This window comes from Molossus molossus, unplaced genomic scaffold, assembly GCF_014108415.1.
Source record: "Molossus molossus isolate mMolMol1 unplaced genomic scaffold, mMolMol1.p scaffold_m16_p_7, whole genome shotgun sequence".
In the NCBI taxonomy this organism is placed as follows: domain Eukaryota; kingdom Metazoa; phylum Chordata; class Mammalia; order Chiroptera; family Molossidae; genus Molossus; species Molossus molossus.
In genome coordinates, this window is record NW_023425401.1 from 94,540,562 (window position 1) to 94,610,893 (window position 70,332).

General features: G+C 53.1%; 1 long non-coding RNA gene across 5 annotated transcripts; it reads left to right on the plus strand.

The window, feature by feature from the left end:
- Nucleotides 1–15,558: 15,558 nt before the first annotated feature.
- On the plus strand, nucleotides 15,559–57,559 carry LOC118620401. Of its 5 annotated transcripts, none has more exons than XR_004957404.1 (5): nucleotides 15,559–16,071; nucleotides 23,475–23,601; nucleotides 27,654–27,816; nucleotides 54,746–55,039; nucleotides 57,404–57,559. It is a non-coding gene; the product is annotated as an uncharacterized LOC118620401 (long non-coding RNA). The 5 variants fall into 5 exon arrangements; XR_004957402.1 differs by lacking the exons at nucleotides 54,746–55,039; nucleotides 57,404–57,559 and adding exons at nucleotides 23,085–23,198; nucleotides 28,804–28,854 and having other exon boundaries at nucleotides 15,561–16,071; XR_004957401.1 differs by lacking the exons at nucleotides 54,746–55,039; nucleotides 57,404–57,559 and adding an exon at nucleotides 28,804–28,854 and having other exon boundaries at nucleotides 15,563–15,698; nucleotides 15,941–16,071.
- Nucleotides 57,560–70,332: the final 12,773 nt, after the last annotated feature.

Sequence of the window (70,332 nt, forward strand, 5' to 3'; positions counted from 1 at the left end):
CAGAGGCCTATAAGAGGAGCCCTCATTTGGATACCGCTGTAATAAATCTAGTTATGAATTAACTGGAAAGGAGCAAAGGGAAGGCCGGGTATAGACATGTCATTTGGGCAGCTTTGCCAGGAAGCTGAGACGTATGCCCAGTAAAGTCTAGGTGACGTAGGGAAGGTACTTGCCCGTCAGCCACCCCTGGAAGCAGGTCACTGGCCAGCATCGGCATGGCCACCGCAGTGTGAGAAGGTTTAAGTACTTCAGCTCCCAAGCAAAGGAGTTCTCGCTCTTGCTTTCTTGCCTCTTGCTCACGCCTGAGTCCTGAGCTGTGGGACTCCCGCTCCTGCATTCGCCAGGCGGACCCCACACAAGCACTGATGGACTGCAGCACCCTAATGCTCCACCAGACCCAGCTCCCCCATGGGGCGCAAACTTTGGTGCTGGCTTTGCTTCTAGCTCTGCTGAATCCTCAGCCGTGCTTCCTCCAGGACTGGATTAAGGGAACTGAGACTTTGCAAACCCAGGGATGTCCTTCCACGCAAATAAAAATCACTCATTCTCCTGTGCAAGTCTCAGAAAATTTTTTTCTTGAGATATCATAAGGACCCGACCCCTAGCACCCAGTGGGAAAAGGGATTCCCCGCTTCTGCCAGTGGGTACTCCACTTCCACCAATAACAATTTGGCTCAGGATTCTTTAGTTCTCATGCTTTGGAGGCTGAACAAAGGAGCTGAAGCTTCCAGAACATCATAGGAGTAAAGAAAGGGACTGGGAAAGAGCTCATTTTAAGACACCTTTGAGATACTCAATGTACCAGGGGCCCTTGGCAGTCTGGACAAACACCTGCCAGCCCTCACTGTCCCGTTTATTTAACACTACCCTGCTTTTCTGAAGGGTGAGGGTTTGGGGGGCGGGGTCACTGTGACTCCTTAGAAGGTGAGAAAAAACAGAAAAGGTGACAACCCACAGATAGTCTTTGGAGGAGTCGTTGGTAATAACAGCTGGGTTGTACAACCCACGTGGAAGTACTCCAGTTACCAGACGACAATGACAGCATTAGGGGAATTGCCTTGCTTGCAGACCACCTTGACCTACTAACCTGGTAGTTCTTCCTCAGGCTCTCCTTGTTCCTGTCTGGCTGCCAGGACAGCCAAGCCACTGCCAACTTGAGAACCTGTAGTAGCACCTTCTGGCCACTGCATCTGGCCCTGGGGTCTCGGTGTGGGCAGTAGCCCAGGATCCCGTCTTCCCAGCCTCTATAACATCTCCCACTGCCCCTCACCTGCCATTCTTCTCCTTTATCTCACCCCTCCCCTGTCCTCACCTTCTTCTTTTGTTGTGGTATGTGCCCCTAGTGGGAACCGAACCTGGGACTCTCTGGTCCACAGGCCGACGCTCACCTGCTGAGCCAAACTGGCCGGGGCTGTCCTCACCTTCTTGACTCTTATCCCATCCAATACGAAGGACAACTTTTTCCCTCTTCTTCTCCTCCCCCTATATCTTTTTTTTTTTCTTTTTGAAATATGTTTTTGTTGATTATAGAGAGAGAAAAGAAGGGAGAGGGAGAAACATTGATGGGAGAGAACCACTGATCGGCTGTCTCTTGCATGCCCCTGACTGGGGATCGAGCCCACAACCCAGGCATGTGCCCTGACCAGGAATCGAACTGGTGACCTCTTGGTGCATGGGTTGACACCCAGCCACTGAACCACACAGACCGGGCTCACCTCCTCTCTTGATGTCAGGCTGGCCTGGCCTCAGGGCCCTGTGTCACCTGGCACTCTGTTACTTCCTTGCCCTTGGGGAAGCGATGGACCTTTGAATCTTTTTCTCATATGTGAAATAGGGAAATGATTGCCCTCCTTATGGCCTTGATGACGATCAGGTGAGATGATGACAGCATGGCAGTAAGCACTCAGCAGATGTCGTCCCTCTTTTCCCTCGAATCCCCTCAGTTCTGATGTGTCCAGTCTGCACTGCCTGTGTGGGCAGTTTGTTTTGAAAGTGTCTTAGGGAACTCAAGTGCATATTGCTGGCCTTAAATGACATACTCTCCTAGAGGTCAAGGGAGACCCTACTTCAGTGATTCTCGGAGTGAAGTCCTCTGGCCCCAGCGCCAGCATCACCTGGGAACTGACTAGGAATGCACATTCCTGGGCCCCACCCTGGTCCTGATGAACCACTGACTCTCGGGCTGGGCCCAGAAATCAGCGCTGGAACAGGGATTCCGGCCCGCGGCCCAGTCTGAGACCCACGGCCCTATCCCCCCTGGGGCACCAGGCGTCTGAGAAGTTCAGGACTCCAAGAGGCAGGAGCTTCCCAAGCCAGCGAACTGGCTCTTGACCAGTAAGGTCCCTTCAGCAGCCCCCGTCCTCAGAACTGACTGTTCGTCCCTGGAGGGGGTACGTTTCTGACAGACTTTTCCCCCCTCCGCTCACTGAAGAGGGGGTGTCTTCGTGCGCCTGCTGTGCCTGTCCTCTCGCCGACGTTTGGTGGCAGCCAGGAGCTCCCCGGCTGCTGGTGGAGCGGTGCGGGTCCCCAAACACCCGCCGGCTGCGCTCCGAGCAGCATCTCCAGGAGGCAGGTCGAGGCAGTGCTGGGCGGAGGGAGGGAACTTGGCCTTGGTGGAAGCTGAAGGGAAGGCCCACCCGGCACCCCTGGCGGCTCTCTGTGGGGAGCAGGGGCTGCCTGTGCGGCCGGGCGCGGAGGGCCAGCCTGACATGAATGGAGACCTTGTCCCGAAGACCTCACTGGAGCCGGAGCCGCAACACAGGGGCTTTTCACAAGCGACCTCGCCACAGAGGCGGCATTGAGCCCGGCTGGTGGCTCACGGGCCGGCGCGCGGTCTGGAGGACGCGAGGCCTCGGTGGAACAACATCGCTGCCCCTGCTGCCCCTGCCTGGCTGCGGGGTGGGGGGGGCTGAGATGTCTCCCCTCAGAGGGGCACTCCCAGAGTCCTGTTGTCCATAGCTTACGCTGCCCTGACCCCCTTCGTCAGAGCTGAAGGCTGGAGCTGGGGGCAGGATGAGGGAGAAGGGGTCGATTGTGCAGGGAGCAAGCTGACGTGCTGGGCAGGAATGGGTTAAAGACAGCCGCTGGGCCACGTGGCCAAAGCTCAGCTCCACCGGGGCCTATGCTTCCAGACAAGGGAGGACCCCAGAGTCACTCTATCTGTGCAGGGGACAGAATCCCAGCATGCCCCTCCAAGGGGTCAGGGAGAGGTGAGGAAGCGCTGCAGCCTGGCTGGGGCTGGGCCAGGCTACAAGTCAGGGACAGATGACACCTGCCCAGGGGCAATCAGCAGGGCTGGGGGTGGGTGACAGTGGGGGTGGGGACACATGGGTTTAATGCTTCCAAAGAGTGAGCCTCCTTCCCCTAGACATAGCCACCTCCCGTCTGCCACCTGCAGCCCTCACCTTCCCCAGGTGGTTAAGTGACCAGTCAGCCAGACCCCTGGCTTCCTCTCTTCTCCCATTGTCTTATCTTCTAGGGTGATCAGTTGTCCGGTTTCCTTGGGAACAGAGCATTTTCCTGGGGTTGCAGAGCTTTCGGAGCTAAAACTGGGACTGTGGGTCACCTCACTTCTATCTTCGATGCCTTTTCCTACATTTGAAACTCCTTATACTTATTTCCCACGCCTTCCCCACCCCCAGACTGCTCATTGGATGGGCAGTGAGAACAAGCGGGGCCAGGCCTCTGTGCCCCTTGCCAGCGTGTTCATGGTCCAGTGGGTGTGGCTATGCCCTGGGAAGACCAGACGGGGGAAGCGGCAAGGCTGCTGGGTCGTCCAGTGGTTAGACCGAGGCGGTGGCCATGCTTTCTTCGTTTTCTCTCTTGTAGACTCTGCCGGGCAGGTCCCACCGTCCTCCAGAACAGCCCAGGCTGGGTGAGGTGGCCCCCATGTGCTCGCGACCTCATATGTGAGGTGTGTTTGCATGGACCCTACATACGCACTCGCACACATATGTACATATATGCATTTGGACACATATATCCAACACTCTTCACATTCGGTTCCTTACCTGCTCCAGGGAGAAGGGGTTGATTTGTGCAGGGAGCAAGCTGACGTGCGGGGCAGGAATGGGTTAAAGACAGTGGGGGTGGGACACATCTCTCTCTCCCTGTCCCTTTAAAGGAATAATTGTTATTTTTTCTTTATTGATTTTAGAGAGAGAGGAAGGGAGAGGGAGAGAGAGATAGAAGCATCGATGAGAGAGAACACTGACTGTCCCTGACCAGGAATCGAACCAGTGATCTCTTGGTGCACAGGTCGATGCTCAACCACTGAGCCGCACTGGCCAGACAAAGGAATAATTGTTTTGTTTTTCTGTATTCACTACCACATGGAAGGTTCAGTATATGTTTGCTGATAAACAAATGAATGAACAAAATCTTCCTATTCAGACAAGAGAATTAAGGAAGACATCTAGACTAAGACAGAGATGGAGGGGTGGCCTTCTGGGACAGAGCTGTGTGACACCAGGTAGAGCCAAGGCCTGAGCGTCTCCTGACCAGCCGTCCCTGTGCCCCAACCTGCAGAGTGGCCCTGTGCCAACCTCCATGGTGCCCGCTCTCAGCCTCAGGCTGGCGGCTGCGTTGTCCTGCTGACTCGTGCTCCCTGGGACTTGGATTTTCCCTGAGCTCATTGACAGGCAGGCCCAGGAGAGCTGGGGAGCAGTCAACACGACAGCTGTCTCAGGGGACCGCTTGATTTTCAGGGAAGAGGCCCATCTGTTTCCACCCTTCTATCAGAAACAAACCAATGATCCCACCCAGGTCATCTTGGGCCACTGGTGCTCAGCCATCTCTTCCTCAGGGGCCTCCCCTGGGGCCCAGCCCGGGCCTCCAGGGCAGCCGGCAGACAAGCCTGGGGCAGGAGGCCCCTGGAGACAAGTCCTGAGGCAGAGGGGATGAACCCAAGGCGAGCCCCAGGAAAGCCAGGGCCTGGGCCCCCTGCAGGGCCCCTAACAGGGCGAGTCCAGCATGTCCTTTCCCCACCAGCCCGTCTTTGAACACTTTCTCTCTTCCTTCTCTTTCCTTCCCACTCTCCCCTGTCTATGCCTCCTCTCTCCTCCCCAGCTGCCGTCTGGGTATTACCCAGGAGAGGATGGCGAGAATGAATGAATTTTCCTCAACCACCCTGAAATTGATCACTGTTTTTGTGCTTCTCTCCTCCACCTGAATAGAATAAGGGCCAAGACTAGTTTATTCACCTAACTATGCCCCAGTACTTAGAACAGTGCCTGGTCCGTTGTCATGAATGAGTGGACAAGGCCAACTATTCAGCCCGTGCACTCTAGCCTGTAGTGGTTCAGCTCTGGCAGTGCCTAGGCTCTGTGTTTGGAGGTTTCCTGGGGCAGAGAGCCATGAACCTGGGGCTGGACAAAGCCCCCTGCAGTTCTAAAATCACTTCTTTTAGTTCTTAAGGCTCCAGGGAAAGAAAGAAGATCCCTAAACTCTAGTCCCTCCAGAGCATGAAGAAACAGAGAACTGCACTTCTTCTGTGGATCCAGAATAGTCCATTAAAATGCACTTAAAGCCCCGCTGGTGTGGCTCACTGGTTGAGCATCAACCCATGCACCAAAAGGTTGTCGGTTCGATTCCTGGTCAGGGCACATGCCCAGGTTGTGGGCCCAGTCCCCAGAAGGGGGAATGCAGGAGGCTGCCAATCGATGTTCTCTCTCATCGATGTTTCTCTCTCTCTCCTTTCCTCTCTCTCTCAAATCAATAAAGGAAAAAAAATGCATTTAAAGTTTTCTAGGAGAGGAATAGTGTTACACTAAACAGGACCTGTAACTTTAAGGAGCAAATAGCCTAGTACCTCACAGGGAGCATTTATATATCGGAGAGGCAGAAACAATGGGATGTGCTCACCAAATCCAGCTTCATTTTTCTTTTCCTGGGCACATAGCAAGACTACATTTTCCAGACACCCTTGCAGCTAGTTTTTGGGGACAGGAGTCCTGACCACTGTGATGTGGGCAGACATGAGGTGGCATTGTCCCAGCTCCTTTCACTTCAACTATATATTTAAGATGATAGCCTACAAGTTGGAAGTAGCCTGGGGGTGCGGAGTAGAACCCCTGATGCTCTTTGGCTGTGAGGTAGGAATGGTTTGGAATAGCCTCCCTGTGTGGACAAAAACAAAACAAAACTAGCAGACAGGAAAAAGTAACCAACTTTGAAAACATACTAAATCTAAAAAGAACTTTTTAGGGATGCATGCATAGGTGGACAGCAAGACCAATAATGGACAAAATAATTCAGAAGACTATTTTCCCTCAGGCGGAGGATGGAAGGTTGTGACTAAGTGCACAAAGGCACTTCGAACGTGACGGTGACATTCTCCTTTGTCACGCTGGGTCCTTCACACGTGGGTATTTATGATGTTATTTTTATGTTATTGATCTAGGAATAATATGTACTAAAAATGAAAAAATCAGGATGGAGCTTTATATATTTGTGTGTGTATCTGTCTGTCTATCTATTATCTATCTATCTATCATCTATCTCCTTCCTCATATGCATGACCCGATGACAGGTGAAGGAGGAGGCGTGTCTGAGGAGAGGAGTGTGTGAAGGAGAGGGTGGACCACGAACCGCCCAGTGTCCCTGCAGGGAGGCGAGAACAGAAGAGCCGCTGCAGAGGAAGGACTGGCCGGGGCACGCTGAGAGCCTGCACCAGGAAGCTGGGGAGCTGATGGAAAGTCAGGGTCTCTGCAGGAAAATGATGCCCTGCATAGGGATTATTGAAGAGAGGTAATCAAAGGACTATTTACAACAGATGGACAGGGATAAAGAAACCAACAAGAGATGGCACAGCGCCCCCAGGCTAGCAACAGCTGGGAACGATTACCCCTCCCTGGTTTGAAGCGGAAAAGAGAGAGAGAATCTGGGGAGACAGGTGTATGGAGAGGGCTGCCCGAGAGGAACACAGGCAAACCATGGCGACCCGGGGCGGGGGGCGCAAGGAGCAACACCCTACACTCAATCTCTTTTCACATTCCCATCCCTTGTCGGTGTTTCCCAGTGGCTGAGCCCACCCAGATGCCAGAGGGAAGCCCATTCAAATAGTCCCTACCTAGCCTCCGGGGTGGGGCTCAGGGTGGAGAGTGGATCTGGAGGGGCAAATGGAAAATACCTAGTTCATAAGTGAAGAAAAAAGTTTTGCAAAGAATTTTACAAAATGTCATAATGCTGCCTTGGCCAGGTAGCTCAGTTGGTTAGAGTGTTGTCCCAATACACCAAGGTTTCGGGCTCAATCCCCAGTCGGGCACATAGAAAAATCAACAAATGAATTCATAAATAGGTGGAACAACAAATCGATGTTTCTCTCTCTCTCTCTCTCTCTCTCTCCTTTCCTTTCTCTGTGAAAAATAAAGTTAATACATTTTATTAAAAAATTTTTTTTCTTGCCCTGGCTGGTTTGGCTCAGCGGTTAGAGCATTGGCCTGTGGTCCAGAGAGTCCCTGGTTCGGTTCCCGCTAAGGGCACATAGCTCGGTTGCAATTTGTCTCCGGCCCTGGTTGGGTCGTGTGGGAGGCAGCCACTTGATGTGTCCCTTTTACATTGATGTTTCTCTCTCTCTCTCCTTCCCACTCTATCTGAACAAAAAATAAAAAAATGTCCTCGGGTGAGGATTAAAAAAAAATTTTTTTTTCTTTATTGATTTTAGAGAGAGAGGAAGGGAGAGGGAGAGAGAGATAGAAACATTGATGAGAGAGAACACTGATTGGCTGACTCCTGCCTCCACTGGGGATGGAGTCCACAACCTAAGCATATGCCCTGACCGGAATCAAACTAGTGTCCTCTTGGTGCATGGGTCCACACTCAACCAATGAGCACACCAGCTGGGCAATAAATACATTTTAAACAATGTCAATGCTATACGGTCATGCCTTGGAGAAATAAGGTGGGTTTGGTGCAATAAAGAGAGTCACACAATTTGTTTGGTTTTCCAGTACATATAAAAATTATGTTCAACCTATAGTGTAGTCTAGTAAGTGTGCAATTACATTATGTATAAAAAACAATGCACATACCTTAATTTAAAAATACCATATTGCTAAAAAATGCTCCCCATCATCTGGGCCTGTTGGAAAAATGGTGCCAATAGACTTACTCGACACAGGGTTGCTGTAAACTTCAATTTGTAAGAAAACACACACACACACACACAACACAATATATACAAAGTGCAATAAAATGAGGGTATGTGTGTGTCAGGCTGGTGCCTAATCAAGGGGCAAAAAGTCCATTTCACTTAATGTTTTTTTTTTAAATTTTTTTATTAAAACTATGTTTTTATTAATTTTAGAGAGAGAGAAACATCAATGTGAGAGAGAAACACTGACTGGCTGCCTCAGCATGCACTCCAACCAGGGATGGAGCCCACAACCTGGGCATGTGCCCTGACCGGGAATTGAACCAGTGACCTTTCGGTGGTGCACGGGATGACACGCAATCAACTGAGCCACACCGGCCAGGACTCACTTAATGTTTTTGATGAAGCTGTAATAAGTATTAATTTTATTAAATCTTAAAATTAATAAGTATTCATAATCTTAATATTAATAAGTATTAATTTTATTAAATCTATTAAACCTTGCATGCTATCTTACTTAGGGTCTGTTTCTGCCTATTTTTTCTGTGTGATAAAACGGGAAGTATGCATAAAGCACACTGAAACTATGATTGTCTTAAGGAAGAAACGTGCTTTTTTTTCCTTTTTTCACATTTTTGAGCTGATCCAGAGGTTTTCTTTGTGAAACCTTATTATTATTATTATTTACTAGAGAGAGTGACTGACAAACTGTATTAATTAGACTTGGGTATTTTGCAGACATTCTTGAAAATGAGCAAAGCGGGGCTGTCGCTTCAATGAAAACAACTGATTTGTTGCAATTACAACATTTCAGCTTTAAGGCAGAAATTAGAATTTTGGAAAACTTGTATCTGCCTCTGGGAGCTGACAGCTGCCTCATAGTTAAAGACTTTTCTGATGAGATTGGTGTAGATAGTAATGAATGTGGCTTTTGATGTAGTACAAAAGGAGCCCACACTTGGAAGAGTTCTATGATTTAATGAACCAATATTTTTCAAAAGACCAGTGCATGAAATTGCAAAATCACGCATAGATAAAAGCTTCATTCAGAATGCGAGAGAGACTAATGTGTTTCATTGTAACAGAGTATAAAAAGTTCAATGATACAGCTGCTGCTGCAGACCCCGCCCAGAGCAGAGAGAAGGGGGAAGAAATGCCCTGGTTTTGTTGTTTCTTTTCCAAGTTCACTGTACGACTCTGTCTCAACAGACCTTGGGGGGCATAGCTGGCAGTAGTCAGTCCCCCGCCCACAGAGGAGAGCAGGGAAGGGACGGGAGACCAACAGGCATGCACCCGGCTTAGGAAAGGAAGGGAAGAACCAGGATGTTGGCTTCAAGGAGCCACAGGGAGAAAACGATGCTCTGATGGGAAGGAGGCAGGCGGATAGATGAAGACGGAGGCAAACCCAGCCTGGGTGGGGAAAGGGCTGAATGGGGGATGGTGGGTTCCAAGCAGAACATTCTCGCAGAGAGAAACCTGTACTTTCTATTTGCAGAGGGCTTACTAGGGTCAGCTGATTGTAACTGGGAACAGGAAACTTGTTTAGAAATTGCATGCTACTCTTATTAGGGTCTGTTCTCTGGGCAGGTGGTTGGATTTGGGGTTCTATCTCTAGGCTAATAATTTTCAAGTCTCTACATGCAGCCTAGACTCCTCTCTCAGTGAAAGGCCTGCTGAAGACGACCCATGAGGGGACTGTACTCCTCCTCATGGCCAGGTAACTCGTACACTCAGACCTCACCTGGAATGCACTTCTCCGACAATCCTCCCTGGCTCCTTGATTAGACTCCCAAACGCCAGGCTTTAGTGTCATTAGCTGTTTAATGTCTGCCTCTCCTAAATAAAGGGGTAAACTAGCCCGGCTGGTGTGGCTCAGTGGTTGAGCATCAACCCATGCACCAAGAGGTCCCTGGTTCGATTCCGGGTCAGGGCACATGCCCAGGTTGTGGGCCCGAACCCCGGTGGGGGGCATGCAGGAGGTGGCCAATTGATGTTCTCTCTCATTGATGTTTCTCTCTCTCTCCCCCTCCCCCTTCTTCTCTCACTAAAAACAATAAAGAAAAAAATTGAATTATAAAGGGGTAAACTGAGACAAGCTCTAATCACCAGAGACTGAGTTTATTCGGGACTAGTAGAGGGATTGCGATTTGGACAAAGCATGCTGCAGCAGGCTACAGGTGAGTCTGTCGAGGGTTTGGGGCGGGCTGTACTTATGCACAGGGAGCACCAAGAGGGGCAAGTTCATGGCTGGTGGATCCTGGAAATAGTGTCCAAGCAGCAAGCTCATTGGCTGGAGGATGGGGAGAGATTCTTGGCACAGGGTCATTGGTCAGGAGGTAAGTCTTGGTCTGCTGGAAAGCAGGCATTTTCTGGAAACCAGCCTCTCCTTCATTCTTAAGTTCTGTTCTTCTGGGGGGAGGGGCACGAGAGTCCCCATTTCCTGTCCTCTGGTTCCAATTTAGACTGAACTCCTTTCACAAGTCCCACTTGGAACTGGCTCACCAGCTCCTAGCACAGGACTCGGTACCAGGTAGGTGCTTAATAAATATTCGACGAGTGAACAAATGGCTGATTGTTGCAGGTGCAGCCTCATCCTGGCGGTTCACAGTGAGCGGTTCTCCTCTCCCTCCACCCCAGCAGCCCAGGGGGCCAGGGGAGGGAACTGCGCTGGGCACCCTGTCTCTCCCGTGCACAGTTCGCAGAGAAGAGCCAGGAGCTTGAGGTTTAATTCGGCGGCCACGTGGTGGCTATGACACCTTGGGCAAGCCGCGGAACTCTTCTGTCTCCGTCTGCTGTTGGGTAAAACAGAGACAGGAATAACTGCCCTCCCCATCTCTCGAGGTTGGTGTGGAGGCGAGTAGATGATACTGAGACATTAGCACCAACATGAACTCAAATTCAGAGGATCCTGTGAATAATCGTCCTGGCTTTGAGCCCTGGGTGGCCACACTGATGTCACCAAGCTTGTTGTTTATCTCCTCTGGAGAGGAAATGTGAACTGGACGCACTTCAAGGGAGACAACCCGTTGACCATGGAGTCGGTCAGATCTCTGTGGGCTTTGACCTGGCAGGGGTGGAGGGAGCCTCCAGGAGGTGTGGGAGCGCTGGACAGCTGAGGACCCAGCCCCTCCCTCCCGCCGTGGGTTTCCACATGGGCTGCCAATGCAGAGAGCAGAACCTGGTTAGACCCAGGAACCGACGCCCAGATCAGCTCTGGTCCAGGACAGTCTCTCATTCTGCCAAGGACAAATGAGAGACAGGTCCTGAGCAGAGAGAAGCCTTCAGAAGTGCCCATGTTTCTTCCCTGCTGTGACCTATGTCAAGCCCTGGGATGTAGGCGCTAAGGGCACAGACAGTTCTGCCCTCAAAGAGCTGATGTTGAAAGGGGCAGGGAGAGCCCTGGATGATTTGGTTCAGCGGCTAGAGCATCAGCCTGCGGTCCAGAGAGACCCGGTTCGGTTCCGGCTAAGGGCACGTACCTCGGTTGCAGTTTGTCCCCGGCCCTGGTTGGGTCGTGTGGGAGGCAGCCACTCGATGTGTCCCTTTCATGTCGATGTTTCTCTCTCTCTCTCTCTCTCTCTCTCCCTCCCACTCTATCTGAATAAAAAATGAAAAAATGTCCTCGGATGAGGATTAAAAAAAAAAAAGAAAGAAAGGGGCAGGGAGAGAGTAGAACAGAAGCCCATGTCCAGCGCGAGGACCCTGCCCCACTAGGGCTCATTAGGGAGCAGAGAAGGCTGCGGCTCGCTGGGGACAGGGGCAGTGGGGTGGCCCTGCCCCAGAGCTGCTGTCTGGCTCTTTGTCTCCTGGAGCTGCTGAGCTGGGTATGCCAGGCGCTAAGGAGGGTGCTTCCTGGCTCCAGGCTCGGGTTGACTCACGGGCAGCGAGAGGCGGAGGCCATGGGAAAAGGCTTGTCTCAGAGGAAGGTCTGAGGTTCCTGGGGAGAAACAATCTCACATCCTCATTTCTCCAGCTGAAACGCTACTCTGCCTACCTCAAGGGGCCATTAGAGCCCCCGGCCTGGCCCACAGATGCCTGAGAGCCCCCACAGGCAGGAGATTGGAGATGAGGTGGTCAGGAAGAATGCAGTAGCCCCCACCCCCTAATCCCTGGGGCTGGGGAAAGGGTGCGGCGGGTACTGGCTGGTACTGCGGTTTCACCACCAAAGCCCCTCTGAAGCCAGGAGGCCAGGGTGTATGAATTATAGACCTGGCCCTGCTGGGTGGGTGGGGCTGAGCCAGGATCCCTGGGCTCACACCCCTCTTGCGTAGATAAAGGCGGATTACAGGGATCTGCTGTGGGCCCACCCACCCTCCGCCTGTTTTCAGGATCCCCCACCCAGCGGCTGCAGCACAAGACAGATGATATGCATCCGTGGAGGGGATTTCGTAGTTCCTCGTGGAGTCCTTGCACACACATCTTGTGTGTGAGCACCAGAGTAGCTTCCCTGAGCCTCAGTGAGACCCCCTGGGAAGTCCCTGCTGCAAGCCCACCCCACAACAGGCTTGGGGTCAGCCAGGACTTTGTTAGCATCTCTGATCCAGCCCCCAGCCCGGGGAGAAGTGTGGATTTTCCTGGAGGTTTCGTGGAGGTCGGAAGAGGGGGCACTTCACACACCAGCTGCCCAGCAGAACTCGACAGCAGGCTTCCCTGCCCTGCAGACATCCTGCCCCTCCACCTCCCCGTTTGTTGGCAGCCGGCTGCCAGGTCCGTTCCTTCTCAGACTCTGAAAACCCCTCTGCTCTCCAAGGCAGCGGGGCCTTTCCCAGATCCTGCCCTCAGCCTCCTCAGGATTTCCCTTCAGCTGCAGACTGCAGTTCACCCAGCAAACAGCTGGAGCCGCTCAGCCCCCAGCGGCCGCGGAAACAGCTGTGCCTGACTGTCCGTCGGCTCTGAATCCTGCCCGAGGGCCACTACCAGCGTCACCCACCATCCCAGAGAAGACTGTGGAGGGGATGATCTGGTTTTCTGTGAGGACTGGACTTCGCCCCTGGGTGTTTGCAAAGCTTGGGGCTGGGGTTTTTGCCCACTCTCAGAATCCAGGAATCCGCCCCCGCCCCACCCCTCCAGGTCCCCAACAATCCTCCCTCCGAACAAAGAGCCCTGTGATCTTTATCACTGTCTTGGAACATACATGCCAAGTGTCTTGGGTAATAAAAATAAGACTATCAGCAAACATTTAGAGAATACTCAGTATGTTCTTGGTACTATTTTAAGCACTTTATGGTTATTAACTCATTTAATCTGTGTGTGTGTGTGTGTGTGTGTGTGATTTCTTTAACTGTTAGTAAAGCCCTCAAGGGCAGAGACTGGGGTGTCAGGTGTTTGTAGGCCCCAAATTCCTTGCACTCCAGGAATGTTTGCTAATTGACTCAGTGTGCCCTCCGGAGGTCCCATCCCAAACTGGTTACTCACATGCCCTTTCTCTTCAAATAGGGGGAAGATTTCCACCCCCTTCCTATTCCCTTGGGACGATGAGCACTGGTGAGTCACCTGGGGAGGCTTCAGGACCACTGGGACTTTCCTCTGACTGCTCATCAAGGACGGCACCTGCCACTGATGAGCAGAGGAAGGTGCAGGTGGGCTTTCTGAGCAGGAGGGGTGAGAGGCACCTGTGTGCGTTCATGGTGGCGGTCTCCTGATGGTGGATGATTTTGGTTTTCTTTCTTTTTTTAAAAAATTTTTTTCTTTATTGATTTTAGAGAGAGAAGAAGTGAGAGGGAGAGAGAGACAGAAACATCGATGAAAGAGAACATCGACTGGCCGCCTCCTGCATGCCCCCCAATGGGGATCAGGCCCACAACCTGGGCATGTGCCCTGACCAGGAATCGAACCAGCGACCTCTTGATGCTCAGCCACTGAGCCACACCAGCTGGACTGACTTTGGTTTTCTTTATTTGCTTTTCTGCATTTCCTACAACAAGCAAACGTTACGTTTTCACTCTCAAAAGAGGAATAAGAAATTTAAAATGCAAAAAAAAATTTTTTTAATCCTCACCAGAGGATATTCTTCCATTTTTGTTTAGGTAGAGTGAGAGAGAGGGAGAGAGACAGAAACATCAATGTGAAAGAGACACATTGACTGGTTGCTTCCCGCACAACCCTGCCCAGGGCCAGGGATGAATCGCAACTGAGGTACGTGATCTGGACCGGAATCAAACCCGTGACTTGTTGGTCTGTGGGCTGGCGCTCTAACCGCTGAGCAAAACAGGCCAGGGCTAAAATGCAAAATGTCTTAAAATCATTAACAAAATCAAATGTTCATGAGCATTTTGTTGAGCAGTGACTGTGGAGGTGAGTCCTAAGGGTGAGCACGGAGTCTCAGAACCAGCCTTCAGCAGGCCCCCCACCTGGTGGTCAGCGACCCGTCCGAGGGCCAGTGTCTGGGCCACACTCATGGATGAATATTTAATATCGTCCTGCCCAGAACTCATAATCTCTTCTATGAAAGGGAGGAAGATTCGAATGTGGGGCCAAGCCCCTTCCCCATGGCAGCAGCCCAGTCCAATCATGTGCTTTGTTGCTGGCTTTGCTTCTCTGCACACGGCTGAGTTCACGAGTGGGTTTACCCCTCTCCTGGCTTACCTGTTTCAACCTCCCAGCCGCTGGGTTAGCAATCTCTAGCTCCAAGTTCGTGTCCAAACTCTGGAGTGGAGATCCTGGGTCCTGGCCGCACATTTAAAAAATGCCAAGGTGTAGAGCGTCGGCCCGTGGTCCAGAGAGACCCAGGTTCAGTTCCCGCTAAGGGCACGTACCTCGGTTGCAGTTTGTCCCCGGCCCTGGTTGGGTCGTGTGGGTGGCAGCCACTCGATGTGCCCCTTTCATGTCGATGTTTCTCTCTCTCTCTCTCTCTCTGTTCCTCTCTCTCCCTCCCACTCTATCTGAACAAAAAATGGAAAAATGTCCTCAGGTGAGGATTAAAAAAAAAAAAAAAAAGCCAAGGCCTGAGTTGCATCCCCGACCAGGTAAATCAGAGTGTCGGGGTGAGCAGGTGTAGTTTCTAAGGCTCCCTGGGTGCTTTTGCTGTGCAGCCGGGGTTGAGGACCACGGAGGCAGCGGGCAGATGCAGAAAGGCCCCAACAGTGCAAAGGGCCAGGGTGGATTTGCTCGCCCTGCACGATGGGAGAGGACACACAGGTGAGAGCACACTTAGGTGGCCGCCCCCGGGGCTTGTGGCTGATGACAAGGTTGATCAGAAAGCTAGAACCTGTGCTCAAGGAGACAGGACCACTCAGCGTGGTGCCCACCATGTCCAACCCGTGCCAATTTGGACGTGGGTGTTGAAGTGCCGAGGGAGGTGATGACAGGTGGCACGAGGACCATCAGGCCAGTCTTTCCGGAAGAGGTTCAACAGGCAGTTTTGGGGGGAGAGTCCCTCACGGTGATAATCCCACTCTTCTGGTCCTTTAAGGGTTTTCGGCGAGGCCCCTTATCTGATGCACCAGCTCTTTGCGGCTGGGGCCCCGTGGGGTGTGGCCCGCCTCTGTTGGGTCCCTGCCGCAGCTCCCCGGACGCCCGGCAGGGCTCCCTGGGACAGATAAGAACCGTGTTGTTAGCACAGCTGTTTCTGCGGCACCAGCTTGTTTTCAAACCTACGGAAACTTGGGTGCGGAAGTGTGGTACATCCACCCGACTTCAGAGTTGGGCTTGGTTCCAAATCAAAGGAAATTTAGTCAGTTTTCCCAGACATAGGGACAAAAATAGAGTCGACAGGAACCTCAGAGGGTCTGCTGGGGTGCCAGGGTTACACCGAGAAAAACCAACTGGATCTTTGGTCTCAGTGCCGTCAAATGCCCTGTTGGCGCATGAAGTTTCGGCTTCCACAACCACCCTGGCATCTGCACACAGGTTCTTCGGAGACTGCTCGGAAGGTGATGTCTCACACGGCGGTCCTGTGCCTTCTGTGAACAGTGCTGCAGGTTCTGGGTGTTTTCTGAGCCTCTTTGGGGTGCATGGGGTTCCGATACACTATCCACAAGGTAAGGAGACTGTACCAGAGGGAAAAGAAGCGGGCTGGACATGTTTGCACAGAATGGACCCTGCCGATTTGTTCTGCAGGATTCAACCCTAGACCCTGCCTCAGGGCTCCCTGTCCTGTGTCAGCCCATCCTGTGGCGGAACTTGTTCTGCCTCAATGTCCCCAGCAGGACTGCACTGAGCCAGCGATGACATCATGTCCTTCCTCGCATTCTGGAGAGCGTGTTTTTACTGTCCCTGGGCCTTCCCAGCACCAGGTGCTCACACACAATGGCAGGGAGGGGGCCTCCAGCGCACAGGGCCTCTCAAGTCCGAGACCCCTCAGTGGGAAAGCAGACCTGCCCGGCCTGGCCTTCCCCACACAGTGAGCTGCGGCCAGAGCCCGAGCCTCCAGAAGCTGGAGCCGGGACAGCAGGAATGTGTCATCCGGCAGGGAAGGACCCCCCGCTCCAAGTCTGCGTGAGTCTGTCAGCGTGCCGTGCTGACGTGGCCGGGCTGGGCTAGGGTGGTCCTTGCAGACAGTGCAAACACCCCAGTTCCCCGGGGGGAGGCCCCAGAGAGCCGGGGCCCCTGGTTGGGTTGATGGTAAAGGGAAATGATGTAAGACGGCTGCACTGAACTCATGTTCTTTCACAATGAAAAATGCAGCGCAGTCCGGCCGGTGTGGCTCAGTGGTTGAGCATCGATCCCTGCACCAAGAGGTTGCCAGTTCGATTCCCGGTCAGGGCACATGCCCAGGCTGTGGGCCTGATCCCCAGTGGAGGACCTGCAGGAGGTGGCCAATCATTGTTCTCTCTCACCAATGTTTCTCTCTCTCCCTCTCCCTTCCTCTCTCTCTAAAATCAATAAAAACAAAAGAAAACAAAACAAATAACAACAACAAGGAAACGCAGCACGGCTGTGAGGGGCGAATGATCTGACCCCTCTGAGCTTCAGTTCGCTCCTCTGTGAAGTGGAAACGAGAAAGGACCTAGTTCACAGGGTGTGGCGAAGGTTCAGCTGAGAGGTTCCCAAGTGCCCAGAGAGCCCTGAGCACAGGAAACTTACTAAGGCTGAGAAACCACATTTTTCCTAAAAGGACACCTCGTTCTGAGCCGCCCTTCCTTCTCCCTTTTTCTGGTGCACCTCCTCAGAGCCCTTGAGGCTGGGCGTGGGATGGCTTTGTCCCTTGGAGACAAATGTGCCCCCGAGGAAGCGATTGTCCCGGAGACGTACAGTGAGTCAACAGCTGGGGTTCTCACCTTGCCTCTCCCTGCTGTGGTGTCCCTGCTAGTAGTGTCCCTGCCAGTGGTCTTCCTGCCAGTGGTGTCCCTGCCAGTGGTGTCCCTGCCCTGCTAGTGGTGTCCCTGCTAGTGGTGTTCCTGCCAGTGGTGTCCCTGCCAGTGGTGTCCATGCCCTGCCAGTGGTGTCCCTGCTAGTGGTGTCTCTGCTAGTGGTGTCCCTGCCAGTGGTGTCCCTGCTAGTGGTGTCCCTGCCCTACCAGTGGTGTCCCTGCTAGTGGTGTCCCTGCTAGTGGTGTCCCTGCTAGTGGTGTCCCTGCCCTGCTAGTGGTGTCCCTGCTAGTCGTGTCCCTGCCAGTGGTGTCCCTGCTAGTCGTGTCCCTGCTAGTGGTATCCCTGCTAGTCATGTCCCTGCTAGTGGTGTCCCTGCCCTGCTAGTGGTGTCCCTGCTAGTCGTGTCCCTGCCAGTGGTGTCCCTGCTAGTCGTGTCCCTGCTAGTGGTGTCCCTGCCCTGCTAGTGGTGTCTCTGCCCTGCTAGTGGTGTCCCTGCTAGTGGTGTCCCTGCTAGTGGTGTCCCTGCCAGTGGTGTCCCTGCTAGTGGTGTCCCTGCTAGTCGTGTCCCTGCTAGTCGTGTCCCTGCTAGTGGTGTCCCTGCCCTGCTAGTGGTGTCCCTGCTAGTGGTGTCCCTGCTAGTCGTGTCCCTGCTAGTGGTGTCCCTGCTAGTGGTGTCCCTGCTAGTTGTGTCCCTGCTAGTGGTGTCCCTGCTAGTGGTGTCCCTGCTAGTGGTGTCCCTGCTAGTGGTGTCCCTGCTAGTCGTGTCCCTGCTAGTGGTGTCCCTGCTAGTGGTGTCCCTGCTAGTGGTGTCCCTGCCAGCGGTGTCCCTGCTAGTGGTGTCCCTGCCCTGCTAGTGGTGTCCCTGCTAGTGGTGTCCCTGCCAGCGGTGTCCCTGCTAGTGGTGTCCCTGCCCTGCTAGTGGTGTCCCTGCCAGTGGTGTCCCTGCTAGCGCCCTGCACTGAGCTTCTGCCCGCGGCTGGGGCGCTGCCTCCACCTCGCGAGTGCCCAGCAGGAAACCTGCCCTATTGTCCCAGGGGAGAGGGAGGTTTTAGTAGGGATGAGGCAATCACTCTGGTTTTCTTTTTCTTTTTCAATCGAGGTATGATAAACATAGGACATTATATTTGTTTTAGGTGTATAACATAATTTGATATTTGTATACGTTGCAAAATGGTCACGACAATAAGTCTAGTTAATATTTGTCTCCATTCATAGTTACAAGTTTTTTTTTCTTGTGATGAGAACTTTTTTAAAAAAATCCTCACCCAAGGATATTTTTCCATTTAGCTTCAGATAGAATGGGAAGGAGGGAGGTGGAGAGAGAGAGAGAGAGAGAAAGAGAGAGAGAGAGAGAAACATTCATGTGAGAGAAACAGATTGATTGACTGCCTCTCGCACGACCCCAACCAGGCAGGGCCGAGGACCAAACTGCAACCAAGGTACGTGCCCTTGACCGGAATCAAACCTGTGATTCTTCGGTCCGAGGGTCAACACTATAACTGCTGTGCCAAACCAGCCGGGGTGTGATGAGAACTTTTAAGATTTACTCTTTTAGCAACTTTCAAATATGTAATACAGATTTATCAGTTATAGTCACCCTATGGTATGTTATCGCATCCCCATGACTTATTTATTTTCTATCTGGCAGATGGTACTTTCTGATCTCCATCTCCCATTCGATACCCCTGACCTCCCTCCACCCCAGCAGCCTCCAATCTGTTCTCTGTATGTGTGCTCTTGGGTCGTGTTAGTTTGTTTTTGTTTCCACCTATAAATGAGCTCATACAGTATTTGTCTCTCTCTGACTTACTTCACTTAGCATAATGCCCTCAAGGGCCACCCATGTTGTTGCAAATGCCAGGGTTTCCCCTTTTTATGGCTGAATAATGTTGCATTGTCTATACCACATTTATTTATCCATTCATCCATCGATGGACACTTCGGTTGTTTTCATGTCTTAGTTGCTGCAAATAGTGCAGTGAGCAAGGGGCATGCAGATGCTTTTGGAGTTAATATTTTTATTTTATTTGCATAAATACCCAGAAGCAGGGTTGCTGGATCCTACAGCAATCGCTGGTTTAGTCCCAGGAAAAAGCTTCTCTGTGGCTGAGCTTCGAGTCAAACAGATCCGAGTTTAAGTCCAGGCTCTCCGTGGGGAACACAGGTCCTTCTCCGAGCCCTGGTTTCTCATCTGCTGAATGGGGCCGAGAGCGCTAAAGCGTAGACTGTTGTAAGGGATCCACGTAGAACGTGCAGAGAACCTAGCAGAGGGCCCGGCAGAAGGAAGTCAGGGTGACGTCATTCCTGTGCCGCCAACTGGTAGGTGACCTGTGACGACAGGGACTAGGAACTCTCCCCACCTCACCCTTTACTGGAAACAGCAGCTCAAGATCTGATGGTGAGTCAGATGGGCCATCTTGGTGTGTAAGGAGTAACACTTCCTTCATTCAGTGGCTGTGTGTTCACTGAAAGCTTCCTCTGTACCAGGCACTGTTCAAGCAGCTCGGGAGACAGCAGGGAGCAGGACAGTCCCGTCCTCAGGGTGTTTGACCGTGCCGGACTGAGGCTAGGAGGTTGGGGGGTGGGGGACAGGGGATAGAGGGGAACCGTAACAAACCAGCAGAGAACAAGAATATAATGTAATTTCACGTAGAGGTGAGTGCTTTGAAGAAATGGAAACAGAACAAAGGGTAGACGGTGGCGGCTGCATGGGTGCTGTTCTAGACGGGGTGTGTGGGGAAGGCCTTTGGAAGGGGTGATCTTCGAGCAACATTTGATGGGGTGACCGAGTGGGCGGTGAGGACATTTGACAGGAGAGTTGTCCAGCCATTGCGAGCAGCCAGGTTGGAAGCCCTGAGGTGGAGAGGTCAACTGGCAGTTTCTGGAAAGGACATGGCCAGCAGCGCAGGCAGGTGAAGGCAGAGAGGGCGCGGGAGCTCAGAGCTGGGCCACACTGCGGCCCCAGAGCCTCTCTCCAGGCTGTGCCCTGCATGCCTCCGCAGGGGGCCAGCTGCCTGCGTGCGTGCGTGTGCGTGCGTGTGTGTGCCTGCGTGTGTGTGCCTGCGTGTGTGCATGTATGTGTGTGCCTGCGTGCATGTGCATGTGCATGTGTGCGGGGTATCAGAGGGCAGCAGAAAGCTGACTGTGGTGAACTGCGTATTTTTTTAAATTAGGATGATGGCAGGCAGCTGTCACCGGTTTCTCCTTATTTATTTATTTTGTTCCTGGTTTGCGATGACCCTTGCTGGTGCTATTTGCTGATGCCAGGCAATCTGTTCTGAAAGCACAGCAGGGCCCAGCTGCTCCCCAGGGGCCAGCCCTGGTTCGCGACCAGCTCGTCAGTGCCCAGGAAGTAGCAGGTGGCCAGGGCAGTGCCCTCCACCCGGTCATCAGGACCCCGATAGCGGAGAAGCACTGAGCTGACTGCTGTTTCATCCTCCGTGATGTGGTGCTCACGTCATTGCAGCCCAGCAACCACCTTCCGGGCTGGGCCAGGTGCGGGGTACAAACCCCGGTGGGCGTGGGGCGGGTGGCAGGCTCACAGCTGTTCTGATGGGTTTTTACACCTTTTAAGTTCCCACACTGCTAGAACAAGGGTGAACACAGATGTCTCCCCGCAAGGAGCATGGACCTGACCAGCCTCTCAGCTGACTGTCCAGTGCACCTGAGTGAAGGAGGATCGTGGCCACCGGATAGGCCAAGCACAAGCCGTACAGTGGATTGAAAACAACTTTCCTGAACGTTCCTCTCTGAGCTGCAACCGCGTGCCGCTCACTCTGCCCCCGCTCGCCCAGGCAAGGCCATTCCTGCTGGCTCCCCCGAGGGTTTCATCTCTGAACCACCGCGGGCGGCTAGCCCACCGTCGCCCTCCAGGGCCCGTTCTTATTTTCTTTTATCCTCACCCGAGGACATTTTTGCATTTTTTGTTCAGATAGAGTGGGAGGGAGGGAGAGAGAGAGAGAGAGAGAGAGAGAAACATCGATGTGAAAGGGACACATCGAGTGGCTGCCACCCCCACGACCAACCAGGGCCGGGGACAAACTGCAACCGAGGTACATGCCCTTAGTGGGAATGGAACCCGGGTCTCTCCGGACCGCAGGCAGACGCTCCAACCGCTGAGCCAAACTGGCCAGGGCCAGGGACCCATTCTTGCACATATCTCCGGGCCTTGGGGTTTGCGTTCCTCAGGTCCCCGTGTGGACGGCTCCCCCTGCCCCCACACACCACTTCGTGTGACAACACGTGGTTTCCTATGGAGTTCTGGCCTACTTGTTCCTATGAACATCCCTCCCCCCCCCGTCCCAGCCCTAACTCTGCTCCAGGGTCTCCTGGCAAAGCCCCGTGGTCTCGGGGGGCTGTAATGGCCCCCAGTGGCCCACAGCTTCCAGGTGCAACCCTGTGCTTCTCAGACCCCAACTTTCTTTGGTCCCAGTGACTGCTGGTGTCCCTTCCCCGTCAGCATCTCAGCTCCCCCTTTCCAGCTCTGGGGAAGTAGGGTGACTGTGCCCCTCCCAGAGGCTGGGGCAGAGCAAGAGCAAAGGAGGAGAGGAGGTGGACCAGGCCTTGGGGTTGGGGGAAGTCTCCCAGTTCTGTGGCGGACCGAGCACCCCGGGACAGACCACGTGGTGGCCTGCTAGGAGCCCCAGCATGTGTGTGATGGGCCTGGGGCAGGAAGGGGTGAGTAAGACCAGACCCAGAGCCTGGATTCCTCCTGGGCATCCATGGAACGGTGGTGGTGTGGAGCGGGGGGCAGCATGTCCCTGATCGCGCCCAGTGCCCATTTCCCTTTGCCTCTCTGGGGCCGGGCTCAGTCCCCGCCGCCTGCCCACTTTGTCGGCCTGTGCCGGGCCGGCAGGGTAAGACTGGTTGGCCCTAAGAACGGGGGCTCCTGAGAAAGTCCGTTCTGGCGGAGGGTGTGTCCCGGGGGTGGCTCCAAACTTCCGTTTTAGAGTTTCTCCTTGAACTGGACAGCGACTCATCCAGAACAATGACGTGGTCCCAGGAGCATGCACGGGCCGGGCAGCCAGGCCTCCGGGTCACGGGGTGTGGGGGTTCAGGAAAGACCTCAGAGGGCCGACCCTGATGATGTCGACCCGCTGTGGTTCGGAGCAGAGCAGAGCCTGGGGAGGGCGGTGGCTGCAAGAGAAATAGAGATGCAGTGGGTGGGGGAGACGGCAAGTCCCTGACAACAGGGGCCCAGCACCAGGAAGGCACATTCCTGTCATGCAGCCAGCTCTCTGGGGGTGTGAGGGGGGCAGAGGAGAGGGCAGAGAGAATCAGAGACTAGAGTCAAGAAGGAGCCGCATTCACCCCTCCCACCCCTTGAGAGCACAGATGAGGAAACTGAGGTCCACCCACCGAGGTGAGGGCTGGGCTCCCTGTCGCCCAGCATGGAGAGGTCGAAGGCCCTGCAGCCAAGCTCCTGGGATCAAGGCTCTGCTCCCCCCACCCCAACCCTTCAGACACTGCCTGGGGGTGTGATAAACTTGAACTAGAAAGCTGATTGGATGGGGTTTCCTGGGGGGGACACAGAGGTCACAGCAAGGGACAGCAGTGGACTCCTGGCAGATCTGATGGAGCCTGGGAGGTTCTCATTTCTCTCTCCTTTCACCGCCTGTGTTCTTCTAGCTTGTGTCTTATGGCCTCTCTTTCCTCTCCCCTCACCCGGTTGAGCATTGATGAAGGCAAGGAGCCTGTATTTCCCTCATAATCCATTAGATCCTAGTCGCTGTGTTTTGTAGTCACCAACCACAGACTGAGGTAGCAGAGTGGAGAGCAAATGAACCAGAAGATAGTGCTTCAAAGCTTCCACCCTTGAAGAGCGTGGAACCCACAGATGTTCATGGACTAGCTCAGTATGTGCTGGGTTCTGGGCTCAACACCGAGTTACAGGGATGAGGGAACAGGGTCCCTGTCCTCAGCTTGCTGTTTAGTGGGAGAGACTGACAACTACACAAATAACTGTTATTAAAAAAGTGTTAGAGAGGCTGGGGTGAGTGATCAATAGTGACGTAAGCGATGTGTGGTGGGCAGGAACTGGTTCATCTCCCTTCCTTCTTCCTACCTTCCTTCTTTTCCTCCTCTCTCCCTCACTCTCTCCTTCTTTTTTCCTGCCTTTGTCCTTTCCACAGGTCTGGATGTGTCTGTTGAGCCCTGGACCTTCATTTCCAGCTTCTTGCCAGATACTTCCACCTGGATGCCCCGCACTAAGCCAGTCTGCTCTTCCCGCAACCGGCTTCTCCGGATTTCCTGTCTCAGGTGAATGCTTTGCGTTGTGGCCCCCCCAGAAACTTCAGTGTTGTTTTCAGCTCCTCCTCTTCCCCATATAAACAGGGGTGTGTGAGGACCTACCTCCCAAACTGTCTCCAGTCCGCCAGTCACTCCGTCTGTCCACACGGCTGTGATGAACACGGGCTCTCCCCGTCCACGGCAGGGGTCTCCTGCCCTGTTTCCCAATGCACAGCCCTGCCGTGGACGTTTCTAGGACACAAATCAGATGATCGGACAGCACGTATATTGCAATCATTCTGTACCAGGCACCATTCTAAGTGCGTTATAAAGATTAACTCATTTTATCCTCCTAACAGTTTTATGAGGTATGTGGATTATAATCCTATCTCATTGACTTGACGATGTCATCGACTATAAGATGCACCTTATTTCTATAGCACTAAGAAAGAAAAATTATAACCCAATGCTTTTGTATCACTTAAAGCTTTTATTTTCTATTTAATGTAAGAGATCGTTTAGACTCTCTTAGACATGGGTTTTCAAAATCATAAATCTATCTGGTGCATACGGAAAAAATTATAAATGAAATAAATCAGTCCGGGGAGTCTTAAAATGTCCTCCTCTCCAGAGTTCCACCCTTCTGGATTGTTCTCAAACGCTGAGCCATCGGCCATATCTATGTTTTTTCCCCACATAATAGTCTCTGTGCCATTAAAACTAATGAGTATTTCTTCAAGCTTTTCTTCAGAATGAGTGACATCATGTAATTTTTTAAATTTAATTTTTCTCTTTATTGATTTTAGAGAGGAAGGGAGAGGGAGAGAGAGATAGAAACATCGATGAGAGAGAACATTGATTGGCCGCCTCCTGCATGCCCCCCACTGGGGATTGAGCCCACAACTTGGGCATGTGCCCTGACCAGGAATCGAACCAGCGACCTCTTGGTGCATGGGTCGACGTTCAACCACTGAGCCACACTGGCTGGGCTGTGTAATTTTTGATATGCACGCACAGCTGATGACAACTGTGTTAACATGTGTGGGTGCCCTGGCCAAGTAGCTCAGTGGGTTAAAGTACTGTCCCTATGCACCAAGGTCATGGGTTCAATCCCCAGTCAGGCACGTACAAGAAGCAACCAATGAATGCATAAACAAGCAGAACAACACATCGATGTTTCTCTCTCTCTCCCTTCCTCTTTCTCTCTCTCAAATCAAGTAAGTAAACTTAAAAAAATGTGTGTGGGGGAAAAAGTACATCTTATTCCATTTAACAGATGAGAAAACCGAGGCACGGAGAGCTAAGCCATCTCTCTCAAGGCCACACAGCCGGAGAGCAGCTGAGCTGGGACTTGAACCTAGGCTGTCAGCCTTTGGGGTCTGTGATTTACTCGCAAACCTTTTCTGGAAACTCTCCCTACAGTGAGTGAGACCCAAACTCTCATCACAGCATTCAAGTGCTCTGTGACCTGGTCCTGTTTGCTTTTCCAGCCTCACCAGCTCCCAGGTGGTCTGTGCTCTAGGAGCTCTGCTGTATCCTGGGCTCGCACCCACGTGCTTGCCTGTGCGAGGTGGCTCAGACACCACCCGGGCTGAAGGCGTGGCTGGGTGCCACCTCCTAGGGATAGCCCCGGCCCCTTGCTGGGCCCCTCACAGAATTTGATTAGTTAAAGGCCCACTGGCAGCCGACTGTGATTGGCCCCTGACTGGTGGTGGCTCTGCTGAAAAGCCTGGGGTCTCGTGGGGGTGGGGGCGGGGGGGCGGCTTCCGCCTGGTGCCTCCGTCTCAGCACAGTGCTCCACCCGGACTTGACTATACCAACCTCCCTGCCTCCCGCCTGGGCGGACAGGAAACCCAATGGTTTGAGAATCATTCGGGAGATCTGGGTGTTCTATAGTTGTCACTTGAATGCTAACCAGCTGGGGCCTCACCGTTGGTAAAAGTAATATCCTGTCCGTGGGGGTGTGTTCCTAGCTTCATACTGAGTTGCAGGAAAACCCCTGATTTGGCATGTTCCAACCTAGAATACCACCCTCCCGCCTCAGACCTCCTCCCACCTAACGACCCATGGGACACAATGACTCAGGCATTGCTGGCTGCAGAACTCAGGGTGTCCAAGTGTGTGTGTGTGTGTGGACACACATGCAGGGTGGGGCAGAAATATTGTCAGCCGGACAGACTTCATTTCTGCTAACACCCCATTTCCTGCCCAGGCCACTGTGGCTCTGTTGGTTGAGCATGATCTATGCACCCAAAGGTCGCTGATTGGATTCCCAGCGAGGGCATGTGCCTAGGTTGCGGGCTCAGTCCCAGGTTGGGTACATGCAGGAGGCAGCCAATTGACATTTGTTTCTCTCTTGCATGGGTGTTTCTTTCTCTCTCACTCTCCCTTCCTCTCTCTCTCTCTCAAATCAATAAAAACATAGTTTTTAAAAATCCCATTTCCCGTGGATGATGGGTTTTGTGGAGTCTGCAGGAGCCTCTTCCCAGTTCCTGCCCTGGGGCTGAGCCCGCTGCCCCAGCAGGAGACGCGGGCCAGCTGGCTCCTTCTCCAGCAGTGCTCCTCCATGCCGGCTGGCAGAGCCGTGTGGGAGACGAGGAGGAGGAATGTTCCAGGCCTGCTCAGATATTAAAGACATCTCAAGATAATGAGGCACAGGGAAGAACAAAGAGACAGAAAAGCAGCAAAATTAAAAAATGCCTCCCCCTGTTTGACCAGTGGGCCCAGGCAGAGGCCCTTGGCAGACAGACAGAAGAGGGAATTTCTGGCTGCATCCGGCTGAATGGAGGGTCTCTGGTGTCCGTGAGGGCGTAGGAAATGCCACAGCGGCCTGACTGTGTCCCTGATAAGGAGTGTCCTGCATTTGTGGGTGATCATTCTCCCTAATGTCACCCTTAAGATCAGGGATTTGGCCTCCAAATTCCATTTTGCACTAATATCCCACAGTGGACACACTCTGTGATTTTATGTAAAACTTTTGGTACCAGTTTATGTACCTACCTGGAACTGTCTCCTCGGAGTATTGATTACTCAACTAGTATTTTCTTTCCTTGTTCTTTTATTTTATTTTTTTATCCTCACCCGAGGACATTTTTCCATTTTTTGTTCAGGTAGAGTGGGAGGGAGAGAGAGAGGAACAGAGAGAGAGAGAAACATCGATGTGAAAGGAACACATCGAGTGGCTGCAACTGAGTTACGTGCCCTTAGCGGGAACCGAACCCGGGTCTCTCAGGACCGCAGGTCAATGCTCTAACCGCTGAACCAAACCGGCCAGGGCTCTTTCCTTGTTCTTAAAGAACCTGTTTCTCAGCAGTCTCCTGGTGCACTGGAACTTGGAGAACCAGCCAGCCATACCGTTGATCATAGTCATCCTTGTTTGGAAAGATTAAGTATATGTATTAATGTAATGCTGACATGCTTTGGTTAAGAAGCATTTTGTCTGTGTTGTAAATTCAGATATTCGCACTTGGGGTCAAGCCACTTCCCTTCTCTAGGATCCATGATATGTGAAAGAGAATTTGTTTAGCCTTCTTGGGGGACAGTTTGTGTTGAGGTGGAGAGTAATTCTTTAGGTGTTAGTTTATTAGAAAAATGAACTTATGCTGAGTTACGAATCACTGGCAAACACAAAATCATGACGGTTTCCTGTTGGGGACCCCCCTGCGCGCCGTGGCTGGGGGAGGCACGCCCGCGCACCCCGTGGCTGGGGAAGCACACCTACAAAACGTGAGGAGTCATTGCATGGAAGAGAGGGAGTGGTGGGTAGGGTGGGTATTTTCATTTTTTCCTCCCACCTCATTTAACTTTCTGCCCCCAGTCCTTGAACTTGGGAGAGAAACTCTCAGACATCAGCTGCCTTGTTCACGCCTCCTGCCCTGAGTGTTCATCACCTCCCCCCACTCAATATTTGGTAAAGGGATAGGATATCAACCCAGGGCATGGCAAGATCAAGGTGGTTTTTAAGAAAAAGAACCCTCTGACCTCTCCTTTGCCAAAGTGATTACAGATGAAAGCGTGCTCAGGCCAGGGCCATATGTGTCTGAGAAATTGTAAGTGTTGGCTTTCACACGTTTTCTTTGTAGTGTGCGAACCTCGGGATGTCCTGGGATTTGAGGTTGATGGCAGCGGCCTCTGGAAGGTGCTTTGATGTTCTTCTACCCAGAGACTGTCGTAGAGCCTTTTCATGCAGAAAGTCTAGAATGGCTTCGAGTTGGCGTCTGCCTGTCCTGTAAGCGAGGAGCTGATGTGAGTATGGGATGGTGACCCAATGCTGTCGTAGTTGTTGATCGGAATGAAAAAGAAACTTCCTATAAAAGAGTTTGGTCTTGGCCCCTGTCCTGACTAATGTGGTCTTGAACTACCAGAAGAGAAGATGATCGCCAAGGAGCATGTGGGGTGCGGGGGCTCCCCGCCCAGCGTAGGTGAGGGTCTGTAACCCCAGGTGGGGTTCTGAGGTTCTGGAGAGAAAGCACAGGGGGCATGAGGAAGGGCTGCAGGGAGGCCCAGTTGCAGCACAGACGGGAGGAGATTCCATGGCTCCAGGAGCCCAGAGCTAGCTCAGGGTCGGCGTGCACGGGCATCAGAGATGGCTCCTGGAAAGGTCATGTCCAGCCTGTGTGGCTCAGTGGTTGAGCATCGACCCATGCACCAGGAGGTCACTGGTTCGATTCCTGGTCAGGGCACATGCCAGGTTGTGGGCCAAATCCCCAGAGGGGAGCATGCAGGAGGCAGCCAATTTATGTTCTCTCTCATCGATGTTTCTCTCTCTCTCTCTCTCTCCCTCTCCAATAAAGAAAAAAAATTAAAAAAAAACAAAACAAACAGGTCATGTCCAACCTCAAGTTAAAGGACAGATCCTGGTGGCAAAAGACCTTGCTTCTGCATGAATTTAAAAGGCTGGAAGACCATTGGGTGTGGGCGAGGGCCAAGTCCACATGGTCCAGAGGGGGAATAAAACCCTGAGGCTGGGCTGGTGGCGGGGGCCCGAGGACAGGAGGGGAGAATTAGGGGAGCAGCCTGGAAGCAGGTATGGGATTCTTTAACCTAGAAATGCACAAGGGCTGCCCTCACCTCCCTGCCACGGGGCCTGCGGCCAGGTTCTTCCTTGTCCTGGAGGATAGGCCCATGCTCAGCTGGGCGCTTGAGCCGGGAGGAAGCCTGGGGACCACTCATCCGCCTCCTCCCTCATTTTATTTATTTATTAAAAAAATTTTTTTCCTTTATTGATTTTAGAGAGAGAGGAAGAAAGAGATAGAAACATTGATGAAAAAGAACACCGATTGGCCGTCTCCTGCATGCCCCTCACTGGGGATCAGGCCCACAACCTGCGCATGTGCCCTGCCCTGGAATCGAGCCGGCGACCTCTTGGTGCAGGGTCGATGCTCCACCGCTGAGCCACGCCGGCTGGATGCACCTCCTCTTACTGTTGGGAAACTGATACCCGAGAGAGGAAGTGTCCTCTTCCAGCTCACACTGCTAGTGGCCCGCAGCTGCTGACCCTCGGACTGTCGCTCTTTGCCCTGAACCATCTGGTCTCCCAGGGGCCAGCCTAGAGCGGCGGCTCCTCAAGCAGGCATGACCCACTCTGTGCCAGGGCTCGGGCACTCCAGGCAAGGTAGGGCCATTGTTTCTGGAAACATGCCATTGGAATGAACATGCGGCCACCTGGAGAGAAGGTCCTTCTCTCTCCTAGTATGAGAACTTCTGAAGACTCAGTATTTAAGTTCAAGGAATGAATGTCTAAGAAAGAACACTTTTTTAAATCCTCACCTGAGGACATTTTTGCATTTATCTTCAGATAGAGCAGGAGGGAGAAAGGGAGAAAGAGAGAGAGAGAAACATCCATGTGAGAAACACAATGACTAGCTGCCACCCACACAACCCCCACAGGGGCCGGGGATTAACTGCAACTGAGGTACGTGCCCTTTGCAGGAACCAAACCCGGGACTCTCTAGTCCACGGGCCGATGCTTTAACTGCTGAGCCAAACCTGCCAGGGCTAAGAAAGACTACCCTCGATGGTGCCCTCAAGCATCTGCCCAGTCCTGGACTTTTGTAATGATGCTGGCACAAACCCTGAGGCTAAGTTAGGGTAGCTTGTCCATGCACACCTCGTGCCTGACATGGCCACATCCACACGGGCTGGGAATCAGATCAGCTTGGACACGTCTTAGAGGGCAGAGAACAGGGTGCAGAGCAGACAGGAGGGCCTGTGCCTCACAGGCCTGAGCCCTGCAGAGCAGCCTGGGGCTTGTGGGAGAACAGCAGAGGGTTGGGGAAGAGCCTCAGATGAACCTGCTGACCAGTTTCCTTGCTGTGGGCCCTGCAGGCCACTCTGCGTAAGCGCTTGCAGGACGCCAGACTGATCCTACTCCCCAGAGCCTCCCTTATCACAGCAGCAACGCCAGAGCTGCTGAGAGCAGGTACCTGGAACCAAGGCCCCAGGTCACATTCCTCTCATAAGTGGAATAACACAATGGCCCCTTTAAACTCCTTTATTAATTGACTGTGCTGCAGAGAAAGCAGTCCATCACCCCGTCGCCTCACCCCCTCCTTCTCAGGGCCCTGTTTATGACCTGATGAGGTTGGGCTGACACGATGATGAAGGGCAAAGCCCCCACCCCTTTCAAGCTCCCAAGTGGGGGCTGTGTCGGTGCTGCCTCTACTGTTTAGAGAAAATTCAAGTGGACTGATGAGCTCCCGTTCCTGGTACCACTCGGGGAGTGATGTCAAACGGAGTTGGGGGGGAGCCTGGAATTCCGGCAGCCCCTCGCCCCCAGCCTCCCTCTCTAGACGCTGACAGGGCAAGTGATGCGCTCTTCCCCGGAGAGAGAAACACTGTTGCCCCGAGAAGGGACCCCCGGGCCTCAGTGTTCCATAGGTTGGGGCGGTCGGGGGGCGAGCCCAGAGTCCGCGGGAGCCGGGGGTGAATCCCTGAGCATCCGCGTGGCTGGCACTGGGTCTCGGCGCTGGGTGGGCGGGCTGCTCTAGGTCAGCCCTGGCATCTGGGTCAGCCTTGGCGTTGGCAGGAAGCAGCTCCAGTTCCCGGTCACCTCTCGGGCCCCCGAGGCGCAGGATATGGACTGGCGGGAGCTATGGAGGTGGGAAGAAGGGGGGAGGATGGTGGGAACAGAGCCCAGGGTGCTGGCTAGGAAGCCAGCCCTGCCCGAGGGGGGGTCCCAGGACAGCTGGGGCCACGGCCTATTCATGGGCACAGCTTCACAGGGGTTCGGGAAAGGTTGATTAAGCACCAACAATAATTTACAATATTTATTGAGCATTATGTGGTTGGCACTGTCTTAAATGCTTTGTATAAACTGTCTCTTTGTTCTTGTAACAATCTTCTGAAAGACTTTTTTTTTTTTTTTTTTGCTGGCAAAGTAATTGAAGGGCAAAGAAGCCGTGTAACTTGCCTGAAGTCACAGGCTGGTGGAGCTGGCTTCTAGCTCATGCTCTTTCCAGAGTCCCAGGCTTTTAACCCGTCCACAGGTCTCTTTTGATTTGAATGAGTCTGTCCCTGAGCAAACGTGAGAAACAATGTCACAAGTCAGTATTGTTAATGAGATGAGAACGTGATGATCAATGGGTACATCGTGAGCCAGGCAGAGGGCCAGCCCCAGGGAGACATGCTTCCTGTTTGGACAGGGGGCTGATGTCAGCTGTTTGCCCGCAGACCCGCCCTGTCCGTCTCTCTGCCCCAGAGAAACACCGAGGCCTCCCTTGCTCCCTGGTTACCAGTTGGGTCTGGCCAAGGGGAAGCTCTGGTAGGAGATCAGTAGATGGCACAGTGGGGACTTGCTCCCTCCCTGGGGGCTGTGGATGGAAAGTCAGGACCTGTCCAGCAGACCCAATTGATCTAGGATCCAGGGATCGTGCTTCCTCTCACCCCCATCCAAGGGGTGTGACAGGTGTCCTGTTACGGGCCCTGAGGTGCGGCCCTTCTGGTTCCTCTCTGGCCTGTCCACACCTTTGTAAATAGACGCAGTGTGTTTAAAACTCAGTGGGCCCAGTCAGAGTGCGCTCTCTGTTTCCCGCCGGGATGGATACAAATAGCAGGACCTATAGATAGAAAATAACCAGTGGAGCGGGTCGTGCTCGGCAGGGGAGTGAGTGCCGGAGGAGTCTAGGGGAGGGAACCAATGTCCCTGCGGCCTGGGGCGGGCAGGGAGGCCTGCACAAAGGGACCTGGGACCTTGAAGGGCGGTGGGAGCTGAGATGACTCTGTGCGGCAGAACTTAGCAGAGCGGAAGCGCGTGCTTGGCGAGGCTTGGCATTCAGCCAGACGTCAGCCCCTCCCGGCCAGGGCCCCGGGGGCCTCTTGGATTGTTAGGGTACAGGCACACTGCGCTGGGACGTCCCTCCGGGGAGCCCCTGTGCTCTTTGCAGCATTCACACGGCGCTTCTCACGTGTGGGCAGGTGCACAGCTATGAGTGGACACATCTTTTTTTTTTTTTTTTTTTTTAATAGTTTATTGATTTTTCAAGAGAGAGGAAAGGAGGGAGGAGAGAGAGAGAAACATCAATATGAGAGAACATCGGTTGGCTGCCTCCTGCACACCTCCGACTGAGGATCAAGCCCACAACCTGGGCATGTGCTCTGATTGGGAATCGAACTGGCGACCTCCTGGTGCAGGGGTCGACGCTCAACCACTGAGCCGCAGTGGCCAGGGCTGAGTGTACATATCTCAGCTCCTTAGTAGATTCCAGTAAAGCATCCTTACACCCCCACTCCCAGCACCCAAAACTATGCTTTGCATACAGCAAGGTCTAAATAAATATTTATTGACCGAATACATGAACGAGTGAGTGAATTTAATTTGGTCAGTGTTTGAACATCCGACGTGCTCAGCACTCTGAGAAATACAGGAGTACAGAGGTGGAACCCCCTTATTTAGGAGCGCTAGGCAGGTGCAGCAGCCACCACACAGTGACCACCCCCAAGCCTGCTTAAAGCCAGCGACAGTAAGAGTCCGGAGGAAAGAGTCCAGGGCGGGTAACTGCCCCGGAACAGGCGTGGTGGGTCACAGAAAGCGCCTCACGGAGATGGCACGTGAGTTGAGTCTGGATTTTGCCTACTGCAAAAAGGACGGAAGGACATTCTAGGCAGCAGTACAGCGTGGAAAAAAGAGACGCGGATGGCATGATTAGGGAAAGACCGCTGTGGCCTTGCTGCAGAGTGGGGTGCTTTGGGGAGTGCTGGGAGCAGACGAGGTGGTCAAGGTCAGGGCAGGAAGGACTGAGGGCTACGGGCAGCCATGGATGACTTGGGAGTACGAAAGGAACGTGATCAGATCTGTTTGGAGAAAATACCTCTGGTGGTAGGCGTTGGAAGTTTGGGTTGCCCTTTGAGAAATGCTGTTGTAATTTAGGCGACAGGTGACAAAAACTTGAGTGAGGGTCGTGGTGGCGGGGATGGTGAGGGGAGCATCCAAGCGAGAGACATGTTGAAAATCGCAGATGACGTCGTGTGACCTCATGGGAAGTGAGCACGGATGAAGTCAAAGGTGATGGACGTCTGGCTGCCAACTGATGGGGCTTTTAAGGGGGAGGGGAATGCAGGAGAAGGAGCCAGTCTGGGGATGGAAACAACTACTTTCATGTCCGTCGAGCAGTGCTCGAGGGGACTGTGGGACATTCCCTGAGCAGGACCTTGATGAGGGCAAAGGGTGTGGTTCTGGCTCCATCAGCAGAGGGCTGAGGGTTACAACCCAGGGGAGTGTAGGGCAAGAGGACCAGTAACTGAAAAATGAGCCTTCAATACCCCAACTTGGGGTCAGAGAGAGACAAGCCCAGATGGGCTCATTGAAACTCGGAGAAGAGCAAATGATTATCCCAGAGTTTGAGAACACAGGAAGCTTCCCCCAACTGAAATGGGATCATTTTTTTAAAAAAATATTTTTTCTTTATTGATTTTAGAGAGAGGAAGGGAGAGACAGAGAGATAGAAACATTGATGAGCGAGAACATTGATTGGCTGCCTTTTGCATGCCCCCCACTGGGGATCGGGCTCACAGCCTGGGCATGTGCCCTGACTGGGAATCGAACCTGCGACCTCTTGGTGCATGGGTCGATGCTCAACCACTGAGCCACACCAGCTGGGTATCATTTTTATGTAAACCATTATGGTGGTCAAGGAAAACATTGACTCTCCCTCTCGAGTTCTGCCATTTGGGGCCGATGGAGAGAGGTGTGTGTCAGGGCTAGGAGCTGAGAAAGAGTTCAGAGGTCCCAGATGGGCCTTGATTGACAGCAGTGTAATAACTGCGTGTCTTCAGACCCCGGGTGCACAGGCTGCACAGTGCCAGGCGGGCACAGGGGCCCCTGCTGCCACACCAGAGGAGTAGACCGCCTGAGCTCTCTCCGTGGTTCTGCCCGTCATTAGTGACACCAGAACCTCATCTCCACGCTTCAGCTGTCTCCTATGTAAACGGCGCCTGGCTCTCCTGAGCTGCTTAGGAGGCGGAAGCTGATGGCACTGTAAATACCCTACATTACAGAGAAAGAACAGCTTGTAACTCAGGGCAATGAATGCCCATGTTCCTCCTTAAGTCACAGTTCTCAGAGGCAAACAGTCTGGGGTGCTCGTCTGTATTGACTCCATCTTACGGTTGGAGGAAGTGAGGCTTGGAGCAGACAGAATTAGGACCCCCACCCCACAGAGCTGGCTCAGAGCACTTCTCAGTTCCTCTGGGTGGGGGTGCTGTGTCCACGCCCCTCGTCTTTCCAAGTGTGGCCCTGTGGAAATGCCAGCTTGTCCCAGTGAGCAGATGTTCAGAAGACCCTGTGCAGAGTGTGCGGTCACAGGCCTCCCTCGGAACGGTCCTGGTCTGAGCCCTGAACCCCACTGACCACAGCAAAGTTTAATGACACCCTAAGGAGAAGTTAACTCCACATAGAAAACCCCCATCACCCATGAATTTTTTTTTTAAATATGTTTTTTTTAAAAAAAATTTTTTTTAGAGAGAGAAGAAGGGAGAGAGAGATTGACATTGATGTGAGAGAGAAACATAGATGGGCTGCCTCCTACGCACCCCTATGGGGATCGAGCCTGTAACCTGGGCATGTGCCCTGACTGAGAATCGAACCAGGACCTCTCAGTCCACGGGGCGATGTTCAGTTCACTGAGCCACAGCAGCCGGGCACCCATGAGTTATTTCTAAAGCAAAAATGGAATCACATCACCCCCTGCTTGCAACCTTCCAATGGCTCCCTCTGCCCTTAGGTGATCTAAGCTGTGCAGCCCCCCCAAAGGGGCCCCTGGGACCCGGCCCTGCCCTCCCCACGCCCTCCCTCTCCTCTCTTCACCTTGTCGTCCCTGCGCCAGCCACTCTGGCCATCCAACTTTGGAGCTTGGTCCTGGCTCGAGTATGAACTCTCCCCTCCGGTTGGAATACCCTCCCCCAGGTCAGTCTGTAGGACCCAGGAATGATGTCCCCTCCTCCGAGAGTCCCCTTCGCCCCCGACAAGTCTAGCTAAATCCACCTATACTTTCTGCCCACTCTTCGTTATTTTCCTTCATGTTCGTGGTTTACTTTCTTCACCGTTCTCACCACTGTCTGCAGTCTCCTCAGACAATTGTTTACGTACCTGTTATCTGGCTCCCTCGCTGGGATGTGGGTGCCATATTCATCCTGTGCCCTTGTGCCCACCCAGAGCCCGCAGCACAGGTGCTCAGCAAAGACGTGTGCATAGTGGGTGCTGGCGCCCCGACCCTGACTGTGCCGCGAGCCGGTGTCAGGACGAGTGCTGGGGTCACCAAGCACACAAGGGCGCGTGGCCAGCTCTCCAGAAAGCTTTGGCTAGAGGGAGGTCACAGGGTTAAAAGCATAGGCTTTGGCTCCAGGCGGATGTGAGCTCAGATCTCACGTCTGTCCTTCGGGAGAGTGTCTGACATCTGGATTCTTCATTTTCCTCATTTAAACCTTTTTAATTATGGAAGAAATACACCTAACATTGATACCTTGAACCATTTGAAGTGTACAGTGCAGTAACGCTAAGTACATTCACACTAAGAACATTGCACGTGGTTGTGCAACCCGTTTCCAGAATATTTTCATCCTGCAAAACTGAAACTCGGCACCCATTACACACCAACTCCCCATTTCCTCCTCCCCCTCACCTCCCCCTCCTCTGGCAACCACAGCTGATTTCTGTTTCTGTTTATCTGACTGCTCTAGGTACTTCTTATAAATGGGATCACACAGTGTTTATCTTTGCGTGACTGGCTTATGTAACCCAGGCCAATGCCCTCAAAGTTGATCCAGGTTGTAACACGTGTCCGGTTGCCTTTTATGGCTGCACACTATTAGACCAGTGGCTCTCAACCTTCCTAATGCCGCGACCCTTTAATACAGCTCCTCATGTTGTGGCGACCCCCAACCATAAAGGTATTTTCGTTGCTACTTCATAACTGTAATTTTGCTACTGTTATGTCTTAGGCAACCCCTGTGAAAGGGTCGTTTGACCCTCACAGGGGTCGCGACCCACAGGTTGAGAACCGCAGTATTACATGCTCCGTAGAGAACACGTTTTGTTTATCCACTCATCTGTTGCTGGCCACCGGGACCCTCTACCTTTGGCTGTTGCGAATGATGCTGCTATGGACATGGGGGTACAAATGTCTCTTCAGGACCCTGCCTTCTGTTCTCTGGGGTGTGTCCTCAGAAGTGGGATTGCTGAATTACATGGTAATTCTATTTTTAGTTTTTTGGGGAGCCCCATGCTGTTTTCTAGAACAATCGCACCATTTCACATTCCAACGAATGATATCCAAGGGGCCCAATTTCTCCACGTCCTGTCCATACTTGTTTTGTTTGTTTTTTTAATCCTCACCCGAGGATATTTTTCCATTTATCTTGAGATAGAGGGAGGGAGAGAGGGGGAGAGGGAGAGAGGGAGAGAAACATTGATGTGAAAGAGACACATTGACTGGTTGCCTCCTGCACCACCCCGACTAGGGCTGGGGGATGAACCGCAACTGAGGTACGTGCCCTTGACCGGATTCGAACCCGCCACTCTTTGGTCCGAGGGCCGATGCTCTAACCTCTGAGCCAAACCGGCCAGGGCTGTTGGTTTGTTTTTAATAGTAGCCATCCTAATGGGTGTGAAGTGGTATCTCCTCGTGGCTTTGATTGGTATTTCCTTCATCTTATGATGTTGAGACACCGTTCTCATTTTTAAGTGAGGGTGACACACCCATCTCACGGGATGGTGAGGAGGCTCAAATGTATGCAGAACCCTTGAGTGAGGCTCCGCAAGGGTCCCGGACTACAGTGATTTTCTGGTTTATTCTGTTGAGGCCTGAGGAAGCTGTGAAGGGCAGTGCGATGCTGTCTCCCAGGTGGACGCTCAGAAACCCCTCTGACAGCTCTGAGCCCTGCAGGCTGGGAGGGGACAGCCTGTCCATGGGGCCAGAAACTGGGTGGGGGCGGGGAGGGCAGACAGATCGGCTGGCCCGCGCGTCCCATTGCTCCAGGACCACCAGCCACCGCCTGACCCCGCAGCACATCTGCCTGTGTCACAGAGGCCACCTGAGAAGAGGGGTGATTACAGCAATGACTACATAGCCCTGAAACCGGTCCTGGAAACCTCCGTGTGCGGGGTCCTGGCTCTGTTCTTCCTCACAGGTTTACTGCCTGCCCAGGGGCGGACAGGCTCTGATGGCCAGACCCACCGCGGGCCCTAAAAGCCCCTTTGAAGTGAAGCAAGCGCCAGAGTGTAATCAGCTGGGAGATAACCCTGGCCCCCGCCCCGCCCCCACCCCGCCCGCACTGCCCAGGAATGTCTCCGCCGCCCCTGCCCACCCAGCCTTGCTCCAGGTTCAGGGATTATCTGTTTCTGTTCCTGGAGGTTGTGCTGTTTTTTGTGTTTTTCTTCTGTGGAAACGAGAGGTGGAGGAGCATATGTTTGTTCCCGGTAGTAAAACGGAGCAGGACCACAGAATAGCCCTCCGGGTTAAGGAGAAGCTGGGGAGGAAAGAAAAGAGGGAGGATTGTAGGAACCTCAGCTGGAGCAGAGGAGACAGGCCAACAGGTGAGGACACAGCGTGGGGTCATTATCCCTCCACGGGGCAGCCAGGCTAGGAAGGCAGGGGAAGAGGTTTGTAAGCTGCAGGCCTTTGGGGGCCCAGGGAGTTTGGAGCAGGTGTCTGGGCGCCGGGGTTGGGGAGCGCGGCCAGACCCTCTCACGGGAGCACTTTCTGTCGCCTCCCGGTGGGGACCGCACCCTTCAGAAGCTGAGCTTTCCCGGTCGGAAAGCCAAGTCGGAGAGGTCACTGCGCTGACCCCTGGACTTCCACGGCTGATCGCCCACGTGCGAGCGTGGGGGTGGGGGGCAGTGCAGGGACTTCAGAGGTGGACTGGAGTTCCAGTCGGTCCTCCCTCGTCCCTCGACTGTGTGGCTGTGGTCAAGGTCTTCGCGACTTTGTCTCCGTCTCTGCGAGGTGCAGCATCGGTACCACCGCTTAGGGTGCTGTGAGAATAAATGAGATAAGCTCCGTGACATGTCTGCCACACGGCAGGGGCTCAGGAAACACTTTCTTCTGACGGGGCTGAATCAGGGCTGTTGGCCGTGGTGCTCCATCTCCAGCCCCTGGCTACCTCCGCGGGCTCGCCTTGCCAAGTTCACGCACAGGCTCTGCCCAAGGGCTCAGAGGTGCCCTTGCCACACGTCTTATCGACAGGTGCACCCTGCCCTCACCTTGCCAGGGCTCTTGCTGTCTCAAAGGACAGGTGATGATGCTCAGGAGACCGGCCTCAGGGGTGGAGGCAGAAACCATGCAGCCGCCAGGGGGCCCCAGCTGGCTGCCAACAGTCTGGATCTCCCTGGTGGACGGGGGAACTCTGGAACTGCAGGTGTTTTGGGGAGCCCTGGCTGTGTGCCCCTGGCCTGCACAGGATGGGGAATTGGGATCCAGGCAGTTATAAGATGAGGGTGTATCTGGCACTGAGCTGGTGAGCTGGTGCCTGCAGTTTGAGGTGCCTAAGAAGGCACTTAGCTGATGCTTAAAATGGCCTTCGACTTACATAAAAGACCGTGAACCCATAAACTCTCCCAAGCATCAGTGAGCAGACTCCTTTCCACTCCTCCATGGTGTTCTTCGCGACTTCCTGTCTGTTTTGAAGCTGGTTTCTGCAACCGGCTCTGGGTGGGGGAGGGTATGCTCCTGCCCGCACCATCTCAGATTTCAGATCCAGCCCTCTCTCCAGCCCCCAAGAGAGTCTTTAATTTTTAATTATGGTAAGAAACACACAACCTCAAGTGTACCATCTTAACCATCAATACAGTGTCCAGGGAGTGGTGTTGAGTACATCCACGTATTCGTGCAACCGATCCCCAGCTGTTTTATCTCGCAGAGCTCTGTCCCAGTAACTCCCCTTCCCGCCCCCAGCCCCTGGCAACCACCCCTCTGCTTCTGTCTGTGAGTCTGACTGCCCCAAGTACCTTTTCTAAGTGGGATCACACAGTATTTGTCTCTTTGTGGCTGGTTTATTTCACTCAGCGAATCATCCCCTAGGTTCCCCTTGTGGTTGTGTATGGCTGGATAGCCTTTTCTGAAGTCTTTTTTTTTTTTTTTGCATTTATCCTCAGATAGAGCGGGAGGGAGAGAGAGAGAAAGAGAGAAACATCGACATGAGAGAGACACATCGACTGGCTGCCACCCACACAACCCCAACCAGGACTGGGGACAAACTGGAACTGAGGTACGTGCCCTTAGCAGGAACTGAACCCGGGTCTCTCTGGACCACAGGCCGACGCTCTAACTGCTGAGCCAAACCGGCCAGGGCTGGATATCCTTTTCTAAGGCTGAATAATACTGTACCGACGTACCGTACCACACACACCACATTTCGCTTATCCATTCATCCGTCCATAGGTTTCAGCTCGGACTCTGATTCTGATCTAACTGGCCACTGCCCGCTGGGTGTGGAGACCATCCAAGCATCTCAGACAACCGTTATGCAGTTATCACACCTTCAGGAGTGTCCACTGCGGGCAACACAGTAGGGTCTTCGTTCTCGCCCTCCTCCTGACCCCTGAGAACTCTGCTTCTCACCAGAGCAACCTCTCCAGGGATTCAGCTACATACCTGTGCTGCTTTGATAAGCATTTCAACAAATAAAAATAGTGGAAAAGAACAAACTGAGCCTGGCCAGCCAGTGTGGCTCAGTGGTTGAGCATTGTCCAGTGCACCAGGAGGTCACTGGTTTGATTCCGGGTCAGGGCACAAGCCCAGGTTGGAGGCTTGATCCCTGGTGGGGGGCATGCAGGAGGCAGCCCATCAGTGTTTGTCTCTCTCTCTTCCTCTCCCTTTCTCTCTCTAAAAAACAGTAAAAATAGCCCAGCCAGTGTGGCTCAGGGGCTGAGTGTTGACTTATGCACCAAGGGGTCTCTGGTTTGATTCCTGGTCAGGGCACATGCGCAGATTGTGGGCTCAATCCCTGGTGGGGGGCATGCAGGAGGCAGCCAATCATTGTTCTCTTTCATCGATGTTTCCATCTCTCTCTCTCCCTCTCTCTCTAAATATTAAAGAAAAACATTTTTTTTTTTTTAAAACACACACACGCGCACCTAGAGAACAACGTGAATTTTATAGCTGAAAGAGGTGGGGAACAGCTTCGCCTCATGCCGCGGTGGCACCGCGAGTGAGATCCGTGGTCTGGTTTTCAGAGGGGAAGTAGAATTACGGGGATTCCGGAGCAGCAGGAGGATGAGGGGCCGGGAAGGTGAAGGGGGCTGGGGCTCAGGGGATGGGGAGATAAGAGGTGCGGAGGGTGAGTGCCTGCCCGGGGCGCCCCTCCGTTCTGTGCCCTGGGCTGGAGGCTGAGCCTGAGAGCTCATCCTGAGGGTCCGAGAGCCACCCTGAGGTGGGCCCCCCTGCAGGGGCTCCGGGCGGAAGCTGGGGAGGCCCCTGTGGGCTGGGCTCCTGCAAAGCAGGGTTTGTCCTAAGAAGGGCAGAGCCCCGAGACCTGCACTGTGTCTGAATTTCCTGTTGTCCCCATTCTGTGCCTGTCCCTGTCTCAGGTGTTCAGTCTTCATCACTGTTTCTCAGTGTCCCCTTGCCGAGCCACCTGAGGTGCTGCGGACCCCTGGAAAGCAGGGGCCCTGTTCAGCTGGCGGGCCTCAGGCCCCAAGTCCTCCCCAGCTGCGTCCCTGCTGTGTGGCCAAGGTGCTCTGGGACCTGTTCCCGGGCCACCTGTCAACAGGCAACCATTCGTTAAGTTTCAAGTGGCATTCGGAGTGGCACCCTGACACTCCCAGAAAGGTGAGCTGTGGCCACCAGCTCCTTTTCCGAAGGCGGATGCTTCTGGAGAAGCAGCCGCTGACCTCTCTTTGCCTGTCGGGGTGGGGCGCCTCCCCAGGACGAGTGGGCTGGAGGGGCAGAGATGGCACGTGGGTGCGGAGAGAGGCACAGTGAAGGCCGGCGTGGTGTCCGCCGTGGGGGCCTAGGGGCCAGTCACACCCAGGAGCTGAAGACTGGGGCTCTGCCGTCCACCATGACCGCGGCCTCCTGCGTCTGTCTCCTCGCTCACAGAGTGGCAGTGCCAACACGTGCCCTGTGGCACGGTAGGGACAACCCCCCGAGAAAGCAGGCGGCAGGCCTGACAGCGGAAAGGTTGTGCTGGGTTCACTTACCTCGGAGGGTGGACGGCGGGGGCAGGGGCGGCGGGGAGAGGCCAGGTCGCTGCCTGGAGAGGGGTGGGGAGAGAAAGGAGGCCCGTGGGGAGAGGTGGTGAAGAAAAGCTGGGAATGTAGACCCCGAGGAGACAGTGGGAGGGGGAGAGGGTAGAAGAGCTGAAAAGGAACTGCTGGCAGCTACACATGGTGGGAAGGAGGATGTGTGGGTGTGGCGTGCCTGTCGTGTGTCATGTCTGTGTGTGGTGTGCGTGCGTGGTGTGTGGCTTCTGGCATGTATGTGTTGTGTGTGCAGTGCATGGTGTGGTGTGCGTGTGGTGTGTGTGCTGTGTGCTCTCTTCAGCCCCTCCCATCCCTCTAGCTCTTCCTCGGCCTCAGGCTGCTCTGGCACTGTGGTTAGGGTGCGCCACCTGGTGGCTGAGGGTGGCAGGGTGACCGGTGTCTCACCAAGGCTGGGTTTGGGCACATGCTCTTCAAGTCTGTCCCTGTCCCATCTCTTTTCTTGTCTCCGTTGTCCTCAGCCTCTTTGCTGCACCTCCTCATCCACCTTGTACCCATGGCCGGCGGTTTCTCCTTGGGCGCCCACACTTTTCAAACACAAATGGGGTGATACCGCCAAAATGGCCTGCTTCCCAGGGCGGTGTGAGGATGAAATGGATGATAAGAGTGAGGCTGTACCGGGATGTGGCCAGTTTAGTTCCCAGTCAGGGCACATGCCCAGGTTGGGGGCCAAATCCCCAGTGAGGGGCAGGCAGGAGGCGGCCAGTCGATGTTCTCTCTCATCGATGTTTCTCTCTCTCCCTCTTCCTTCCTCGCTCTCTGAAGTCAGTAAAGAAAAGAGAAGAGTGAGGCTGTTAAAGGACTTGTCGATTTGGGGGCCTTTGTGAACCAGTGTGACCCAGTGTGCAGCCTGACCCTAATCAGGTGGCTGATAGTGAGATCCCAGGGGATGTCCCTCCGCGCCCGGACTCGGTGGGGACTGGTGGTGGGGGTGTCACTGGGTTTGATAGTTCTACTCTGCACAGTTTGCAAGCTTTATTGTTCCTAATAAGGGTTTAAAAACAGACAAGGAGACTAACAAAACCACAGAGTGCAGATTTACCGAAACAGTAAAAGCCGGCGCTGTGACTAATGGCAGCCTAGGCACAGGTGTGCTCTGGCTTTACTGATCCCGCTCCCTAAGAGCCGGCCCTGGTCCTTTCCACACGCCGCTGGGCGGGGCCTCTCCCGCTCACGCCCCGGTTCCTTCGCTCATCTGTGCATTTGGCTACTGATGCCACAAGCATTTACCAGCTGCTCAGCACAGGCCTGGCGTTGCGCTGGACATGGACAAAAAGGTGGATCGAACACTCACCTGCCCTCGAGGGTGTTGACCAGCAAGCTGAGGGGCCACTTTGGGATAAATGCTCCCAGGAGGCTGTAGCGGTGTGTGTGTGTGTGTGTGGTGTGCCCAGGAGGCTGTAGCGATGTGTGTGTGTGTGTGTGGTATGTGTGTGTGTGTGTGTGTGGTGTGCCCAAGAGGCTGTAGCAGGGTGTGTGTGTGTGTGTGGTGTGTGCCCAGGAGGCTGTAGCAGGGTGTGTATGTGTGTGTGGGTGTGTGGTGTGTGTGTGGTATGCCCAGGAGGCTGTAGCAGGGTGCGTGTGTGTGGTATGTGTGTGTGTGTGGTGTGCCCAGGAGGCTGTAGCGGGGTGTGTGTGTGTGTGTGTGTGGTGTGCCCAGGAGGCTGTAGCAGGGTGCGTGTGTGTGGTGTGCCCAGGAGGCTGTAGCGGGGTGTGTGTGTGTGTGTGTGGTGTGCCCAGGAGGCTGTAGCGGGGTGTGTGTGTGTGTGTGTGGTGTGCCCAGGAGGCTGTAGCAGGGTGTGTGTGTGTGTGTGTGGTGTGTGTGTGTGTGTGGTGTGCCCAGGAGGCTGTAGCGGGGTGTGTGTGTGTGTGTGTGGTGTGCCCAGGAGGCTGTAGCGGGGTGTGTGTGTGTGTGTGTGGTGTGCCCAGGAGGCTGTAGCGGTGTGTGTGTGTGTGTGTGTGTGGTGTGCCCAGGAGGCTGTAGCAGGGGGTGTGTGTGTGTGGTATGTGTGTGTGTGTGGTGTGTGCCATTCAAGATCTGGCAGTTCAGTGAGCCACAGACATGGTCTTACTGATTTATCTGTGTAAAAATTCACGTGCCGATGCTCTGAGATTTTAATTCAGTCGGTCTGGGGTTGGACCCAGGAGTCAGATTTCTACAAAGCTCCCGGAAAGCGAGGCTCCTAACCCTTCTCTAGAGCGTGGCTGGGCTGGGACAGTGCAGGAGGCAGTGGCTGGCAAGGTGTGCCGCGGGTGGAGGGGAGGGTGGCTCTCGGAGCCGTGGCACCTGCCTCTAAGGGAATGCCTCTGCTCGGGGCCCGCGCTGGGCGCCCGTCTGCACGTGTCTGTGCTGGTGGCTGCGACCAGAGGCAGCTGGGTCTCTGACACAGAGGAAGGGGCCATACATTGTGTTAAATAAACACGGTTTAATGACCTACCAGAACGTCTTTCTGCTGCCTGTGCCCAGCTGGAGTACGGCACCGAGGGCTGGGGCCGCGGCGTGTGCTCGCGGACCGACCGGCAGGACCCTGCAGGCCGGCTGGCCGGCGTGACTAACCACAAAGCTGTTTATTCACGTTCTTGGCCAAACAGCACCAGAAAGACTCACTTCTTGAGAGGAAGCATCTCTGTGTCTGTGGCAGCATTTCCCAAGGTTTGTTCTGTAAACAGGAATTCAAAGTGATTTATAAACATGGATGCATAAATGCCAGTTTCAAATACAGACAGAAAGACAGTGAAAGTGAGAAGAAACATTAATTCATGGTCAACTTAAATCAGATATATTGGTTTAAAAATACTTGTTTAGGTAGCTGCTCGGAGATTTTTCTGGGAGGTGGAGTGGCGCCGCATTCAGCATTTCCCAATCGTGTTGGCCACAGAGGTCTTCTGAGCCACCTGCTCTCCACAGAATCCTGGGACGCTGGTTCGGAAGGAACCCCTTTGTGGTTTTACCCATCCTTCCTCTCTGCCTGCTTCAAAGCAAAGAGGACGAATCAGTCAGACCCGAAATCCTGCTGGCATTCTTTTTAAAAATTTATTTTATTTTATTTTTTAGAGGGAGAGAGAGAGAGATAGAGAGAGAGAGAGAAAGAGAGACAGAGAGAAACATCGATGTGTGAGAGATATAAATTAGTTGCTTCCTGTAAGTGTTCTGACTTTTTAACTTTTTTATCCTTATCTGAGGACATTTTTGCATTTATCTTCAGATAGAGCAGGAGGGGGAGAGGGAAGAAGAGAGAGAGAGAGAGAGAGAGAGAGAGAGAAACATCGATGTGAGAGACACATTGACTGGCTGCCACCCACACGACCCCAACTGGGACCCGGGACAAACTGCAACCGAGGTACATGCCCTTAGTGGGAACCGAACCCGGGTCTCTCTGGTCCGAGGGCCGATGCTCTAACTGCCAAGCAAAACCGGCCAGGGCAACATTCTTTTAAAGAAAATTTTTTTCTTTATTGATTTGAGAGGGAACATTGATTGGCCACCTGCTGTGTGACCCCCACTGGGCATCTGGCCCACAACCTGGGCATGAGCCCTGACCAGGAATCGAACCGGCAACCTCTTGGTTCATGGGTGGACACTCAGCCACTGAGCCACACTGGCCAGGTGGTTGTTGACATTCTTAACAGGAGTGCTCTCACCCCCAAGGGGATGAAGTTGGCTCTTGAAGAGTGAAAAACACCTCACTCTTTTTATGTGTAATGAACAGATACCTCTATAGTATATAAACAGCTTTATAGTATAGCTGTGGTATTAGAATTTCATGGGGGTGCTGGCGGGTGTTAGAGCATCATTCCAAGCACCAAAGGGTTTCGAGTTCGATTCCTGGTCAAGGACATGTACCTTGGTTGCAGGTTTGATCCCTGGTCTGGTCGGGGTGCATACGGGAGACAACCAACTTATGTCTCTCTCTCATATCAGCATCTCTCTCTCTCACCCTCCCTCTGTCCCTCCTTTCCACTCTCTCTCTAAGAAAAAAAAATCAGTGGAGAAATATTCTCCCGTGAGGATTAGCAGCAACAACAAAAATTCATGGGGGAGGGAGCAATTGGGGGAAAACATCCGATACAGCTCCTAGGAAGGGCAGTAATGATAAAATAGATTAAGAAATGCTGACATACAGACTTCCAACCAGTCACATGGGGTTTGGGGTGGCGACTCTGCCACTGTGTGACCTGGGGGTGAAGTATGTCCCTCTCTGAGCTTCAGGTCCCTCGCCCTGGAGAGAGATGCTAACCGCCGCATGAGAGCGCCGAGTCCCCGCGAGACAAGCACAGCGCCTCACGCACAGGAGGTGTTTGCACAGGGCGCGAAAGCCGGGCCTTTGCCCTGGAACTGCCTCCCCCGACTGTGGCTGAGCTGGCCGACACCCCATCATGTGGGACTTCTGTACGAGGACACGGGGATCCTGGCCAGGCCTAACGAAGTAGAAATGGGAAAATAGTATTTTAAAGCTTGTAAGATAAACAAAAAAGCACTTTAGCCTGGGGGGACCCGACCAAGCCGGAGCTGGCCATGAGAGCTGCTGGGCTCGACACTGCTCCCCTGGACAGCAGGCCTGGACCCCGGGGATTAGACACTTCATTGTGTGGCCCACCCTGCTGGATCTCAGAGGCTGGGATAGGCACCCGGGGGGTGGGGCAGGCCATGGCAGGAAATGTTCGCTGCACCTAAAAATAGCCTGGGAGGGGACAGGAAACAGAAACTTTGGGCCAACGTGGAAATGCTTTCTGAATTATCAGGAAATCAGGGCTAGGGCTGTAGGGGCAGCCACCACCCCACAGAAACAAGGCAGTTTCTCCGTGAGCCTTCTCCATGAAAGGAACTCAGGAAGCGGGTGTTGGAGAGGGTTGGGGGCTCCTCATTGGGAAAGCATTGAGCTCAGTCCTGTGCCTCATTCCTAACACAGCATGTTTGTGTCCCTTGATCTCTAATTGCACAGAGATGCAAGTCTTTCCTGGGGTGGCCAACAGTCCCAGTATTCCCCGTATTCCCCAGACCGAAGGAGTTCTCTGGACATGGAACTTGAGTTTTTTAAAAAATATATGTTTTTATTGAAGTTTTAGAGTGAGAGAGGAAGGGAGAGGGAGAGGGAGAGACACATCAATGAGAGGGAAACATTGATTGGCTGCCTCCTGCACGCCCCCTACTGGGGATCGAGCCTGTATCCCGGGCACGTGCCCTGATTGGGAATCCACTCAGCAACCTGTCTACACAAGAGATGATGCCCAGCCAACGGAGCCACACCAGCCAGGGCAGGAACTTGAGTTTTAAAGCTGGGGGAGTCCTAGGCAAACTCACAAGCAGTTACCTGACTCTGAACACAGGACGCTCCAGGCGTTAGTGCCGTGGGTGCCACCCTGCCCGCACAGAGCGTGACCTGGGGAATTACCGAAAGGCCCCAGGCCGAGGTGCGCTCAGACCAAACTAGACTCTTGGGGTGGGACCCACGCGTCTGCATTTTTAAGGCCCTCTAGGTGAGAGATTCCGATGTGCAGCCAAGGCTGAGAGACACGGCTGTAACGGACACGGCTGTAACGAACACGGCTGTAACGAACACGGCTGTAACGGACACGGCTGTAACGGACACGGCTGTAACGGACACGGCTGTAACGGACACGGCTGTAACGAACACGGCTGTAACGGACACGGCTGTAACGAACACGGCTGTAACGGACACGGCTGTAACGAACATGGCTGTAACGGACACGACTGTAACGAACATGGCTGTAACGAACACGGCTGTAACGGACACGGCTGTAACGAACACGGCTGTAACGGACACGGCTGTAACGAACATGGCTGTAACGAACACGGCTGTAATGTGGATTAAGCATCTCCTGGGGCCTGTTTTCCAGGCTTCCTCCCGGAGATTCTCAGTGCACGGTCTGCAGTGGAGGCTGGGGATGCCTAATTTATTTATTTATTAATATGTTTATATTGATTTTTTTTTTTTAGAGAAAGGACGAAAGAGAGAAATAGAAACATCAATGTAAGAGAGAAACATCGACCGGCTGCCTCCTGCACGCCCCCTATTGGGGATTGAGCCCGAAACCTGGCATGTGCCCTGACTGAGACTAGAACTGGGACCTCTCGGTCCATGGGACGAAGCTTATCCACTCAGCCACACAGGCCGGCTGGGGATGCTTCATTTAAAAGTAAGTCAGCAGTGCCCTGGCTGGTTCGCCCAGTGATTAGAGTGCCGGCCTGTGGACCAGGGAGTCCCGGGTTCGATTCTGGCTAAGGGCATGTACCTCAGTTGCGGTTCGTCCCGGGCCCCGGTTGGGGTCGTGTGGGTGGCGACCAATTGATGTGTCTCTCTCACATCCACGCTTCTCTCTCTCTCCCTCCCTCCCACTCTGTCTGAAGATAAAGGTAAAAATATCCTCAGGTGAGGATTAAAGAAAAAGGAAGTCAGCAGTGCCACCCACGTGAGGGCCCCTGCGTTCACTTTGAGAAACATTGTCCTGGCACCTTATTCCTGTGGGGGTCTGCCAGCTTTAAACAGACAGGCATGCCGGTAATCCAATCAAAACCTGTGCTCAGCACCTGCACACCGACGGACTTGAGGTGCTGCAGAGACGCCTCAGAGTCCCTCCTCGAAATGCAGCGAACATCAATGAGCAAGACAGACACACTTCAGGGCAGCTGGCGACAACGGTCCTCTTGGAGAAGAAATCTAAGATTGCACATCAGTGGGCTGAGCACCGGAGCGCCCGGGCTGTTGTAACCATCGTGCTAACGAGCTCTGTGTGCGACCCTGGGAAAACGATCCCGTTGTTCTCATCCTCGTCTTCCTTACCCTAAATTGCAAGGTGTGGACACCAGACTGTAAGGCTCCTGCATCGTCTGAAACGGATTCTGAACCTGGCCTGCCCGTCTGGTTGGGAGAGCAGAGTATGCATGGCTGTGTGCAAACACCCCCGCTACGGACAAAGCCCTCGTGTCCCGTGAAAGGGTAGCAGTGCTTATGGTCAAAAGAGATCGCAGGTGCGTGGGGAGAGGAGAGGTAAAGCCACAGGGTCCCATATGGAGCCCGAAGGTTGAGGGGCGCCTGCCTTTGTTGCAAATGGAGAGTGAGAGAATAAAGCCTTTTGTGGGTGCACCAGTTTGCTGTGGCTGCCGTAACAAAGTATCACAAACCAGGCGGCTTACGCCCTGGACGTGTATTTGGGGCTGGAAGCCTGAGGTTAAGGTGAGGGCAGGGCGGTGCTCCCTTCGAAGGCTCTAGGGAGGGATCAGCGTCTGGTAAGTCCTTGGTTTGTGGCAACATAGCTCCAGTTTTCACACGATGTTCTGCCCGTCTTCAAATTCCCCCATTGTATAAAGATGTCAGTCATATTGGAGTAGGGGCCCACCTGCACATCCTCGCTACGTAACTATCCCCAGTGGAGAGCCTCCGAGCGCTCCCCGAGACCCGAGGCAAACCATCAGTCTCCTGCTACCAAAGCACAAGCTGGTAGGAACCACGCCAAGCTCCCCGGGGCCTTTGCTACAAAGCAACACTGTGACTGCGCTGCACGCCTGACGGGGGCAGTGCTGTGCCCGCTCCTGATTCCCCAGGCTCAGGCCAGGCGCATCCCAAACCTGCAGGAATTAACCTCACAGCCCGAGGCTGACGGAGATCACACAGGTGACCCTCTTCACGAGGCACCCAGTTCCTCCTCCACGTGGCTACGTGTGAAACTCACGTGGACCCAAGGATAAAAAGCTGAGGCTGCTTGCGAGACCAGGCCGTTCTGTTCCCTTTGTCCTTGGGTTGGGAATTGGTGGTTTGAATCTAATGTTTTTGTGTATACTGTGTAGTCTCTGTACCCTCAGAGTCCAAGGTGTGGGATGGAAGGCTCCATGCTTACCTCTGGAACCCTGTCACCCCTGGAGTCACAGGGAATGGGGACTGGAGAAGAGCCCACTCAGGTGATCCCGGTGGCCTGAGTGGGTGCTGATGGTTATCACCCATGGGCAGTTAGCTTCAGGAGGGCCATCCAGAGCTGGGGGGCCGAGAGCCTGGGCAGCCCCAAGAGCAGGAGCATGGATGAGTTGAAATCCCCGGTTTGGTCGGCTGCTGGTCTGCTAAGAGTCACTATTGACTCAGGTCGGCAGTAAGAGCCCCAGACCCCAAGACTAAGGGTCCCAGAGGTCCCAGCTGGTTACCCCAGCCATTTGTTTGACCTGGAGACAGAGCAGGAGGCAGCAATGGGAGGAAAGCCTGCAGAGGGATGTGGGCAGGGCTGAGCAAGGCTGTGCCCCCAGAGGGTCGCCTTCATCTCTAGCCCTGCAGGGACAGGGCCCCCTGGAGCTCGAGGCCTGGCTGAATCTGCAGAGAGGGCAAGGGGCCTAGGCACAGGTGGCAGAGGAGGAAGCCAGGCAGGTCCTACAGTCGGCAAAGCAGCTCTGCGGAGACAGAGGACAGAGCCCAGTGAGGCCTCGGAGTCACGGACACACTTCCTGGCAGTGCTGAAGGCAGCATGAGAGGTGGAAGCTGGGGGTGTGGGGTGGGGGTGGGACTCCTGCTCCTTCAGCCTGCCGGCCGAGGGGGCTGTCTGACTCCCGGGTTCCCAGCTCCACCCATCCATGTCTTTTCTGCCTCTCCTCTATGGTACCTGTAGCTCAGCCCTGATTTAACAAAGTCAGCCCCTGCTGTCCCCTGCCCCCAAGCTGGACCCGAGCCGCACCATTCATGAATTTTGATTTTGTTTTCAGGAAGATCAAAGTAACAAAGAAAGACTGGAAAAATATATAGACTCAGGTGGTCCCTGGTGCATTTGCATTTCTTTCAGTGGAGATGATCGCTCGTGAAGGATTTATGTGGGTGATGGAACATGGTAGTTTGGGGTGAGTAGCTTTGTGGGTGGGCAGTGATGATTATTTATGGGTTATATGTCTGCTTTTAGAGTTCAGGGGTTTCTTGAGCGATCGATGTGCTCATTTGCCTGTTTTATGTGACTTAAAAGCAACAGTTTACAGTTTTAAGCAGTTGTGGAGGCTTGAGCTCTGGAACCTCTGCACTTGGATGAACTTTTCCTTGTGTGTACAGTTGGGTTGAAGCTGAGTCCTAACTTGGTTACGGAGATGTCGGAACTAGGATTGAATCCTGGCTCAGTCGCTATTATCAGTGTGGCTTGAGCAACACGGTTCTCTGAGCCTCAGTTTCTTCATCTGCACAATCAAGAGAACACAGTGATGCCCAGCTGGTGTGGCTCAGTGGATTGAGTGCCATCCCATGGACTGAGAGGTCCCGCTTCGATTCCTGGCCAGGGGACATGCCTGGGTTGCAGGCTCGGTCCCTGGTGAAGGGCAGGAGGCAGCCGATGGATGTTCCACTCTAACATTGATGTTTCTATTTCTCTCTTTAAAAATATCAATAAAAACATATTTAAAAAAAAAGAAAAAGAGAGAGAACATATTGCCAGGACTAAATGCCTGTACCTGGTCTTTTTCAAAGCGCTATACAAGCGCAGGGTAGTACTCCTACTGTTACTATTCAATGTAACATTGTTTACATGGGAAAGCACCATTTGCTTTAAGACAATTGGATTTACAGTGTAGCTTCCAGGAATGCATTTATCTTGAAGCCTTTGGCCAAAAGCAACACAACCTGACCCAAAGATAAAATACAGGGTAGCGAAAGGCAGGAACTGCTCAGGCAGATTTTCAAAGAAAAAGAAAACAGACCTTTCCCTCAGCTCTGATGCTCATCTTGTCCCACCTTGCCCATCTGCAGAGAAGTTCTTGTGTTGGTCAGGGTTCTCCAGAAAAACAGGAAAAACAGGAAGCATGTTTATGTTTATGTTTTGTTTTCTTTTAAAGAAATTGGCTCCTGCCATTGTGGAGGCTTAGCAAGCCCCAAATCTTTAGCCAGCAGGCTGGGGACCCCACCGAAGAGCCAATGTTGCAGCTTCAATCCAAAGGCAGTTTGCTGGCAGAATTCCCTCTTCTTTGGGGGAGGTCAGTCTTTTTCTATTAAGGTCTTCAACTGATTCGACGAGGCCCACCACACTATGGAGGGTAATCTGCTTTCCTTAAAGTCTATTGATTTAATATTAATCTAAAAAAAATAACTTCACAGAAACATCTAGAATAATGTTTGACAAAATATCTGGGTATCAGGGCCTAGCCAAGCTGCCATGTAGATTTCACCAGCACACACCCGCCTCTGTCTGCCTTCTGCTTCCCTCCCCGCTCCCCAGGGCTCCAGCAGCCATCCTGCAGTTGGTATGCTTCCTTCTCCCCAGGGTTTATACTACTGCTGCATTGTTTTGTGTAACAATATGGCAGTTAAAGTGGAAGTTTCGGCTGAGGCCCAGGCCACAGATAAGGTGCGAGGCCATGAAGAAGGGTCTACAAAGGAAAACCAGCTGCAGAACCTTTAACGCTCATCCTTACGAGAGTATGAATGAGTCGGGGGTTTGAGGTTCGAAGAGGATTTATGGCGTCAGCTGTTGTCAGTGAGCTCTGAGCACGTGTGCCATCCGCCCCCAACCAGAAGCCACCGACTAGAACTCTGAAGACCCCTAAGAGAACCCATGGGAGTGGAGCGCGCATACGTGACCCTGGAAGGCCTCCTGCTCAGGGGCTGTGATGCCGGGATTAGTCAAGCAGGAAACCTGCCCCTTCTTCTCTTCCCTCCCTCTTCTGAGACCTGGACAGGTCAGAAACCGGGGCTGACGAGGTAGCAGAGGACGGGCACAGGGAGGGAAGGAGGGGAAAGCTGGCCTCGTTCCCCACTGGACGGCGACGCTCTAGCTGGCCTGAGGTACACAGTAGGAGAGTGGTTTTTGCTTCTGTAAGTGTTCCCCCTGCGCCCCCCGCAGTGGTATCTATTTCCCTCCCCGCTGGTAGTGGGTCTGGCCACGTGACTTGCCAGTGGCTGTTAGCTGATGTCACGTGAATAAAGCATGCAATGGCTTGCATTGAGGACTCTCCTCTCTCCTGCCACCATCAGGAGGACATGACCCAGCTAGAGAGGGTGTTTATTAAAGAATGAAAGACACGGAGCAGCCCTGAACAAGGCTCGTCGCCTGGAGCAAGCCCGGCTGAGACCAGTGGAGCCGCCTCGGACTCGCAAACTAGAAAGAGAGGCTTGTGCGTTTCCATGTGTCACTGGGCTTTGGGTGGTTTATTATGTGGCATTAATAACGAGAACAATGGCAATAATTGACAAAAGGAGTAACCAAATGCAGTGGAAAATTGTGAAGATTGCATTAAGATAGACATTATTTATTGATTAGAGGCCATTATTTAGTGATTAGAACTGCCTAGATTTCATTCTGGGGTGGGGGAAAGACATGCCAAATGAAATAAAGATAAAGGAACATTAATAGGCAACAGGGCAGCTGCTTTCTGATTACACCCATGAGTCCTGCTTGTTGGACTCGCGTTACACGTGCTTCCATTAACGACGTATAATAATTCTACGTATGATTAAAAATTTATACAAATAGCATCACGTTGTACTCTGCAATCTGCCCCTTTCAATCGATGTTATGTTTTTGAGCTTTATCTAGGCTGATGCTTGTAGTTCAAGGTTTTCATTGAAATTGATGAAAATATTTTATTACGCAATTATCCCACAACTTAAAAAATGTTTTTTCTTTATTGATTTTAGAAAGAGAGGAAGACAGAGGGGGAGAGAGAAGGCTAGAAACATCGATGAGAGAGAACATCAATTGGTCGCCTCCTGCATGCCCCCCACTGGGGATCGGCCCACAACCCGGGCATGTGCCCTGACAGAGAATCAAACCCGTGACCTCTTGGTGCATGGGTCAACGCTCAACCACTGAGCCACACCGGCCGGGCACCACAATTTCCTTTTATTCATTCTCCCAATAATGGACACTCAGGTTGTTCCCCCATCTCTTTTTGGGGGGAGGCTCTTACAAACTATGTATCAAGAAACATGCCTGTATTTGACTCAGATGTGAGTCTCCCAAGGGTATGGACTGGCGTAGACCAGGAGTCATTGCTGCTGCTTCCTATTCATCGGTTTTCCCATGTCTTCCTGCTGGGCACACAAGACAACTGCACTCCCTGTGCCCTGGAAGGCAGACCCGTGACTTCTTCGGCCATGAGCTATAGGCACAAGTGATGCACATCACTTACAAGGTGGCACTTTTGAGAGCTAGTCTGTGATTGCTCTCCTCCTGCCACAATGACTAGCATTGCTCAGAGGGTGAGGCTCCATCAGCCAGCTTCTCGGAGGGAGAACGAGGTGGAGCTGATGGATGTGGGGCATGAGGAAGAAGTAAACCTTGACTCGAACACTTGAGGTTTAGGTTGTTTTGTTAAGTCAGCGTAACCTCCCTATCCTGACTGGAAGCTCCCAGAGTCCCTCGGTGGGCATTCCAGAACAGAACACCTGGTTGTGGTACCGGCTTAGGAGCTGTGTGAGTGAGGGTCAGTGAGGAAACTTTTTAAAAGGCTGGAAAACGGCCATTGACCTCATGCAGTGGAGACACCTTCTCTTAAACTGCACTTGTAGGGATTCGGGAAGGAGATACTTTACCTAATAAACTTGGAGATTTAGGTAAAGAGGTTGGAAAGCAGAATATAAATTGTGTAAGTTAGTTATTCTTCAAGGTGTTTGATGAGATATTTCAAGAAAAGGATGATTTCAGGAAAGAGTTGGCCAGCATGCAATATTAAGACTAGAAAAAGCAAATGCTTCTTGTCATCAAACAATAAAAGATAAAATTAAGAAAAGCTTAGAGAGACAGAGGATGATTAAAATTTAGTTTTGTAAGGATTATATCAATGTTATAAAACTCATACCCTTTAAAAATCTCTGGATGCATTAATACATCTTCTCATAAAAGTTAGTTTCTTCAATTGGACGAAATGTATCAGGAGGAAAAGAATAAGGCTGTGGATTAAAATACTTTCAATTAAATCTACAATGGCAAGGTGGCTAGGTAATAAAGAAATATAGCAGCCCAGCTGGTGTGGCTCAGTGGCTTGAGCCATGGACTGAGAGGTCCTGGTTAGATTCCCGGTCAGGGCACATGCCTGGGTTGCAGGCTCGATCCCCAGTAGGGGGCGTGCAGGAGGCAGCCAATTGATGGACCTCTCTCACATTGATGTTTCTATCTCTCCCTTCCTCTTTCTCTCTTAAAAAAAAAAAATTAGAAAAAAGAAATACAGCACATAGGAGATGTATTTATAAAGGAGGTTTGCGCTTGTCTATTGCCTGTTAGTGCCGGCAGGAATAAAATAATAACAGACTAAAGGATCTGAGAGAATTATACTTCTCCTAGAACCACTGGTCTGATCTAGTCTTTGTTTAAATCTCAGAACAACGCCTGGCTCCGCAGTGTGCTGAGAAGGGTATGTGGTCCACAAGAAGAGCATGTTTTCTGGTGTCTGCGTTAGCTCTGGCCAAGGAGGGTCCGGGAAAGAGTTCTCTGGAAGGGTTGGATCAGAGCCTGCAGAGAACATTCCAGAAGGTGGAATCAAAGTCTAATGAAATAATATCCTCCATTCAGGGGCAAGAATGCTCTGAGGTCTGGAATTGCTGTGTCTGCTGTCCCATGACTCTCTTCTCTGGATGGCCATGCTCATTGCTGCCTCCCGCCCTGTGGCCATCACTCAGGTTGGTACGTTAGAGACGACAGCTTGACTCCTGAGTCTCCGGATGAAGAAGCATCAGCCTCATCTACCCGTGGAGACAACTACCCTTCACCCTGAAGTAGAAGTCACTGGGCGGAATCGGATCTCTCGGACTCCGAGCTTGGAGCTGTGCAGGGATGGGGCTTCAGGATCGTCTCCCTGGGGACGGGGTGAGTACAGTTCGCATCCGGGAATGAGAGTGATCGAATTTGGGGTGTAGAATGTAGGAGTCGTTAGTGCTGTTCCAGGTTTCTGGTTCTCCCCTCCGGAGCTCTTGTGCTAGGCGGGCCCCTCCGGTTGCCATTGGTCAGGGGCTGAGTGAGTCCCATAATGTCACGGGACGTGCATAAAGAAATAGGCTGTGTTGAAAAAGGGGAAAACACCTAAGACCAGGCTCAGCAAGACAGAGATGTCCCCTCTCCCTGAGGGCCAGGCCACCTGCTGGTCATGACGTGGATTTCATCGCCGTGGAAAGTTCCCCTCACCTTTTCCCTTGTTCTAGGGGACCAGGCAGGGCTTGGTACTGGACAGTCTGCATTTGGGGTGCTGGCTTCACTGGGGTTCTCCAAGGACGCTGAGGCTTGTGAGAGGTTACATGTCATCTGCTAGGGGAGGAAGGTTTGAATCCAGGAAAAGGAGCTCAGGTGCTGTCCCTTCTTCTGGGAAGAGGGTCATCTCCCCACGACCAACCCGTGCGAGAGCCTAGGACTGCACATGCGGATGCTCTGAAGGCAGAAGGGTCCGTGGGACTTCTTTGGCCAATGTCTGAGTGTTCGAAGCCTCCAACAGCCCATGTGCAACTTGACCTTTCCTTCTTCCCGAAGGTCAGGATGAACAGGCTCTATCAGTCTGTGTTCCTGAGTGAGGACAGTGAGCAGTAGTCACCAGGCTGAGCTGTGAGCCACAGTAGCACGAGAGAGAAACAAACCTATCATCTGAAGCCATTGATACTCATGCGTTGTTTTAACTGCAGCATAACTGTCCTGGTCCCTCCCCACGGACACGCATGGATCTTCTGGGTGATGGGGCGCACACAGCTTGGCTTTACTAGACATCGTCACATTGCCTTCTGGAGTACTTGTTCCAGCCAATGCCGTTCCTTACAGGAGAGAGTGCAAAGCTTTGTCTCCGGTGTTGCCTCTGACGCGGCAGTGGCCGTTGCTGACTTCTAGTCTGTCTTTGAGCTGCTACGTGTTATCTAGGATTCGGGCAGGAATTAGAGCTATCGAGGAAGAAACAGGAGAATGTAGTCGGGGATGAAGATGAAAGGCAGGTATGTCTGAAGTCAAGTAGAGAGGTAGCTGAGACAGGGAGAAATGAGTGAGTGTCCAAGGTCCAGTCAAAGCGAGGGCTGAGACAGCTGCCCGGAACCCATGCTTGGAATCTGGAGAACAGAGGAAGGCTCAGGGGTGCAGACCACAGGCCTGGGCCACCAGGGGGCAGGATTCAGACAGGGATTTTGGGAAAAGCCAGGGAGCAAAGTCAGCTACCTTCTGGGTCGGGAGCTTCTTACATAGCTGACGTTGATCTTGACACCCTGGTAGATCAGTTTACGGAAAGACAGACAGACACACCTGAGTGCAACAGAGGATTGAGGAGCAGGTGGGTCTCCAAGGGTCTGTACTGCTTTAGTGAAACGGCTGCGATTTGGTTCAGCCTAGCCCTGCTCCTTCCTGGACCCGTCTGGTCCGGTCCTCAGTGGGGATGTCAGCCTTTCTCCTCTGCACCTAGCTTTTCTCTGCAGTCATTGTTTTTCATTCCTTCGGTCTTCACTGGTACCTGGCCCATGGGGGAGGAGGAGGTGAAGGGAAGTAACATTTTTAAAGTATGTTTCTACTACGTGTGGGCGCTGAACCAGGTGCTCCACAGGCGCGATCCCATTGAAACCTCACGGTAGCCCTCTGGGGCTGCTGTTTCCTCCCGTTACCATTGTGAGCCCTGTTTTATAGATGAGGGACGGGGCTGGGAGAGGTGGGTGATTGACCTGTGGTCGCGTGAGCAGAAGGCCCTCTGACTGCAGAGCCCATGGCCCCACCCTGGGCACTGCGGCTGCTCTCGCGGTGGGACGACGGCCTCAGCCCCTTGTCATTGCCCTGATGTCCCCACCGGGAATCGCGGCATCGTTTGCAGAGCGCTGGACCTGCCTGGGGTCCAGTTCAGGGTTCACCTGTCCCTCAGGTGGGAAAGTTCACCCTCTTTGGAACCGGAGTCCCTGGAGGCAGAAGCGTTTTCAAGGGCCCTGGGGAGTGAATGATAGACAAGGAGGGAGAGGGAAGGAGGCGGCGGAGCAAGCTAACAGCTGGCTGCGAGTCGCACTGGGAGCCGAAATTAGCCTGTTCTTCCCAGATCCTCCGTGGGCTTGCTGCAGGCTGCTGGCTCCTCTCCTCATCTTGTCCTTCCCCCCGCCTTCCAGCCTTCCCTCTTGGGGTTTTCACTCAAACTAGCTTGCTGAGAGGCTAGATGGGGTGGCCTCAATGTGGGCTGAGGGATGGCAGTGGCTGCTCAGAACTCTGCTTTGTCTCTTCCTGTCCTAGGGAGTTTGTCATCGGAGATGAATTCTTGCACCAGAATGCAACGCAAAGTCAAGTCTCAGCAAAACGTACCAGATTTCCCCCTGAAGACAGTGTGTGTGAAAAATGCAAACAACTAGAATTCTCATAGAGTTCCGCGTCTAGTGGGGTAATTACATCAGCCGGTAAGGGAAGGCTCTGGCCTTGTGCCCATCCCCCCTTAGATGGCGGAAGGAGGAACCAGGGCTCTGGGCTGGGGCTCAAGGAGGGAGGCAGCTGGGCCATCCGTCCCCAGCTCGGCCACGGACTCGGCTGGAAAGGCCAAGTCTGAGCTTGTCTCTTGAATATCATGGGGTTAGGGGTGCTGACCCCTGGGGTGGAAAATTCACATCCAATTTTGTTTTTAATCTTCACCAGAGGATATTTTTCTATTTATCTTCAGATAGAGTGGGAGGGAGGGAAAGAGAGAGAGAGAGAAACATTGATTTGAGAGGAATACATCGACATACATCGACTGGTTGTCTCCTGCACCACCCCGACCAGGCCCAGGGATGAACTGCAACTGAGGTATGTGCCCTTGACTGGAATTGAACCCTCAACCCTCTGGTCCAAGGGCCACTGCTCTAACTGCTGAACCAAATTGGCCAGGGTGCGCATCCAATTTTATTTTTTTTATCCTCACCCGAGGACATTTTTTTTTTTCTTCATTTATCTTCAGATGGAGCGGGAGGGAAAGAGAGAGGGAAACATTGATGTGAGAGAGACACATCGAGTGACTGCCACCCACATGACCCCAACTGGGGCCGGGGACAAACTGCAATCGAGGTACGTGCCCTCAGCGGGAACCGAACCCGGGACTCTTAGGTCCACGGGCTGACACTCCAACCGCTGAGCCAGACTGGCCAGGGCTGTGCATCCAATTTTTAACTCCCCCAAAACATAACTATAGCTGACCCTTCACCTCCACAGATTTCAACCAACCTTGAGTAGAAAACAGAGTTTTCGGTCCACATTTGAAAATCCACTTCTCCATCTGCGGTCGGTGGAACCTGTGGGTGCGAAACCCACAGGTGGGAAGGGCGGACTATTGAAAAAAATCCCCACGTAAGGGGATTCGCGCTGTTCAAACCTGCCTTCTTCAAGGCCAGCCTTCCTCTGGGCCTCTGTTTCCTTTCACGGGACACAGAGGTTGAAGACCAGCCCCACGACCCTTACCCGGGAGCCCACAGTCCTCCGGGTCGCGGGGTTTTGCTGGCTCCGCACTGGCTCTCGCTGCTGAGATGAATCTGTACTCCACAACGGATCTGAAAACCCAGGCAAAACAACAGCTAATGCTCTTCTTGTTAACTGCAAACAGCATAGGCAATGGGGGGAGCGCCGGGGGGTCACTGAGGGAACCAGGCTCTGCCGAGGTGCCGGCTGGTGGCCGCAGTCCTGGGGCGACCTTGGTGCACCTGGACGTCACGTGGTGCAGAGTGGCTTGCAGCGACTTGCTGTCCCCTGGCCTGGCTCGACACTGTCTGGACCTTCCGGGGGTCCTGTCTGACTGGGGGTCCTACTGAGGCCAGGCCGAAGGCATCACGGGGGCCTGACTTTTCCTCAGAATATTTCCAAAACAGATCATTCTTATTTCATGGTGTGTGTTGCCTTTATCCTTTTTAATGAATTCTTTGATGTCTCGTGATTTTAAATATTCTGATTTTATTGTCTCTAGCATTTCCCCCTTGATCTGCAATGTGGGCTTCCTAGTCCCGCTGTTTGTTTTGCCTGCTGGCTCTTGCCCACGAGGGACGCTTCCTTGTGATTTAATTTGTCATCTTGGATCGTGAGCTCTCGTCTTCCGGGAGCTTCATCCGAGGGTGCGGTGCCTGTTTCTTCAGAGTATCTTTGCAATAGCTTTTTCTGGACTTCTTGGGTTATCGCTTGCCATGGAAACCAATTGCACATTAATTTCTCTACTTGGGGCTTCCCAGATCCACAGGTAATGCGATTTCAAGTCCCAAACCCCGTGGGGCGTAGCGCTGCTGCCTGGATTTCTTAGGGGAGGATTCTCTAATACGAGGAAGGAAAACGGACGTTCCTTGAAGTCTCCCATACTAGTGAATGCATTTTTTTTAATTAACTTATTTTTGTTACAGATGTTTCTCCTCCCTCCCCCCCCTGAATTTTTCTAATCTACCCTTTATTGGGGTTGTGTCTCTTTGTGGCTTCTGGCTTTATGTTGGGGTGTTAGTTCCAGCTCCCACCATGTACAGGCTCATTTCTTATTTGTGGACACAGGGGACTCCTGGTTACTGAGAGAACAGTGCAGACTCACCTGGGGCAGACTCACTGGGTGTCAGCCCTGGCTCATCCTGCCACAGATCTCAGGCCACGGACCTCTGGCACTGAGGAACTCCTCCTTACTCTCTCTTATGAGCTCTCTATACCAGGATATACATTTGGTTATACTTTCCAAGAATTTCTAGGAATTTCTAGGTTATTGTAGTTCCTATCTTGCTAGAATCTGAATCTCCTAGCCTCTCCTTTCAAGTGAGTGGAGATCATGCTTCTTGCCTAAGGAGGGAGAAGGGAACGAGGCTGGAGCGGGTTGTGCTAACTTGTAGGTGGCCTCTTTGGAACAGGTGTGTGTAATTGACCTCTGTGGCCTTGACCCGCTTTTGCTTCAAAGACTTGTGGAAGTGATGGGCCTTCTAGCACTTTTTTTTTTTTTTTTTTTTTGTGGTATGTGCCCCTAGCAGGAACCGAACCCGGGACTCTGGTCCACAGGCCAACGCTCAACCGCTGAACCAAATTGGCCAGGGCCTTGTAGCACATTTTAAGTTCACTTAGGACCATCTTCCAAACAAGTTGAAATGATTTTCAGCTTATTTGAAAGATTTCCATTTAAAAATACAACGATTAGATTGCTTTTTAAAATGTTAGTGATTCGATACCTACCATTATTCATTTCAAAATACACATACAACTTCTTTTTACAAGTTTGCAACTTGGCATCATTTTCCCCATTGAACTCATTTTTCTGTACCACGTCCCCCTAAACAATTTTATTCTGACGGAATATTTTGTCTTTGAAAGTCTTTTGTTGACATCCTCTAATATTTCTCGGTAACTCAGATGTGTTTATAAGGTTAACCTCTATTTCTCGTGATCCTAAGACTCCCCAATGTCGAACATATTTCTTCTGGACCTAGTTATTATTATCAACATGCTGTTGACCAAAATAACACCCATACATCCATTATGAAAATGGACAAGTAAATAGTTAAATACTTTAAAAATGGAAATATTTCATGCGGTGGAGGGGACTGACACTGAGGTCAGGGATTCATGGGCCAGCATCACTAATGCTCGGATGAGCCAGGACTCAGTATGTTTCACTGTTTTTTATTTTTATAGATGTAAGTACTGAACACCTTTGTTCACATAAATCAGAGGAGGAATAAGAAGCAGTTTTGTTTTACCCATTATCCAATTCTTTAACTTTCTTTTGAATTTTAAGTCCAAAACTTGCATCGTGATCTATCATCAAAAAATATTTTTAGCAATCTCTATCAGTTAACACCTTGATTAGGTTCTTGTCCCATTCTGTAGAAAGCAAAGAATTGAAAAACAGAGTCACTTGTTTTTCTCACCATGTAAAACTTTGTTTCAAAATTGCCCTTTTGTTTGGTGCCCCCGGAGGTTTTCACGGCTGGGGATAGAGCATCACAGTGCCGTTCTGGGTGTGGGAGACACACCTTTCTTTTGCACAGTGGGAGAAGGGAAATCATGTGGGGAAGTCTCTCGGACAGATGTTTTCAGGTAGGTCAGTTTTAGGAGGAGTGTATTTGTGAGTATTTGAAGTGGAAATTGATTTCCTTTGAGACTGCCAGTGCTAAACAGCCCCTGGAAACATTTCTGGACCTTCAGTCAAGTGTTTGAGGGGGGTGTCCTGGAAGAAGAAGCCTTTGCAGCCAGCGCGTGCGCTCTGTGGGTAAGAACCACGTCGTACACCCCCCTTACAGGGGTGGGCGCGGTGCTCAGTGAGCTCCAAGTGGACGGCAACCAGCTAACACTTCTCCTGTTGACCTTAGAGTGTGCCTTAGCCCAGTCCATCCACAAATCAACTTCGTCAGAAGTTCATTCTCGTTAACTTTGTCTCACAGGTGAGTTGCAAAGGGCTACAGGGGCCAAAGAACTGGCCCCAGGTCGCATGCATGGTAGACCGGGGGCTTGGGCCCCAAAGAGTCTGTCTAATATCAAAGCTCATCATGATAACAGTTGCTAAAAGGAACGAGCAGCAAAGAGAGAACTCAGGGTAGTCCCCCAACATCATGGTGTGCTCTCCTCCTTAACGAAGAAAAGCAGGATCCAGAATCACTCGGACTGTGGTCATCAAGGTGCAGTTTCACAGAGCAGATGTGAAGTCTCATTCAAGTCCACAAACTGTCCACTGCAACTGATAGGGTGGGAGGGGAGATCGGGTTTGCGGTGAACTTGCATCATTATCTAGGGATGACGACTGAGTAGAAGTTCGCAGAGTCAACGGTGAGGATGCTACAGGACCACTAAGTGCTTATAGATGACATCGAGGAAGAGATTCGCAGCCTTCCGCCCAGGGCAGACCACGTGGAATACGGTGGTACAATCCGGGTACCATACTTTTAAAGTCACTTTGACAAATGAGAATATGTCCATAGGAGAGGGACCATGGATAACTGCCATATATCTTATCATAATGGGGAATTAAAAAAAACCAAAACCATTAAAGACTTTAATTTTTTTTTTCTTTATTGATTTTTAGAGAGAGAGGGAAAGAGAGAAAGAGATAGAAACACTGATGAGAAAGATCATTGATTGACCACCTCCTGCATGCCCCCCACTGGGGATCGAGCCCACAACCTGGGCATGTGCCCTGATCGGGAATCGAACTGGTGACCTCTTGGTGCAGGGTCCATGCTCAACCGCTGAGCCACACCGGCTGGGCCATGATGGGTAATTTTATGTGTCAACTTGACTGGGCCATGGGGTGCCCAGATATTTGGTTAAACATCATTTCTGGGTGTTTCTGAATGAGATGAACATTTGAATTGGTCGACTCAGTAAAGCAGACTGCCTTCCCCACGGGTGCGCCTCGTCCAGCACGCGAAGATCTGAGTGAGAGGGAACCTCTGCGTGGCCGTGGGGGCTGGGACACTGATGCTCTTCTGCCTTCCGACTGGAACTGAAAATTCGTTCTTGGTTCTCGAGCCTCTGGCTTTTGGACTGGAACGTACACCGTTGGGGCTCCTGGGGCTACACTGTGCTGACTGCAGGTCTTAGAGTTCTTAGCATAAGAAGTTGTATGGCCTCCACAATTGTATGGCCCGATTCTTTACAATAAATCTCTTTATATCTATATCCACATCTGGATCTGGATCTAGATCTGGGTCATGTACACATCTATCTCTTCTTGGTTCTGTTTCTCTGGAGAACCCTAATACAGTTAACATATGTATTATCATTTATGTGCAAATATTGTGAAGTTATAACAATGTAGCAGATTGGGAGATAAGCACCTGGGTTTTCTTCCCAACTATTGCTGCCTACTGGCTCTGCAAGGCACAGGTGGTCCTATAAAGGTCACCACGGTTGCACAGGGAGGTCCCATCTGGGTGCCCACCTGTTATGCCACAGGACTCAGTACTCATGCCACAATGCCACCTGGGATCGGTTAAGAAATAGACTTCTCTGGGGGTGGGGAGGGTGGATAAAGGGAGCTTAGAAGTCAGAGTCAGCAGAAAGAAAATGCACAGACCCCCTTGCTGCCATTATCCCCCTGACTGTGCCAGGGCCCTTTGCTTCGCAGTGTGGCTTCGCATTCTAGCGGCAGGACCTCCCTGCTTGGGATCGCCTCCTTGTGGGGGCAGATGGGAGAGGGCCTCCTGGTGACAGAAAAGGGAAGGCCTGCTGCCCGGTCCAGGGCGGTCCTGACCTCTCAGCGGCTGCTACTGAGAGTTTCCCGGGGACACCAGCTGCTCAGCACCCGGGCTGTGAAGTCACAGCTCCTCGGCAGAGGGGGTGGGGAGGGGAGGAAACCCACCGTCCCGTGAGGAGGTGGGCTTGGGGGGAGCACTTTGCACTGCGGGAAGTCAGGGGAGGGGCTCTTCCAGAGAGCCCCACCCCCAGGAAACCCAGAGTGAGGTCGCGGGGTCGCCTTCAGACTATCCTGCCCCTCGCATCCCGTTCTGTGACTGTGAAGCTGTGTCCCTTCTGGGGCCTCAGTGGCCTCATCTTTTAGAGCAAAGAAATTGGGTTTTGGTCTGTCTCGGGCTCTGCATTCTAAGTGGGAGTAGAGGTCTCCTTTCTCTGCGTTAAACAAAACTGTTAGGAGGCGTTTGATACAGAAATGTTGTGTGTCACGCCTATAAAACTCCACGATTCACAATGTTGAGGAATTTACCGCCACGTTCTCTTGCACAAATGAGCAGAATCACGTAAATGTCAATATTTGGCTAACAAATATGCTCGGTGATTTGACTGTGGAAAGAGAGGTTAAGAAATGCTCAGAAATGACCAATAAAAGCTTCCCGTCACCGAGAGACTGAACATTTGTAGGACAATGACATTTCTGTTGTTTTCCGGGACGCATTTAAAAAGCATGTAGAGATTTTGTTCATAGGGCTCTGTCTTTCTTCTCCCTAAAACGGCTGCATTTGTTTAAATTCTCTGTGGCACTAATTTTGGAGCTAGGGGGTCCTTTTCAAAAGTGCAGACCTTCTTGACTTCCAAACACTTCTGGATCCGGTCTTCACGTGTCATTCGCAAATGGAGACCAGGATCGTGGAAGCGATTTACCCACTCGTGTTGACTGGTTTGGGGGGAATCGGGAGAGTAAGGCTGCTGAAGCGAGAGGACGCACACCGCTGAAGGTTTAGACTTTCCCGACTGACTCAGTCACGTGAGGCCGAATAACCGTGACGGCATCATTTTCTTGCATTCGACAAAAATTGGACACAGAGCAATCTGATGGCGCACACTGGTCTGGGCCGTTTTACTTTATAAAAGCTACTGCCTTTGCCTCCTTTTACGAATGACTGTGACTCATTGCAAAGGCAGATCACTTGCTTCTGAAGTATAGCTGTGTCCCTTTTCAGAGTCTTTGGGAACTTGCAAGTTTTCCTTTCCTGCATCTCTCTAAGTGTCCTGCACAGACCAGGCAGAGAGTACGTGTCTTTCGTGGCTGATGATGACGGGGAGTGAGGATGCCTTCCGTGTGTCGACAGCAGCGATGCTGGTGGTGATTGGCGGGAGGGGCCATCAGAAACACTGACGATGCAGCTGTGGCCGGGAGCGCTTGGCGAGCCTTTGATGGAATGGTGCTAAAGGTATCATTTTGCTGCATTAAGGAGGAAAGGTATATGGAGATTTGACGTACATGGTGTTTCATAACTTCCTCTCGATAAAACAGCGACATTTGTCTTCTTTTATCTAAGGCTGGATCATTTCTGAAATGGAGACCTAAATTTTAAGGTGTGGAGCATTTCAAGTTAAATCTCTTTGAGAAAGCTGGCTTCGTGTTTTTTTCTGCCCAAATGGGGAGGAAGGCAACAGAAACCAGACGCCTTCGGATAACGGTGGTTCCGAGTCAGAGACGCTGCCTGCCTGGGCTGGCTGGCTCTGCTATTGTCTCGTCCAAGGGATGCGGCTCGAAGGTGGAACCTGCCGAGGGCAAATGGTAGGGGGCAGCCAGAGGGTGGTCTGGGGGAGCCGGGATAAAGGAAAGTCCTACCAGTGACATTTCTTGGATACCGATGGCGTGCCAGGCACTATACGAGGCAGTGGTAATGCAGACGAATGTGGTCTCTGTCCCCACGGAGCTCCTGGTTCAGTGAGGGAAATGGGCCAGGAAGCAGACGTTTACAGCACAGAGAGGTCCATGCTGACGCAGAAGGGAGGGCTGGGTACCGTGAACGTGCGGAGGACGGGACAGCTTCCGGCTCGGGAGTCAGGGAAGCTTCCCGGGGAGGCGCTGTTTGCATGGAGTCTAGGAAGGATGCTGGAGTCATGCGGGCAGAGTGGTGCGGGCTGGAGGGGGTGTTCCTGCACAGGAGTGTGTGAGCGAGGGAGGCAGGGGGGTCTCGGCAAGGTGATTTAGGACCCAGGGAAAGGAGAGGAGACGGACAAGGAGGAAGTTAGATGTAGAAGTGACACGCCAAAGAAGTAGAAAAGGACTGTTTCAGATACCTCCATGCTGGCCCTATGTCCTCGCACCCCACATTCAACCGGATGCCCAGTCCTGTTGCAATGGCGCCCAGAAGTCTCTGGAACCTGCCTCACCGTCCTCTTCGTCCTCACTGCCGGGCCTCAGACTTCATCCTCTCTGGCCCAGGCCTCGCTCCTCCCAACAGAGGGACCACAGATAACAATGGCTCAACCACGAGAAAGGTGTGTTTCTCTTCCACAAGTAGCAGTGCAGCCACAGCAGTGCCGGGACAGGCAGGGGTCTTCTGTGTCTTTGCCTTGCTGTTCCTGGACTGTCGCCCTGTGTTATGATCCCACGGATCTCACCTGCTCTCCTGCAGCCCAGCCAGCGGGAAAGGCGACAGAGGAAGAGGAGGCATCTCCTGCCTTTATTCATTTTTTCCAATTTTTATTAATTTATTTTTGTTGCAGATGTTTCGCCTTTCCCCCCTAGACACCCTCCCCTCCATCCCGCCCCCACCCCCGGCATTGTTGTCTATGTGCATTGGTTATGCACACATGCACACAAGTTCTTTGGTTCATCTCATCTGCCTCCCTCCCCCCCTGAGGTTTGTCAGTCTGAGCCAAACTCCTTCCGTTTCTCTGGGTCTATCTCCTTCATCAGCCCACCTTGTTCATTATGGCATCTCCTGCCTTTAAAAGCATCACCTAGAAGTCATTTCCAGAGGCTCTGCTCTACCCTACCCCAGCCGTATGGCCAGATCTATCAGCAAGGAAGGCTGAGAAATTAAGTTTTTTATTTACAGTGACCAAAAAGTAAGTTAAAAACCAAGGGTTCTATGGACAAAGGAGAGAAGGGTTACGGAGGGGCATCTGCTCACCGACCCCTAGTCTTGCTCTCTCCACCCGCCATCTGTGAAGTTCTGAAAGTATAGCCCCCCCCCCCCCCCCCGCCAGGCTCACACAGCGGCCTCGGCTGGCCTGGCAACGCCATTCCCGCGTGTGCCAACGCGCCCACGCCTCTGCGTGCGCCTGCGCTCTGCCTTCTGATGGAGAAGGAGAGAACGTGGGGCAAGGGACCTGGGCCGGATTCACGCAGCTCCGGAGCCAGGGGTGCCAAGCTGCTCGAGTCCCGAGGTTCTGTCACCCGTAACACTTGGACGATAATTAACTTCGGAGGGGTTTGAGGATAACGTAGGTAATGACAGTGCTCAGTCGAGGGTAGTCATTGTCGCCAGCCTCCGGGCACTGCTCCCCTGGGAGAGACTGCTCGCCCCTCCCGGCAGGACTCTGATCACATTCCTCTTGAGGCCTCCTTCTGGGGACCCCCAGGTCGCCGTCCTCAGAAGGTCTTGGTTCAGAACCCAGTGCACTCGACCAGGTCGGTTTTTACCCGTGTCCACCTTCCCTGGTAGGTGCATCTCAGTGGTACCCGCGGCTCCTAGCACGGCCCCTGGGAAAGCAGAGGTCAATGTCGATTCCACTGCAGGGGGGGAGCCAGGCCCCACAAGCCAGAGAAGCAGACCCAGAGGCGAGGAGGCTCAGAAACAGCATTCCCTTGGTGAAGCTGGGGGCCGCAGCTGGATGTCCGGGGCCAGGTCAGCCCTTGCCTGGTCAGTGGTCAGTCTTCAGTGGACGAAAAGACCAGATTGGAGGGCAGATGGCAGAGATGAGACCCAGGCAAGGATACATGGGGAGAGGGGTCACGGTGCAGGGGAGGCCCACCAGCATCAGGCGCAGGGTGCCAGCCACGCCCAGAAGCAGGACACTAACCCAGGCAGTCCCTGAGTGTTGGGCTCAGAAAGGAAGGGTCTGTATTAGAGTAGGAGGAGGTGTAGGACCCAGACACAGCATCCTGTGGGAACAAGGACAAAGGTTGGGGAGGTGGTGGGAGGAAGGTGGTTTCCGCATTTAGGGTGCACAGGGATGTCACTGCATTGTTGCATCTTGTCCACCAGAGGGCAGGAGAGACCCACACAAGAGGCTCCCAGGGCACAGGCTGCAGAACTTCCGGGAAGGTCACAGCTGAGCTGGGGGCGGGGTGGTCAGGAAGGTGCAAAGAGGGTGAGGAGCAAAAGCTAGGCCCGGGTGCTCTTATTCTTCCCAAGAAAGTCTCTCCAGACAGACATTTCCCAACCCTTGGGTTACAGAGCACGGCAGAAGCTGGGGCACGGGTTTGCCCTTGCAGAGGGCATTTTGATGACTCCGGGCAGTACCACCCAGGACCCGGTACTGGACTCTGGTTCAGGCCTCCTCACCTGTCCACTCTGCTTCTAGCCCAACTTTCAGAAGCAGGGATTTGCTGTCCCCTCTCTCTGGCCTTCCGAGAGGACATCAGGTCAGAAGCTCCTGTTGGCGGGAGGTCCCATGCCCCCGTATCTGAGAACCCCAACCTGGGTCATGTCTGTCACAGGGATCACCAAGCCCTCCTCATCCCCCAGCGGCAGGAGGGGCGGCCTCGCTGTCCAGCTGCGGCGGTAGAGTGGAAGAGCTTTGAGCCCCTGGGGTCCTGGGGTCTTGGGGTCAGGCTCCGGCTGGGACCTCCCCTTGTCTCTCTGAGACGCAGTTTTCCGTTTGGTGAAGGGGAGACTGGAAAACCAGCTCTTACCCAGGGCTGTTAGGAACCTGACATGAGACTACTGCATCAACACTCTTCTCATCGATCATCCCCTTTGGGCACGAAAGGTCCTGCGAGGACAGGGACAGGCTCTTACTCCTTCTTCTGTCCCCTCGGGGCTGGCACTGTCTTGGCAGATGGAAGGTGGTCCTAGCAGGGCCAGCGAGTGCTGTCCAGATGGGCACCAGCTCCTCGCAGGCAGAGCAGGTGGGGCGGTGGATGAGGCCGTGCGGGCTGAAGCTGCCCAGGTTCGACAGGTCCTGAGACTGTGGGTGCTCTGAGGGTGGGGTGCCTAGAGTCCCCAAGGAGGTAGCGCCTCCTGCAGGAAGCTTTCTGGGAGCTGATTTGGCTCCTTTGCTGCTGCTGCGACCCCACGTGGCCCAGAGTGGCAGGGAGTAGTCAGGGCAGGCGGAGCGTGGTCAGAGGTACAAGGACTGAGGCTGGAAAGGCACCCCAGTGAGGCAGGGCTGAGGACGGCGGGGGGGCTGGGCTCTCCTCTGGTGGCTCCCATTCTGGCAGTGACAGTGTCTGCCTTGGATGCACGTTTCATTCCCGGAGAGACTGCTCCAGAGCTCACGGGGCTGTCAGCTCCCTCAGCGTCTTTCTTCTTCCTTGAGAGCAGACATGTGTGGGGGCGTCATAGGCTCTGACAAGTCCCATTTCCTCACTAATAAATATTCCTCCTCTCCTCTCTAAGTGTTCAAGTAAAATCCAGAGGAAGAACAAGTTGCCCATTTGTCGCCTGCTCCTGGGTCCAGAGCAGGGGACGCAGTTTGCTATTGTTGGTGTTGAGCTGAAGGAGAAGGATGAGGGGTGTGCTTACGATTTCTGATTGGTTTAACCCTGCTTGGAAGGCGGGCCAGCCCTTGACCCTGGCCTGGCCTTTGCCCAGGGAGGGGCAGGAAGAGGAAGAGGAAGAGGAAGAGGAGGACAGCAGGGGGCAGTGGCTTGGGCAGGGGCTGAGGGAGACCAAACATGAACAGGGAAAATGGGGAGGAGGGGGATGAAGGTGGGAGATGCAAAGACAGCAAGCAAGCAGACCCCCCAACCTCCAGCCGCGGGGCCACACCCAGGTGGAGGCATGGGGGCTGCATGCCCACCGCTGGAGGGCGTCGCCCTGCCCGGAGAGGCTCTGTGTGCTCAGGCCTCTGCTCATCCCCGTTTGGGGTGCGTTTCAGCCTCTGACAGAGCGGCCCAGCCTCTCTCAGACCATGGCTGCCGGTCTGGAGGTGCGGAGGTGTGTGTTCTGGTCCGGACAGGACCCTGTATGGTGAGTGTTCTGAGACCCATCCCAGGATCAAAGCCCTGGGCAGGGGCGGGCAGACCTGTGCTGTGTGACTGTGGGCCAGGGACACAACCCCCTGGGCCTCCCTCCTCCTCCCCTGCACAGCGGGAGGGGCCACCTGCCCTGCCCTCTGGGCTCCTTGCACGTGTGTGAGCACTGCGTGTCCTGGGAAGGACCAGGTGAAGGCGGAGCCTGGGAGCCCCTCCTCTCTGCCCGGCTTCCCCTCTTTCTGCTGTGCTCCCTCTTCGCAAGCTCGCCCCAGGGGAGCCACCCACCAGGGTGTGCCCTGCTGTGAAGCTGTGAGGCGGAGTGAAGGGTGCCCTTCCCCTGTTCTGCCTTCTCCTTGACATCAGCCTGGAATATTCTGGAAGCTTCCAGCAGGGGGCAGTAGCACCTCACTCCTTGACCCCCGCCTTGTGCTTCCTGGCCACACCAGAAGGCCACCTCCGTGAGCCGGGTATGGGTGCGCGGTGTGCGGCGCGGGCAGGCGGAGACCGTCCTGATGACCGGGCCTCGTGCGGTGGGTTAGCCGAGGGCCACGGGGCAGGGCCCCCTGGCAGCCGAGCCTGGCAGCCAAGCCTGGTTTACTTTGGGGCAGGGGACGAGGGTCGATGTCCTGGATGATGCTGACAAATGGTGAGGCTCTCAATCCACCCTTGGGGGTTGCTCCAGGCCTCGAGTCAGGTCTCTGAGCCTGGACCCCTGACCTGGCTTCGACCTCTGCCCTCAGCCTTCACCCCTGACATGAACCCTGGCCCTTTCTGGCCCAGCTCCTGGAAGCCCCAGCTACCTGCACCCAGTCATCTCCCCTTCTCTGGATGTCTGGGTGCTGCTGAATTCCTGGGACCCGGGGTCTATTCACGGTGGTTACGCCCCCTCTCCCGA